This window comes from Botryllus schlosseri, chromosome 11, assembly GCF_051294905.1.
Source record: "Botryllus schlosseri isolate E-star chromosome 11, Bs_hap1, whole genome shotgun sequence".
Classification (NCBI taxonomy): Eukaryota; Metazoa; Chordata; class Ascidiacea; order Stolidobranchia; family Styelidae; genus Botryllus; species Botryllus schlosseri.
The window spans coordinates 10,734,464-10,806,552 of NC_137246.1; the positions used below are offsets into that span (position 1 = coordinate 10,734,464).

At 41.3% G+C, this 72,089-nt stretch overlaps 2 protein-coding genes and 2 long non-coding RNA genes across 4 annotated transcripts; 2 read left to right on the forward strand and 2 right to left on the reverse strand.

Moving 5' to 3' along the window:
• The first annotated feature begins 4,161 nt into the window (after positions 1 to 4,161).
• Positions 4,162 to 8,750, forward strand: LOC145449394 (uncharacterized). Its single transcript, XR_013918245.1, has 4 exons — positions 4,162 to 4,410; positions 5,159 to 5,326; positions 5,390 to 5,467; positions 7,970 to 8,750. It is a non-coding gene; the product is annotated as an uncharacterized LOC145449394 (long non-coding RNA).
• A 3,373-nt stretch (positions 8,751 to 12,123) lies between these two features.
• Positions 12,124 to 18,018, reverse strand: LOC145449909 (NXPE family member 3-like). The gene is made up of 2 exons (XM_080328348.1): positions 16,879 to 18,018; positions 12,124 to 14,272 (listed from the first exon to the last, which is right to left on the reverse strand). The coding sequence occupies exons 1-2, from the start codon at positions 17,596 to 17,598 to the stop codon at positions 13,238 to 13,240; spliced, it is 1,755 nt and encodes a 584-aa protein (XP_080184474.1). The 5' UTR covers positions 17,599 to 18,018; the 3' UTR covers positions 12,124 to 13,237.
• A 4,201-nt stretch (positions 18,019 to 22,219) lies between these two features.
• Positions 22,220 to 32,129, forward strand: LOC145449395 (uncharacterized). The gene is made up of 2 exons (XR_013918246.1): positions 22,220 to 22,455; positions 31,239 to 32,129. It is a non-coding gene; the product is annotated as an uncharacterized LOC145449395 (long non-coding RNA).
• Positions 32,130 to 47,076: 14,947 nt separating this feature from the next.
• On the reverse strand, positions 47,077 to 57,331 carry LOC145450550 (uncharacterized). The gene is made up of 3 exons (XM_080329071.1): positions 56,780 to 57,331; positions 48,689 to 48,826; positions 47,077 to 48,292 (listed from the first exon to the last, which is right to left on the reverse strand). The coding sequence occupies exons 1-3, from the start codon at positions 57,211 to 57,213 to the stop codon at positions 47,440 to 47,442; spliced, it is 1,425 nt and encodes a 474-aa protein (XP_080185197.1). The 5' UTR covers positions 57,214 to 57,331; the 3' UTR covers positions 47,077 to 47,439.
• Between the last annotated feature and the right edge of the window lie 14,758 nt (positions 57,332 to 72,089).

Sequence of the window (72,089 nt, forward strand, 5' to 3'; positions counted from 1 at the left end):
AAGTTGCTGCATACATCCGTAAATCGGTGGCAGTTCGAACCGGTTTGTGCAAATATAACGGACGAGAAACCATCCCGATGTGGCTGCCTACAGAGTCCAGGTGGCACTCCTTTGCGACCTCGCTGGAACATGTTCTCAACATACAAACCGTAATTCAAGTTTTGTTCGTTGAGGACCGAGGAAAGCCGTACTTACATAGTAAGAGCGCCACCTGTGTGAAATCAATAATTAATGATGAAACGTTCTGGCGAAACACACAAGAAATATACAAATTGCTCAAACCATACTGCGTAATCACGGGCCTGTCAGAAATGGATTATACATCGGCAGGGCTCATTTTGACAAGTTGGACTTGGTTGAAGAGTTGTATATCATATAGTGCGTTTTTGCAGTCCAATGAGAAGGATTCATTGCTTGATAAAATGAAACGAAGGACAGCCAACTACATTGAGCCACACCAATTCGTGTAGTGGATTTTGGATCCAAGAGCGCGGGGATGCGACCTAAATCAGTCAGGTAGGCGAAAGATAAGAGACATTGCGCTTCAAGTATTGAAGGATTTGTCTCCTTTGCGATCGACTTCTCACGAATTTGTCAAGCAATGGATGGCCTTTGATATGAAACCAGGTGTGTTTCATGGAGACAGCTCAGTTTGGGCACCCTGCATTACAGAAAACCCAATGATCTTTGGGGTGACGTACATGAGGATGCACCAGAAATTTCGATGTTAGCCAAGACCATACTATCATTTTCACCGCATGTGGCCTCGTGTGAACGACTATGGTCATCAGCAGCTGCCACCGTTACCAAGTCAAGAAATAGGCCAAGTTCCAGAAGTCTAGAAATGATTCTGAAGATTAAAAGTCACCATTCGCTTGGAGAGTCTGACTGTCAGAAATCGAAAGACTTATTAAGGAAGTTTAATAGAATACTTGCGGAGGAAGAAGAATCTGAGAAGGTTATTGATGAAATCAGCGAAGCCGACGAAGTACCTAGCGAAATTGACGATGCCCAGCAAACACCCGATATCCCATGGATTTACTGGTATGTCCACAATTGTTCCAACTCGTCCCACCTCCCACGGTTAGTTACTGGGGACTTGCTCTGTTTGTCACAAATTGGACGTCCAGTTATGTAACTCCAGGTGACTTCCGGTGGAATAAATTTTTAGTATATTCCCATTCCCGTCACCAATGAATATTCCAGAGGATGTCATAGTAGTATGTCACCTGGATGCCACGTACACAGGAGTTCATCAGGATGCCCCTACTTGGATATCGTTTTCATGGGGTCCAGCTGGCTTGTTTAAAATGGCATATTATTATCATTATTCTTCCCCAGGTGGGATGCACATGCACATATCGCGGACGAAATCGTAAGACATATAGGCTATATAGCCATTTACTAGTGTACTGGTTTTATGAAAATATATTGCAATTCTGCGCTGTATTGATCTAATGAAATTGTTAATAAGCTGAACTATAAAGAGGCATATAGCAGGACCCAAGCGTGCACAACTGCACAGTGCACACCATTGCGAAATACGTGTTCTGAATATGTATCCCGATATAGTGAAATACAGGAACAAATGTGCGCATCAAGGTGAAATTGTGATGCATGTGGCGGCATCACAACGTGATTCACTAAGCATGATACGCCATATTATTATCATTATTCTTCCCCAGGTGGGATGCACATGCACATATCGCGGACGAAATCGTAAGACATATAGGCTATATAGCCATTTACTAGTGTACTGGTTTTATGAAAATATATTGCAATTCTGCGCTGTATTGATCTAATGAAATTGTTAATAAGCTGAACTATAAAGAGGCATATAGCAGGACCCAAGCGTGCACAACTGCACAGTGCACACCATTGCGAAATACGTATCCCGATATAGTGAAATACAGGAACAAATGTGCGCATCAAGGTGAAATTGTGATGCATGTGGCGGCATCACAACGTGATTCACTAAGCATGATACGCCAACGCCATGACTATTCGTAGCCCACAACACTTCAAGTCTGGTATCGCTATACAATCGCGGCGCTATTGTGAAAACCAGAGAGACATCTTTAAACCAGACAGCCTTCTTCCTTCTCGTCACGTGATACCTGACCAGTGCGGCGCGACGGCGCGTGCATCTGGCATTTGAATCTGTGTGACTGATGCGACGAGTTTGTTAGAGATAATGGACGCAGACAACACAGTCATTGATTAGATTGAGAAGCTGCACGAAGCAAAAGAATCAGTTTGAAATGGTAAGAGTTCTAATTGATATTGATATAGAATGATGCGTAAATAGACTTAACTACCGTATACACTTCTTGTGAGCGTAATTTTAGGGGTAACCCTAAAAGGAGGGAACGCGGAAACTGCGGAAAACGCGGAACTCGCGGAAACGGCCCCTAAAACGCGGAAACTGCGGAAAAAGCGGGAAACCTCGATTCCTAAAGCGCTGAAATAGAGGGAAACGCGGAACGCGGAACAGTCGGTCATTGACCTTTATATAGCACACAGTAGGCACTAAAACGAGGAAACAGCGGAACGCGGGACAGTCGGTCATCGAGGTGGGATATTAGGGTTGGGGAGGTGGAATATTAGGGTTAGGGGAGGTGGAATATTATGGTTAGGGGAGGTGGGATATTAGGGTTGGGGGAGGTGGGATATTTGGGTTGGGGGAGGTGGGATATTAGGGTTAGGGGAGGTGGAATATTATGGTTAGGGGAGGTGGGATATTAGGGTTGGGGGAGGTGGAATATTATGGTTAGGGGAGGTGGGATATTAGGGTTGGGGGAGGTGGGATATTAGGGTTGGGGGAGGTGGGATATTAGGGTTAGAGGAGGTGGAATATTATGGTTAGGGGAGGTGGGATATTAGGGTTAGGGGAGGTGGGATATTAGGGTTGGGGGAGGTGGGATATTAGGGTTGGGGGAGGTGGGATATTAGGGTTAGGGGAGGTGGAATATTATGGTTAGGGGAGGTGGGATATTAGGGTTGGGGGAGGTGGGATATTAGGGTTGGGGGAGGTGGGATATTAGGGTTAGGGGAGGTGGAATATTATGGTTAGGGGAGGTGGGATATTAGGGTTGGGGGAGGTGGGATATTAGGGTTAGGGGAGGTGGAATATTATGGTTAGGGGAGGTGGGATATTAGGGTTGGGGGAGGTGGAATATTATGGTTAGGGGAGGTGGGATATGATTAGGGTTAGGGGAGGTGGGATATTAGGGTTAGGGGAGGTGGGATATTAGGGTTGGGGGAGGTGGGATATTAGGGTTGGGGGAGGTGGGATATTAGGGTTGGGGGAGGTGGGATATTAGGGTTAGGGGTTAGGTTAGGGTTAGGTGAGGTGGGATATTAGAGTTAGGGGACGTGAATATTAGGGTTGAGGGAGAGGGTGATGTTAGGGGAGGCGGGATATAGGGTTGGAGAGAGGGGGATGTTAGGGTTGGGGAGAGGGGTGATATTAGGGTTGAAGAAGAGGGTTAGGGACATGATATCCCACCTCCGTAACCCTAACCTAACCCTAATCATAACCTTAACCTAACCCTAATATCCCACCTCCCCTAATCCTAACCCTAATATCCCACCTCCCCTAACCCTAATATTCCACCTCCCCTAACCTTAATATCCCACCTCCCCTAACCCTAATCATAACCCTAACCTAACCCTAATCCTAACCTAATCCTAACCTAACCCTAACCCTCCTAACCCTAACATCCCCGTCTCCCCCAACCCTAATATCTCCCCTCTCCTCAACCCTAATATCCCTCTCACGTAACCCTAATATAACCCCTCCGCCAACCCTAATCCGTCTCTCCCAAGGAAAAAACTATTTATTTTGACGTTTTTAAATTTTTGTATTGTAAAACGAAGAAGCGCCATCGACAGTTCTCTGCCATTTATGAGTTCTACTTCGCCTCACTCTAACATTGGTGTCCCGCAGTTTCGTCGTTTTAGACTTTAGAGTTCCTCTATGAGATCCACAAATGTCAATGACCGACTGTCCCGCGTTCCGCCTTTTCCTCTTGTTTCAGCGCTTTAGGAATCGAGGTTTCCAGCATTTTCCGCAGTTTCCGCGTTTTAGGGGCCGTTTCCGCGAGTTCCGCGTTTTCCGCAGTTTCCGCGGTCCCTCCTTTTAGGGTTACCCTAATTTTAGCTTCTCCTTTTTCATTGATAGTTTGTGTTCAATATGGATATGTGGTAGAACATTCATTGTTTGCTACGCCTCATTATTTCTTGGAATGCAGATAGGCCTACGCCATACTGTGAAGTGTGAATACGCTGCAATATGATTGAAACGCCATGAACACCGATTTTCTGATTCATTCCAATAGCAATGCTTTGCTGGTCGGTAGACCGAATGTTCCTCAAGATAGTGATAAGAATATATTGTATATTCGCGTGGTGATAGTAATTTATGTAATAAGGCATTTTCATATTGCTTGATCACTGGCTAACTCTATACGGATTGTACTAGTTTGGTTGCGCCTGAGATTGATTGCCGCCATTGGGGATTTTTCACAATTTACAACTCTTGTCGAATGTATTCTGCTGACTTTTTCTTCGAAAACCTGATAAAATGAATACATTTACTGAATAGTATGTCTCATATACAGCCTATATGAGTAATTGAGTCTGAACAAGTGCAAGTTATACTTTGATGGGATGCCATGATTGATTATTATCAAGTTCATTATTAATGACTATGGACCTTTGTAGTACATGAAACGCTCTTGCCGTGGCCAAATTCACCCCGTATATATAGCCGGCAGCCGCACCCGTGTAAAATTTCCAAGTAACGATAACGACAAGGTAACTGATGTGAATATGGAAGCATATTGTCTAAACGTGATAGAAGACATTATTTTAAAATTGGGTTGACCCCCTCTTCAAGCTCAGGAAATGCATGTGCCGCAATCAAGAGCCGTGGTTTGGCCTATATCGCGGCTATCAAAATGAATTATCGAATTACCATTGATGACGTAATCATATTTTGGGTGATTCGTAGTAGCCAATATTCTCGCCAACAATAACCTGATAGCTGATTAGTCTGTAAATGTACTATTGGCAGCATGCGTGCACCCGAATCGGTTTGTTTTTGTTTCGCGTACTGTCAGATGACTTTGACACAACCATTCTGATTGTTTCCTAGATATCAGCTATGTTCGCCATTGGTGATGACCACGTCAAGCAGACTGTACGAAGAATGCATTATAGATTGTGTAGTGTACCGTCAACATAATGAAGTACTAAATACAGCGGGCTTCGACTCGACAAAAAAGAGCACGGAACAAGTGGTGCCTGTATAATATCATATTCTGTAAGTTGAATGATAGGCCTATAACCTAACATATCCGAAAATCAAATCAAAATCTATTGTCAGGCACTGGATGCGAAATTCATTCATCAACAACCCCAAGTGTGGCGCCAGGCCCCGGCATGAAAGTTGGAGAGCAAAAAGGTAAAATAAATAACTTTGATACAATTTGCAAAAACCGAAGGTGGTTAAAGAATTTAGGGTTGGTACTCAATCAGTCGTAGCGTCATACATTTCTGCTCAAGTTCAAGTAACAGTAGTGAGCGAGTGCTCAAGTAGAAGTGGAGAACTTAGTTCTGAACATTGCACAAGCATCAAGAAGTGGATTAGTCCGAATTGTGGAATTCTTCAGAGTGTAATCGTAAGTGGGCATTTCCGAATATAGGTATAGTCAAGCAAGGTGAAAGTATATCAGCATTGGTACTCCAAGAGTAGTAAAAGTAATCCTAAATTTCTACTTCAGCGTACGTGGCAATTTACAAGCAATGTTAAAACTACAAGCGGACATAAAAAATTACGTTGATAAGTCTTCAAGAAATTTTAAGAAGTAAATTTGGTTAAGGTTTTACCATCATCTTGCCACGAAATCGTGACTATTTCTGAATATAGGCAGTCAACGTATCTCCATGTTGACTAGCGCGTATCTTCACGTTGAAGATGAGCAGCATTGGAACCCAAGCAAAGCATCAAAGTGTATGTAGAGATCTATAAGGCATGTAAAACTGCGTCCAGTACAAGCAGAAAATGGAGTTGGAAAGAAATCTATCTTGTAATTTGTTTGATAGAGTAGATTTGGTCTAGGTCAGGCGTAGCCAACCCGCGGCCCGTGAAAAGGTTTTCAGTGGTCCGCGAGTTATTTATCGAAATAAGTTGTAACATCAAGGACAAAAATATACTACGTCCTTAACAACAACAAAAAATAGGCAGGGAATTTATTGTGAGCTTGCAAGACCAACCAAAAATTTGATTCGCGCCTGACCGTGAGCTTTGGGATGTTGATGACGAAAATATCCAGTTCCGACGCATTGGCGTAGCCAGCCTGGGCCATCCATTTTTCGTATATGAACATAAAGTAGAATATTTCGTCGCAAATTTATTTGACTTGATATTTTTCTTAGCACCTAGCGCGATTTAATGTCACTCGATTTCTAGCTTTTATAGTATTGTTTCCCTCTCATGAAAATAAATATGCGCCCAATCTACGGAATTGAGCCTAACTATATTCGCAAATATGTGAGAAAGTGTTGTCCTACATGCGACTTCGCGCCTGCACTAGCTGAAAAATAGAAATCTGAAATCTTCGATTATCATGTCTTGGTCAATTGAGCCCAGCGGTATACAGAGGCGAGGCGACCCACAATATATGCAACATTATTATTGCCCGAATTCATTCATCAACTTTAAAAAATTTTCGCGATTTTGAATCATATGGGTTCTATTCTAGCTGCACCTATATTCGCAAACAATGAAATTGTCAATGATATGGTGTTTTGGCGGCAAAATACAGTTGAAATCAATGAAACAGTAGCTCTTCTAACAATGATGTAAGTCGTTATTTTTCTATGCTACCTATGTTTTACTTGAACACGGCGGCAAACCTGGTTATGCGTTGAGGTAGACAAAGTATGTAACTGTAAACGCGGACGTTGAAATTTTCTTCATTGTCTCAAATAGCGATTCAGGTTTCCCATGAGGTCAGAGATCATTTGAGTCTTTTGTGATGCACTAGTGCGACCACAGATATTGTAATTATATTTTTATGAAACTATTGTCTTCATGCAACTTCCATGTATCAGTTCCTTATTGGCGATTTTGCTTCTGTTTTTATCAAAATTTTTCCATAGAACTCTGAATGCAATATGCAATTTTTTACGTACTCGACATTTGCAGTGTTGAGGGATTATATAATGGAAGTATTTCTTACGGAAATTTCAAACGTTGCATTGCATCAAACAAGCATTGTTCAATCTACCCAGAATTGCTGGGCGGTCTGTATGTTTGACACCCCTGATGTAATGGAATGTGGCTTCTTCCCAACATGGGTAGTCGAAGTAAAAGTAGTCAGTACTGCTCAAGTAATACATAATTTCTAGTGAAGTATATGTAGTGATTTACAGGACATGTTAAACCTACCTCGAGGAAGCAGTTAGTGTGACGTCGTAAATTTGGTCGAGGTGTCGCTTGATTTTATCATATAACCATAAGTGGCAATTAACTACTCCAAGTGAAAATTTAAGTTAAGGTACTCAAGTAGTTTGAAAATAGTAGATGTGGTCGTGGTTGTAATGTTTCATTCTTTTACCATGTAATGATCCGAGAACATGGGTAGCCGAAGTAAAAGTTGTCGTTTTTGTTACTGAAGCTGAAGTAGATGTAACATCGTAACTTTCCATTGAAGTAGAAGTAGCGATTTTCAAGGTATGTCAAAATTATTTCCAAGTGGCAGTGGAAATATAAGTTGATAAGTACTCGAGTAGTTTGAAGTAGCCTTCGTCGAACAGGACTCAGTTCTCAAGCAGACATGTTTCCGTAAGTAACGTAAATCTGTAGTGAAGTATATGTAGCAACTTCCAAGGCGTTGTATAACTACTTCGAGCAGAAATAGGCAACGTAAAGAATTCACTGACATTGCTGTATATATTTCAGGCACAAGCGCCGAGAAGAAACGTTTTGGTGCAACCACCTGTGATTGCCGAAGAAAAAGAATATGCACTGAACATCAGCAAACGGTGCATTGATGTAATTCTTGCATTGTGAATTTTTACTGAACGCTTCTTGTAATGCTCGTTTTAAATTGTTGCGGTTTCATGTAATTAATGCTTCTTTACTTTGACTTTTTGTCATTCATTAGTTTGAGTGGTTTTAGCAGTTACTGTTTGGTAAACTCCTGTGACCAGACTTGGACAACTAGAAAATCTGCAGCTTTTTTAAATTATACTAGAATTAGAGCTACAGAGTTTTCTCCAAATTAGATTAGAATTAGAGCAACAAATTTTTTCCATATTAGATTAGAATTAGAGCTACACAGCTTATTCCAAATTGGAGTATAGAATTAGAATTACTGAATTCGCAAAAACTTGGAAAATTGAATGAAATTGTGAATGAGAAATAAATCGGCCTACAGCAAAAATCAAGTTCAGTTCATATTAAATCATATCACGCGTTCCCATAAGCATGAGAATGGTCTGTACACCAAGCTTGGCTCGTTTTGCATAATTATCTAGTTGTCCAAGTCTGCCTGTGACACATTCACTGTGATTACTTGTTGCATTATGATTTTTCACTCCAGCCTTGACTGTGTGAAGTGGTAGTAGTTCTCGCCTTATTTCATATTTTATGTTTTGTTGATAATAACCAATATTGTATTTGTATTTTGCCAATTTCGTTCCCCACTCACCCAATATACGCTGTGTGTGAGCTGATATGATGTTGTTAGCCGTGAGGCATTGAACCAGGTATGGAGTGGAGATGATAAAGGGGGCGAATGATGCTTCCATAGGGAGTGGCGTCATGTCCACAGTACGTCAGGCGTGTCCATAGGGAGTGGCGTCATGTCCACGGTACGTCAGGCGTGTCCATAGGGAACCACGTGACGTCCAGGCTCGGTCAGACGCGTCCATGAGGAGTCGCTTCATGTCCACAGCACGTCATTGCAGACGCACTCAGAGAGTGGACAGGACGTCTCTAGTTGTCGACAAACCCACTCCAGGGAGGTAACGGCCGGAAGTTACCGGATGTCCTGCCAGCTATTCCACCGGAAGTCAACTGGACATCGAGTGTTTGCTGGGTGATGATACATACCTGACGACATTTTTGAGTCGTGTAAATGGTATATTCAGTCGACTTGAAGGGCGGGACGATTTCATAAATCCGTCCATGATGCAGGTTGACTTATTTATGATCAATATTGACGATGATGTCGTAAAAGTAAAGCAGTTGTTGCTCTATGCTGCTCCGTGTGCCGTGGAATCCACTCAGTGATTTTTGCAATAAAATATTCGTTGAATACAAGAAATTTCTTCGAGCATTCCTTGCCGTGCAGTCGCAGTAATCACTTTATCGTCATTTTCGAAGGCATTCGTCATCATTAGGATATCATAAGTAGAAAAAAAAAACAATAAAAAACATGTTTTAAACAAGGGCCATGTTTCAAACATGTGTATTTTAAATTTATTTTTGTTTTAGACACAACCCTAGATGTGTGCATCGGGTTCAAACTAGGGTTGGATTATCCGGATAACGGTTAACCGGCTAACCGCAGGTTTTTTTATTATCCGATATCCGGATATAAATCTGCCGGTTAACCGGATAAAATAGTATTGGTAATAATGCGTTTTACACTTTTAGGAAGCTTCAATAAGTTGTAGTATCAGTGTTTCGTGCGGCCAATTAGCGAGAAGCGTGTCGCCAATTAGCGAGATACGTCAATGCACCGTGTAACCTAACGCGACGCAATCTTCCGCTGGGAAGTTCGCCAAATTAGGTCATTGATTGCAGCAAAGTCGGCTATCGTTGCTGGCCTGATTTTTCGAGTCTCTAGCAAGCCTATAGTTCCGCTGGCAGAATCACATCTGCAATAGGCTCTGTGGACATTATACCCATCACTGTCCCGCATTATCGCATCTGCATTGGCTTGGTGCTCACTAGGGATGGTGTGAACGTGAGGTTCACGTTCGCGTTCTGTGTGTGAACCTCGGAAATTTTGAGGTTCGTGTTCACAACAGAACCTTGGTAGGTTCTGCACTGTGAACCTTTTTCATGTATTGCAATTTTCACTTCATTATAACATCTTTGGTTCAAATTTATTGCATTTTAACTGCCGGCCACTCTATGCATGTCATTGGCAGCATAAACAATCAACACTAAACGAGCATGCATCTTGACAATCTCAAAAATTTAGCTTGCTTTGTTACAAACGTTTGCTCGAAATATCCAGCTTTCCGTTTGTGAATATTTAGTGACTCTCTGCATGAACTTGACCCGCAATCACACAACATCAAGAGCCAAATACACTACATGGAGCCAGTGAATGATGCTTATTTCACCAATGAATGACGTTGATATCGTTTTCTATCTAGCTGGCGTATACGGGGTCAATCTTGACTTCATATGTATACCGTATCATAAAAACCAAATCCGTGCGATTGGGGTGTTGGCTACTGCTGTATAACTTGTTAACGGGTTAGTATCGGTAGCAAGTATAGTAACCCGTTTTACACTCTGCTCGATATCCATGTAGCAATACTCAGACTCCGAATACATTTTCCGGTCTGGCCTAGACCGTTAAGGCATGAGCTCTATTCCATGGCAAGTCCTCGTCGAAATTGTTGGCAAAGCGATGGAAGATATTGATTTTATGGGATTATTTTATCAGTTGATACATTTGGCGACGTTTAAAACGTCAATATGTACTTTAGCATTGTGGCATTGCTAGGTACCGTGTACAGTACATTAATATAGGCTATCACTTCATTGAAATATAGGGTTGAAATTAGCAATGTGACGTCATGTGACGTCATGAGGTTCACGTTCGCGTTCACACAGAACCTTTCAAAAAGGTTCGCGTTCACATGAACCTGAACCTTTCAGAGGTTCACACCATCCCTAGTGCTCACGATATTATCGTTGGCCTACACAATCGCATCTGCAATAGGCATGTTACGAACGATATGATCGCTGGCGCAACCATCGAGTCTCGGGCCTGGCATGCGTTGGCTCCTATCTCTTGGTGGCTTGGAGACAATATCCCGCTAAGACTATTATGATCAACGATTGTGATTACTGAGTGACATCGCGAAACTGAATGACATCGAATGTTTGCATTTCGCAAACATGTTCGTGCGTGCAAGCGTAATTGATTTCCGCTGATACTAAATTCGAAAAAAATCTAAACTCCCTCGTTTTATTTAAAACACCCCTCGTTTTATTTAAAACACCCTCTTATTTTTCGTCTGGCTACGGGCCTGATCATGTGAATTTCTCATGGGGGAATTACAGCGAGCTATGATGTCGGCCTCAATTCCAGTATCAGCTACTCGTCCTTCCAGTACTGGACACCTAAACAGAAGAACGGGCAAAGAGGAAGCGCTCCTTACTATATTTAGCCCATTTTGTGGAAGCAGAAAGGGCATTTAATACGAGTTGACTCTTTGTTACAAAACTCCGGTCCCGGCTACAGGATGCCACTATTGATGCAGTGTGCTTTATAACGAGGGCGTTGCAGAAGCAGTGAACATTAAATTTGTGTGATTTTTCTCGTATTCGGTCGTACTGCGCGTGTACGTAAAGATCTACAATAACACTGTGTAATGATTTTGCGATCCATTTTTCATGCAGACCTCGTGAAGCCGATTATTTCACTTAGCAGTCATTATCTGGTTAACCGGTTAGCTAAATTCCAATTATACGGATATATCCGTTATCCGAATAGTGAAAATTATTGATATCCGAACTAACCCTAGTTCAAACCTGACGGTATGAGCCGGTACCCGGTGGTTGTCATAACAACCTATATTTGATCGCAAATATAGTTCATAAAATTAATATATCGTTAATTAGTCATTTGTCATCAGGCTCGATTCACACGCGAAATATTTCCAATATTAAAGTCCCAACCCGAATAGACCGACCAGACTTAGACCTCCAGACCATTGTTTTTACTTAGGGATGGTGTGAACGTGAGGCTCGCGTTCGTGTTCTGTGTGTGAACCTCTGTAATTTAGAGGTTCACGTTCACAAACGAACCTTGATAGGTTCTGCACTGTGAACCCTTTTCATATATGATACAATTTTTCACGTCATTATAACATATTTGGTGGAAATGTATTGCATTTCAACTGCGGGCCATTCTATGCATGGCGCTGACAGCATGAAATCCATGAACACTAAACGAGCATGCCACTTGACAATCTCAAAAATTTATTGCATTTCAACTGCGGTTCACTCTATGCATGAAAATGGCAGCATGAAAATGAACACTAAACGAGCATGGGGTAATATCGGTAGCAAGTATAGAAAACCGTCTTACACTCTCCTCAATAACAACGTGGCAATACTCATACGCCGAATATATTGACCATGGGCTATAAGGCCGTTAAGGCGTCAGCTTATATTCCCTTGCAAGTCCTCGTCGAAAATGTTGTCAAAGTGACGGAAGATATTGATTTTATGGAATCATCATATCATTTGATTTCCCCAGTTGATATATTTAGCGACATTAATATATCACATCATTGAAATGCAGGGTTGGAATCAGCAATAAGACGTCACGTGACGTCAACAGGTTCACATTCGCGTTCACACAGAACCTTTCAAAAAGGTTCGCGTTCACACGAACCTGAATCTTTCAGAGGTTCACAACATTCCTAGTTTTTACTACAGTCCTTAAAATATGGGGGCGATAGACCTTGGCAATTTTTGAAAAGGGGCGCTGCAGGAAAAATGCTAAGAACCACTGCTTTAGGGGGTCGCAGCAGGTGAAATATCAACAATAATACACAAACATAACGATGCCCTATTTCACATGTATACAGATAATGTGATTAGAAACATATTGATTCCTACAATTGGTGAATGATATGTAGGCTATGTGCCATTGAGTTGGCCAGAACATCCTTGTATAACTCGACTCCCATATCTCAAATTTCCCACCTGAAGTTATTTAGATATGGAAGCAAACGGAAACAATATCAATTGACATTAGGAATTAAACAGAAAAAGTAGCAGTCTAGATGAAGTATATGCTGTCACACGCTAAAGATTTGCAAATATTTGAAAATTCGACATATTCATCGATACAGTTGCCCAGACTGTAGGCCTACGGTGCTGATGGTCAGACAGTACAAACTGCATAGCACGGTACACATTGCTAGAATTACCGTCCCGAATTTTGTGAGCAAGAGCAGCATTAACTCGCTATAGTAAACATAAGTTCGTTATTAGGATATCAAACGTACCTATCAGTATTTCACGTTTAGGGTGGAGTCCGCTGTTGTTACGCAGGAGACTATAATCCCAATGTTCCATGTAAATTATCCCGGGAACATCCCGGAACTCGTGACGTAACATTGTCACGAACCTGTAGGTAAGCCAGGGTGACCTTCCGAAGCTTTCTTCCCAGTGATAATGGAGACCTTTAACGATGATTCTAGCCCCTGTCAGACGTTCTAGCATGGAAAGTGCTGCTTGCTTTATTATTTTCAATCTTCGCAAGAAAACGTCAAGATCGAAATAATGGAAATGGTACCCTATTGTAAAAACAACAACCGTACCCTTGCCACCCTCATGAATAGCGTCAAACGAGTCACTCATGTACGGACGTGTGTCTTCTGGACCAGGGTTGTGGAGAGGCGGACCATGTGACCGGTACTGGATTGTCATGTTCATATCCAATGAGGCCCCGTCCCGTCCCCGAGACCACGCAACTGAATTATCTAGTCCGTAATCTTTGATTTTGAGACTTCGTACCAAGTAACCATATAAATTTCTAACAGTGGAGTCACCAAAGAAATAAAGTCTCTTGTGAGACAAACAAGTCTTCAGCGTCGCGATGTCATGGCCAAATGACCTTGCCGTTTTAAATGATTTCCATTTCCCAGCGTACAACCATCCCGATGGACGCATAGGATCCAAGCTAGTGCTAGACAAATCAGCGAAATTATCAGCGGTGTGACTATTGGCGTTGTCTGCTCTTTCTGTCTTTAGAATTGAGATCTCGATTCCGGATCCAGATATCGGTTTCAAGTAATTATCTTCGCTACAAAACATCCGATCAACACTTGCTACGCCATGAGACTTTTTTTCTGCCACTTTTTTCTGATCTATTATAGTTTTCGGACATTCTCCGGAAGGTGGCTTCAGACAAGTTCGTTTCTCCCCATGCGTCGGATTGGTGTAGTCACATATTTCTTCGGGCCTGAAATGAAAATTAGAAGCAAAACATAACTGAATTTATATTGGCCAGATTTACATCAGGTTTATTCAGAAATTCAACCCTCCCTCACAAGCCTGGGTTGCACGTGGCGACACCGGTCGTATGCAAATCCTAATGCAACTGAAATCTAAATTGGGACCTTATTGAATTACTTCTCAACAGAGTGCATGTTGCCCCTTCATATACAATATCCATACGATATTTAATACCATACAACACGGGTTCTTAAACCGTGGTATGCGCAGAGGTGGTCAGTAACGAAGTACTTCTACTTTTTCGAAGTACTCAAGTAGTTTTCCTCTACTTCTGGTACTTACTCCAGTAGATCTGATTTTCGCTACTTCTACTTCTACTTGGTAATATTTTGTGATCTACTTACTTACTTTTCGCTATTTTCAGTTTGTCAAGTAGAAGTAGTTCAATCTTCCAATCAGGAAGATAGCCTGAGGAATTTCGGGGCTGTTTTTACGGAGTAACAACATTTAATATTCATAAAAGTGTAGTAAAACCCAGAATTTTCGTCGCGCTTCGCGCGCAGTGGATACGGAGTGACCGGTGTGACTTCACGAAAGTATCGGTGAATATAATTTAGGTAAAGGGTGGGCGTGGTTCCGTACGCACCACATTGTCGCCCTTCACCCATATGAAATAATTCATCACAGTATATATGGCTCATCATAATGTTTGAAACTGATGTTTCGCAATCTAACATTTACTTGTCACATCGTAATCTAGCATGTCCATGGCGTGTCCTAAGCTGGAAAAGTGGACTCTGACTGTGTTTTTAGTTTTAGAGCTGTTTTAGCATACCACATTTGAAACTTTCTGGACTAAAAACATGAAATACATGTTTTGCTTTTAGAAGTAGTATTTATATTTCACTTTCAATTCCCAGTATCATATACTTTGAGTTATAATTAATATCAGTTCTTTTGTCTAAATAACATACATGTTGAAGTATAAAAGCAAGTGTAGTAATGTCTTCAATTTCTGAAAATAAAGCTACACAATATGGCATTTTTACGGTCCACCATATTTTTTATTAACGTTTACTAATCGCGCAACGTGATTACACCGTATCCTATACAACTTCTCCGTATTGCTCTTCGACTAAAGTACGGTCCTTATAGTATGGGGGATGGCGCCATATCATGCTATTTTCTAAAACGTGCTGTTCGAGATATCAGAGGATTAGCATCGCATTTCCATATCAATACTATCATTTTCACCACATGATGTGGACTAATACTTATTGCTTATGCTATCGGAAATTGGATACATGCTGGTATGCATCAACATGAATCAAGCTCGTCACCTATCGCATAGCTCAATTTGTACCTTTTTACAATCCATGTGAACGAATTAGGATCGTTTTCAAAACTACTTACTTACTTGAGTACTTTTAAAGTCAGTCAATTCTACTCCTACTTCAAGTAGTTTTAGGTTGCTTATGGAAGAAGTACTTCTACTCGTACTTGAGTAGATTTTTTCGTCGCTACTTCTACTTCTACTTGAGTAGCTTTCTTGACTACTTTGACCACCTCTGGGTATGCGAGAGAATTTTCGGGGTTGCGGAGTAGTGCGGAGCGGATCGATAAATTCTCTGGTCCTACTCCGATCCTGTATTTTAAAGCTCTGGTCCGACTCCTAGGCTAGATTCTAGAAATGAGCGTGATCCGGTCCGAAAAACTCCCATAATAATTATCTACTCACAGTATGGTATTGAACATTGATTGAAGCAATGCAAACAGGACATTAAAACTCAAAGATCAAGATCAGCCCTTATATCAATTAATTATGCCCACTTGGACTTGGCACGTGGTTTGCTTCCACGAACGTTTCACTTTAACAATATTGATTCGAGGGTGGAAGGGGGTAAGGCTGTCCTATTCCTAGTAAAAAGTACAGACCCGGCTCCGATCCGACTCAGGCCGTATCAGAAAATGTACTGATCCCACTCCGAACCGGCTCCGTCTAAAAATGAGAAATACCCTCCGGATATCCAACCCAGCTCCGGTCCATGCTCCGCCGTAAGGGGAGACCGGGAACAAATGTACCATGGGGAGACTGTAACAATGGACACCGGAACGTCAGTACTATAAATGAATATACTTGATATTTTGAATGAAACTGCACTACAATCTTAACGTTAGACCAGCGTGTACTCAAACGTGCTGTGGACACTCGGAAAATCACGTGATTGTCATGCCCAGAGGCCTTTGATTACTTTGTTATTATCTATCTGTCTGCAGTAGTAATTAAAGTCGCTATTGGTCTTTTTTGATTTTGACTGTGTTCCATATCGAGTTGGATGACATGACTAAACATGGTATATTCTGATGCTGTCTTCTACCTCTGTACCAAGTTTCAAGGCTGTGTCTCAATGATAGTAATGTCGCTGCCGAAGTCGAGTATCTGGTAGATCAGCACGCACCAATATATTGCCGACTTCGATAACGCAATTACCATGCTAATCACCGAGTGACAATCCTGTAGCTCGAGTGCGAAGTTGGATGGACTATGAAATGTTAGGACCGTGGCCATTATGTGGGCTAACAAAGGGAGAACAATCGAGTCGTCACTCGCTCAGTTAAAATACGTTTGTGAACCGCTGTCATAGAACGACGGTTTGGAGATATATAATAATGATAAAAGTAACATGATGCCTTTTGTCAGGAAAGCCAACAGAGCAATCGGTCGTCTCAATTCCATTCGTCGCGGTGCGCATCGTTGTAATTAAGCGAATTCCGAATTCTTTTTCGGATGAATATCTCTTCATTAACTGATAAATTGATTCACTGGGATGGATCAGTCGGGCTTCTATCATAGCCGTGCCACTCCACGGCATAATGCATGATGCAATGTATCGTCCGTCTGATTCATCTGATATTTCACAGGTTACACCATCGCCACCGTTCGAACCCGGGCGTCGAAGTATGACGTAGAAAAAATCTCCACCGTAAGTTTTTCTTTGTTTAGCCTCGCTGCGGGAGATTATCAGAGCCTTCATGATTCCGCCCACTCGAAGCTGGTTGGCATTGAGAAGTTCAATTGTCGTGTGCCTTGCGCTGGTGATAAAAAACTTATTGCCATCTGTCACGACTGCAATCATGGCTTTGAGATGAGGAAATATACTAATCCACTGGGATTCATATATGTGCTTGCGAATTCCTTCCATTCTGAGTCTGGGGACTTGTTTTGGCTGCTCGGCCAACACGAATACAGATATCGCCTGCGTCAGGTAAATTATTGTACAGGTGCTAACGGCGGCAACGGCGAATCCTAGTATTTTGATTCCATGTACGTCTTTAAAGTTGGTGGTTATACGTCTCGAGGAGCTCATGGCCTCGTGCTCTGCGATATTTGTTACAAGTGAGACGCCTTAGTAATCCCTACAGTTTCTCTGGAAAAATACACCCTGCGTAGAAGATTTTGATGCGTCGATATCCGCTATACCTCAAACGAAAATAGTGTATTCCACCGTTTGGTGCAAATAGGAATCTGAACTGCAACATGAATTTGTTTAAAATGTTTGAAATTATTGATAATCTATATCTCGCGACATTCCTTTTGGTACCTCCTACATCAGATCTGTACCAAGCGGTGTTTTATACCATGGATGCTATCAAAAGAACATCGCTTCCTTTCTGACTCATTTCGAGCTGTAAACCATTCTTTCGCGACGCTTTATCAGTTCTTGCGGCCCATTGCACTCCATTAGTGCGTATCCGTTCAGCACTCGAACGCTTGTGTCAGCACAAGATTTTTTTGCTCCAGATGCGCTTGAACTGACAGCTCGGTACCTGGTACATTTCCTATCAATCTCTTGTTGTTTTCAATGTATTTAATTCTTTCGTTATTTTGTTTATTGTTGTTACTAAGGATGGTGTGGACCTTATATTACACGAATTAAAATAAACCACTGCATTCATGGAAACACGTTCTTCATTGTTACAGTTTGTAATAAATTCTTGGAATGGTGTATAAAGTATAAGGGACTCGATTTACGTTATAGTAACTTTATAGTATCGTATAAAGTGTTGAAAAATTAATGTATACGCTACCATATTTGCGTAGGTCGTTCAATTGTGAATATGCATCATGAAATTTCAATTGCCGCAGTATATTACTAAACTAGAAAAATGAAGTCTAAGTGTTAGATTAGATCTGCAATAATATACGTTCAGCCCTTTCGTGCGCACAGGGATGGTTTAATCAAATTATCGGCAAATGTGAGAAACAGGACCTAAAATACTGTTACATAATGCTGTAGACTTAGCTTGCCATATTTTTGTTTCACAAATTCCAGACGCTCTTCAGCGCCCACTAGCGAATTTCAAAATGATGTGTTAGCACATTGTCAATCAATATGACGTCACATCAGCAACGCTTTGTCTATCGACTAGAGGTGGTCACGATCCGGTTCAGGAGCAGGTGGTTGTGTATTGTAAGTTGTAACCAGGGCCGATAAGCCACATTTTTCAGCCCCTTCCGCCCAAATAAACACTGATCTCAGGCATCCCGTAGGGCGTAGGGTATTCGATGCAACTTCTGGGTGCTTACTCTATGCATCTGGTCGTTGTTAAATCATTTGAACTAATTGTGTCAATAATATTGGTTCTTCATATTTTACTGTATGATTTTGATCCTCTCTCCGCCCACATGATCAGATTTAAAGGTAGAGCTGGTGGGGAATGATGACTTCGAAAATGCAAGGAGCGTAAATGTACATCGTTAAGTCATGCTCATGTCACGCATTGTTTATCAGCCTAATGCCGGTGCGCACTGCACCACTGAGCTATATAAACACCGCACATCCGGTGGTTTCCAAGCGTTTAACGTCGCGACTCCATTTCCAATTTGAAAATAAGCTGTGGACGAGCTCAACATTTGGTGAGCTGATTACTAATTAAAGGTCGGCACATTTGCCCAGACTTACTCACGGCCTATTTCGGAAGCTAATTACGTTCAACGTCTCCAGAGGTTTAGAACTACCCACAGGTTTAGAACCACCATCATTGAATAAAGCATCCATAAGGCCTGCCCTAAACCGACTCTATGAATATACCGTTATCTTGTAATTGCGATTACAATCAGACTTCTTTTTGCAAATGAATGTTATTTTATATTTGTTTTTGATCGCCGTTTCTGCGAGCGGTTTTTAGCTTAAGGGTCGCGAGCCCGGTGGGTTCTTATGTTGATGTTTGTGGTATTCATGTGTTTGGACTAGTATTTCTTCCAGAAACGCCCCATTTGAGCTTGCACATATATTCCCTTCCTATTCCTCGTCGAAATTGTTGGAAAAGCCACATAATATATAGATTTTAATTATGAATTATGAATTAATATAGTATCTGATTGTTCCAGTTTATACATTCGGTGATGCTTTAAAAGTCAGCCTGTATTTCAGCCCTATGGCATATTGTAGCCTGATTTGTCGCTAGACATCGTGTGCAATAATATATTACTTTACGGAAATGTAGGGTTCAAATTGGCAACAGTACGTCAAGTTCACGCGAACCAGAGCCTTTCAGTGGTTCGCACCATCCCCACAAGCGTCATCGTATTGTTCTGTCGAAAAGCAACAGCGTGATACCAATTGCTGAATTACAAATGAGCATACCAATATTGTAGTCCCAATTAGCCTTCCAGAAGACGTAGTTTCAGTTTTGAATCCCAGCATTCACTGCGTACTGTCGTACAACGCACCATAAAAATAATCACAATTAAACAACTGATCAGACCGAATTACCTGCAACCAATGATGACCAAGACGAGCGTATCATCACAAACCGGATGTATGCGTTTAGTGTTTGTCTTGACCTCCAAGGAAGCCCCCCGAGACTTGCTCGGGACCCTTCACTGTTCCATGGAACACCTCGGCATGGCACGTCTTGAATTTTGAATTCATTACCCTACAATGGCCTGTCCGGCATGAACGCGAAATGGCATGTCAGATTTTCCAGACAAAAATACGCTCTCTCGATTTAGCGAACATGTGGGGAGGATACGCGGCGTTTGAGAGATAAATCGTGTAGCGAACATATGGAGATACGCGGCGTTGAAAGATTTAAAAGCCACTGGTATAGACGTTATAATAGGATTACCATATTTTGGAATCAGGAAAGAAGGACACTTTTTCAAAATTTTCAAACCCAGAATTCCGGAGAAATTGTAAATTTTTCTCACTTCGTGGCCGGTTCACTAAGAAAAAATAAAGGTCATTTTCCGGCTCAGCTCCCGAAATACGCGCCGGAGCTTTACTTTCGTATACCACTCCGATTTGACAGTAAATTTGACCAGAATTCTCAACAAAGAAGACAAAATCTCAAGTGGTTCTTAACCTGTTTTCTTCCAGCGCCCCTTTCAAAAATTATCGGGCACTAGCGCCCCCCTCCCGATATTGTAAGGACTGTATATAAAGACAAATGGTAAGAGGGAGGGCCGTAACAACACTTCGTCAGTCCTCCTATAAACGATTTTCTTGCGCACCCATAGCGTGTTATTCATTTCGTGCACAAAGCTTCAAAACATATTTCTTGTACAAGGGGCTCTCACTCTCAAAAGTTGCATACAGTGCCTATCCTTCCTCGATTTCCCCACGCTGTGCGCTGCAGAATATATTACCTAGTTGGAAACATTTTGTTGAAAATAACCCTAGCAAGCGTGACGGCAGTGTTTTAACGGGAGATTGACGATCTAAACGTACGCGCAATTCATTTTACATGAAATATATTGACACACTACATTTATGAAAACATATGTAGAAAACATCGTCGCGTAGCGCGAATAAAAATTTCGGGATTCGACATGTTTTGTGGAATGTTGATTTGCTCTAAATAGGCCTACTCATTAAGGATATGTCCTACTACTACATCATCTACTGCGAATCCATTTTTCTTCAGCGCCCCCCATATCGCCCCCTGATCCCAGCGCCGCCCATATCGGCCCCTGAGTGTTTCCGCCCCCTTCAAAATCGCCAGCGCCTCTGGGGGGGGGGCACTGGTGGCGAGGTTAAGAACCACTGCCCTAATATATACAAACTTGACATTGAGCCCAATGTATTATAATTCAGATCAGGGGTGGGCAACCAGCGGCCGTAGAATGTAATTTGTGCGGCCGTGGACACGTAATTCAATTAGTAAGTGTTGGCGGCCGTCGACATGGAACTTGAATTTAAGAAATGAATCCGGAATGTTTGAGAGAATAATTAATCTTTGAAAGATTTAATTGATCTTGAAATTTTCTTCGCGCTGCGAGCGATTCAATTAGACTTCATTTTCGAATTTAATATATAGCAGTGCCCTTTGCAATCTGAGCCCCAGAGTAGCCTACAGATGTGAACAACGGAGAAAAATGATGCACCTCATTTAGAAACAACAACTTGGAATCGTGTGCTCCTCACGAAAGAAATTTGTTTCTGGTACGTTTGGGACATTCCAATATTACCACTACACCGATAATCCTGATGGGAGGTCAACAACCAACAGCATGCAACAAAGTGACTAATAACAATTGGCCCACCCGAATATGCATCATCATTTATAACTTGCCCTACATTTTTAAAGACACTCCCTCCCTCAACTCTGCCGATGAATATGATCACATGGGCTGGGAAAGGATAAATATTTGATAATAATATGTGAAACAACTAAAATTATTGACGAATCTGAAAACATTTCCGCGCTTCGCGCGACCATAGCCTCTTCCAGTAACTATTCTTTACAAGAATGTTATTTGTGGCATATATACACCGACTCACGATATACATACACACGATCATACCATGAGCGCATGATGTATATTATATAGTATATACCGTTGGACAGGAAGGTGCGACAGGAAGGACGTTCATTAAAGAGGCACTGCGCTCTAAAAATGATGTAGTCTCAAATTGACGCACAGGTCGAAAAAGAAATTGGTCACTACTATATTCTTCATAAAGTCACCGTAATAGAGAATTTTGGATAAGATCCGCTTCACTCCGGCTGCCTCTGTTGCGCATCATCGTTTCTTAAGCCGTTTCCAAATTTTTGGCGCGATATCTTTCCCGTCGCACTTGCCTGACACGACCTACACAATGTAGCTCCATTTCTTTATGCAGTACGTGGAAAACAAATGATGCGTCACCCACTTTACTTCCACAATCCATATGAATATCATACAACAGCACGGACTCTCAATGACACTTGCAACACAGGTATGTATTTTTATAGTCACCATTCTGGCCGAGGCTCGGATGTACGCTACCGGTATTGTGCTGTCCCATTCACACATAAAACAAGGATACCTTGTAGTTCTAGACAGTTGAACCAGCAGCATTTTTATGAGTTCAAAATCAACGGAAACTTTACACGTTTGAGTAGTTTCAGTACTATATTCCAAATTTGAAATCAAAAATTTGATATTATCGTAGGACCCCTTGATGCCAGTTGCACCAGCTACAAGGATAGAAGTAGGCTACATTGATTTGTATTGTGCGACTAAGTAAGCTTTTAGGCTTGATGTATAAATAAAGAGGCGCAATTCACAGTTCCCAATGTCTCTATGAGACCTTGAACATTGGCACAATAGACTAAAGGGGGTTCCCAGGCAAAGTAGCGTGTGTATTCACTATAGTGATATATCACGATGCATATACAAAGCAAAAGTAGTATCAGTGCCACGTATGGGTTTGACTTTCAATCTGGAGCCTACAATAAGAGGAGATTCATTTGGCAAATTCAAATTTATGACAAAGTTATCCAGTTCAGCTTGATTTAACTTTATATATCTGCTGATCGCCATCACACTCATGCTGATAACATTTTTCAGACTAAGATTCTTCACCGAGAGAATCTTCTTCAGCTGTTGGTAAAACTTTTGTAGGCAATGGAATTGTGACATCTGGCCCATGAGGACTGGGTCGTATTGCGCAAATCAAATAGGATATTGAATTTTTTTCTGATTTTTTACATTGAATCCAAAAAACAACCACATGAGCGAAAGTAACAATCTTTTTCATGTCCATGTGGCTCTCTCCAAACCATTGGCACACCAAGTGCTAAAGATTTTTGTTTTCGAATAATTCAGAGCCTCAATTTTGCTTTGTTTCTCATTCAGTGTGCTGTACAGTGTGCATACCTCTTCTTTACTTCGCATAGGCCCAGGGGGGTGTCTGATTTCAAAGACTACTCTATGTCGTTTTCACCCCTTCCTATCTTTTCATTGTATCACTGTCTTGTGATCTTTTGAAAGGAAGAAAATGTTAATAATTTGATACTGATATCAAAAACTAGGCCTAGAATACTTACTTTTCTACATATTTATAAAAACTTACTTTTAATTCTACTTGAGTAGGAATTGACGTCGTTACTTCTACTTCTACTTGAGTACCTATGATAAGTACTTTTACCACCTCCAATGACGTCGCAATGCTTATAGCTATGACCCAACAGCAAGGAATACGTCACAAAACATGCTGGTTTTAGCAGTGAAATGGAAAATTTCAAGTCTCAGATTATAATTAATTTTGACGTGATAGAAAAAAAGCGACTCCTCATTTTGGCCAGAAAACCAAAATCTTGTCGACCAGTATAATGAGGCACAACCGGCACCACCTTCTATATATCATTCTTGTGAATTGTACATGCATATCATTAATATACACCTACGTTACTTTCACGTTAGATCAGACGGCCTTTGCACAGCAGAGTATCGATGGTGAACAGCCGAGCCTCGACAGTATGATGATTGTGCAATGTGCATAATATGTTGCAAGTGGAGAGTTGAGAGTCTGTGCTGTTGTATCATCTGGAAACGAAGTGAATGACGCAACATATGTTTACAACATTTTACATAAAGAAATCGTCGAGCAAGTGCGACGGTGAAGCTCAGGGATGCCACTGGGATATTTCGTAAACGCAGAAAAAAAAGAATTTATATTTCACTTAAATTCATATGAGATAGCTATGTAACTGGGACGTGACAGTCATCAAATATAGTCATACAGTCATAAAAGCCTTTGATATTGAATTTCGAACAGTTCATACTATACTTTTTTCCCGATTAACACTGCAAACCGCTAAAAAAAGTTGTTTTCATCTCGACGCATTGCTATCAAACAATTGGTGCGTGGCGCCAATACTTAATAGTGCATTTTTTATATCATCGCGCTGCAAAAGTTCGTAACAATCAGGGCTTCGGAGCAGCCGTAAATTTGCATTGCTCCAGCTCCGGCTCCGGAGCGTTCTTCTATCATACATCAGCTCCGGCTCCAGCTCCGGAGCCGCAATATTACCACTGCTCCGGCTCCGGCTCTGACAACTATCGAAGGTGTCTGTCTATATCCGGGGTGAGCAATCTGCGGCCTGCGGGCCATATGTGACCCGCGAGAAGGCTTTGAGTAGCCCGCGAGCTAATTTCCCATTATATATATACATCGAAATTCTGTTATATTATTGAAATTGAATTGCTCAGATTGTGAACTCGCTAGGCCAACCAAAAATATGATTAGTCTGGCTGCGGCACTTGGGATGTCGATGACTGGACTAAAATATCAGTTCCGACGCATTGGCAGATCCAGGGTCCAGTCACATTTTTAGTAAATCGTCGTACATTACAATAAACTAAAAAGCAGTAAAATTTTTCTTCACGCTTCGCGTGTTTAATTGTCACGCGATTTCTTTCTCTGTAGCCTACCCCCCAGAGATGAGCGGATTTGAAATTTCTATGTCCTAATCCAATCCAAATCCGAACCTTCAAATCCAAATCCAAATCCTAATCCATAACTTTTCCATATTCAAGTCCATGTCCAATCCTAATCCGATTCCAACTGGAAATTCAGAAAAAATATTAATTTATGCAATGGAGGGATTCGAAAATTTTCTTTCACAACCAACGATTCACTTGATTCAAGATAACTTAGTAACCATAAGTACATTAATAACTGATCTGAATAAAGTTTGTCGCCATTCGCCACACGACATTTCAATCTCCCAGAAAATAGCTCAATCCAATCCAAATCCTAATCCGTTCCGAAAAAAATGTCTAATCCAAATCCAATCCAAATCCGACAAAATTTCACAAATCCTGTTTTTTCAAAACCTAATCCTAATCCATGCTCATCTCTGCTACCCCCACCTGAAAATGAAAGAACGCCTGATTTAGCCGATTGAGTCTAACTATATTCACAATTACGAGAAAAAGTATTTTCGTGTTTGCGCTCGCAGAAAGATCGTCGACGATTAATTATAAGCACAAAATGATTGTCGTATATTAGCGGAAATCTTCGATATCGATATGTCTATATGCCGAATAGTCCTGTCCTTGCAGACTGAGCCCGGCGGGCGGTATACAGTCGACACGCAATGCCCAAGTAATATTAATATTAACTTGGAAAATTTTACCCGCCTGGCGCGGCTAGTATGCAGCGCACTCGTTCGTCAATTTCATGTGGCCCTTTAGCCGAAGAGGTTGACCACCCCTGGTCTATATAGATTACTAATTTACCCGTAGGTTAGTTATCTATAGCAGTGGTCGGGATCCTATGGCTCGCGAGCCATATATGGCTCTTTTGGGCATAAGATATGGCTCTTTGCCAAATATTTATTTATGTACTGAATTGATCTATATTGCAGTGATTTGTTGATAAATTTCCCTCACGGCCAGAATAATTATTCTCGTGGCAGTATAAACATGTCTTTGAGAGGTAAAGACAATGCGTCTTCAGGTTTAGGGGCTCGGACCCCCTCCTTTTAAAATCATCAAATTTAAGTTACTGTCACGCTGGCGGCCAATATCACTCGCGAATTCTCTGTACCCGACTCGAAATCTTGAATTGTGCGATAAGTTGATTAATCAAAGAGCATATAGCAGATACGGCGACGCCCATTTCAAAACGCAGTTTTCAAATACAAATTGTCTTCCTGATCTACGGCGCGAAATGAACTGTTGTGGATGAGACATTCACAATTACAAACTCGAATTACAAACAACGCTATGGCTATCCACGTTCTTGATTGGCAACTAAGTATAGCACTGTAGTACCGCACCGGCGATAAAATGCATGCGCAGCACCGTAACTGCCGCACCCCAAACCCCCCAATTGGGGGGGGGAGCCCGAGTTCGAAGGGGGCCCAAAATTATTTCGTGAATTAGCATAAATCATGGAGTATTTTTTGAAAATTTATGCAACTTTTTCAAATTTTTTCCGCGCTGAGCGCGAATTCAAGTAGCCATTTATCTTTATTATTGGGTATTGGGCCATTACCGCGCCACGACCCACCAAGACATACAATCAAGTTTTAGGCCATATAACATGCGACTCCAAGAAGTGTGCCAGAACGATTGGCAGCGAGAAAACCTTGGCCGAAAAGGTCTATGCCCGTATGCTGACCGAAGACTTCGTTATATATACAAAATACATATAGGTTTAATTGTCCATAGGCGCCTAAATGACTGGCGCCGAATGTTCCTGTCTTTGCAATCCGAACCTCACAAGACAAATACCATCCCGCTGGAAAAAAATTTATGCTAGTGAAGAAATACCAATTTGAAATCGTGTGCGTCTCTTATTTTAGAAACCTACGTTTGGGCAATTCTATATTTTTTGATATAGCAGACTGGAAGTCACGAAATAACATCATGTAATGAAGTCATATCAACGGGTCCGCCCGCCCGAAGATGTTTAATTATTATTTACGGGCCCTCCCGTTTTCAACACACTTCACTCAGCTCTACCGGTAAATCTAATTACGTGAGTAGAGAGGACAATAAAATATTAGCATAATATATATGCAATCGCCGATCTGATGGACCGATTTTATCATAAATTATTGATAATTTTCGCGTTTCGCGCTGGCTCACAATACAGTACAGATGATATCGTGACAAACGCGAACAACGTGATGGGGGGTCGTTTTACACCCTATGGGAGCCCAAGACCCACGTTTTGGGGGCCTGACGAGGTACCGTTTCGTTCCTGCCAACGGGTATACGCCCGAAGATGTTTAATGATTATTGAGTCGTCCTACCTTTTCAAACACACCTCACTCAGCTCCACCGGTAAATCTGATTACGTGAGCAGAGAGAAGATAAAAATTGATAACAGTATATATGCAATTCTCGATCATACTGACGGATTTAATCATGAATTCTAGAAATTTTCCGCGCTTCGCGCGCTTAGGCGTCAAAAGCTGATTCACTAAACAAACTCCCACTGAATGTGATGAATCGCGGTAAACAGTGTATCGGCGGCAGGGGGTCTGGGGGGCGAAGCCCCCCTAAAGTTAGGCCTATAACCCTATGGGGGCCCAAGACCAAAGTTTTTTTTGGGGGGGGGGCTGACGAAGTGCTGTTACGGCCCTGTGTATGCGTGTAGCGCAACGTTATGTTACCGCCGAATACTTTGAGAATTGAGAAGTATTCAGAAGTATTTAGATTTTCGGAATCAGTGTGACAGTCACATCCAAATAATAATATATTCTAAGCTACTTACGGTGAATTGCGTTATCAATGGTGAGGCTTGGCCCGTCTGTGCCTTACCTCTCGTTTCGAGCTTTATTTTCGAACAATAAATACCAGTTTTTACAGAGAAAATATGGCCCACACGAGGAATCCCATGTAGTGAGTTCGAATTAGTGCTACCATGACGTCACGAATTTTCAATTGTGACGTAACAGTTGATTGGCATGTATGGCTCGTTGGGAGTCGAGATGGAAAAAATAGGGCTAATATGGCTCTTCGGACAAAAAAGGTTCCCGACCACTGATCTATAGTAATCTAGAGCAGTGCTCTTCAACCGGGGTGGTCGTACACCCTAGGGTGTACCAGAATTCGCAAAGGGTGTACCACTCGGATGGGGTGTACAGGGGTGTACCAGATCCGAGTAACAATGAGCCGATGGCTAGCTATCACAAATGCCGGTTTATAGGTCAGTATAGACAGGTTGACGCACCGGTTAACGAGCAATATGGTACAATGTTATCTCAAGTGTAATACTGTACACCGCTTGATTGTGATGTCATAAGCAAATATTTCTTCTATTCATTTAGCCGTCGGCAATAGACCAATGGTTCCGTTTGGTGTTGTAAAGTATGCAGTTAACAAACATGTGTTCAGCTAGTCATTTGTATTTTATTGATTTGTGAGGAAACCGCCGCGATAGCTCAGACTTTTTGAATCCGTGCTTCCTACCCGACGCTAATAAATACCACAATGCACATAAATGAAGTGACGTAGCTAGCCAGGGTCGAAACAGCTTCCATGTTGAAATCGAAACCCTTTAGTTTTAAAATGCCGATTGTATATGTCCAATCTTTCGCCATACATTTGCAATCTAGTATTTTGTTATAAGTGATGTAAATTAGCGACAATAGACTGTGTATAGCGGCATACGATTTGAGGTTACTGACATCTCTTGCAGCCCATGTGCTACTATCGACTGTGTGTGGAGTGTGGCAGGCCTGATGCGCAGTAGGCTGGTGCGCCTGCTATCATCGCTGATCTGAATTACCGCTTCTGCAGCAGTAGCTTCACCTACTCTCCCCCCAATACTGTTACATTTAGGTTGATTATCGTTCGTTATATCATGCTGTTTTTGCTCTGACACGAAATAAATTCCAATTTGCGTAGGGTTACCATACGTCCTCTTTTAAGAGGATTTGTCCTCTTTTTTGACTTTTTTGAAAGTGTCCTCGGAGGACGCCCTTTTGTCTTCTTTTTTTGAGATTTTGTCCTCTTTTTTGAAAATTTAGGTCAGATTTAGAGCAAATTGATATGCCGTAAATCAGCACAGAAGTGACGCTCCGGCAGGTATTTCGGAGTGAAAAACTGTGATTTTAGCTCTGAGTGAAAAGTTGACCTTTTTTTAGTCATCCACCTAGCAATGCGGAGAGAAAAACGATATTTCGAGCTCTGAGCGGAAAGATGACCTTTTTTTTATTGTCAATTGATCACCAAGTGGGAAAAATTCACCGGTTTTGTAGAATTCTTCTCCGGTTTTGCAATTCTCAAATTTCTGAAAAACTGTTCTCTTTTTAGATTTCCAAAATATTGTAAGCCTAAATTTGCGTGGCGGGCTGCCTAACTGGCTGCGAATAGACTCTGTGACCAAATACTATTTTATTCAAATCCATTTTTTTACGGCAATACCTCAGCTTCTACTGGTCGGAATTGAACCAAATTTGAAGAACATAGTTTTTATAGACAACCTAATACTTTCATGGGGTGAACAGAAAAATTTCAAATTTTTCGTTATTTATTTTTATATTGTAAATAGAAACTTTCCTCTCCCGTAGCAAGGCGGCTACTAGTTGGAATTGAACCAAATTTGGTGTGTAGGCTTAAGTTAGGTAACCTAACAATTTTATCAAGTAGCCAGTACGATTTGAGAAAAATAGTCATGTTTGAAGACCCCTAATGAACAGGGGTGTACGAGTTTTGAGCAAACCTTGAAAGGGTGTACCACGGCGAAAAAGGTTGAAGAGCACTGATCTAGAGTCTGTCAGCCATCAGTAACATCGGATGCAGCAACGAATACACCGTCGTGCCGCCGTGTCGGCTTGTGACGACATAATGAATACTTATCAATTGTCGATAACATCATTGTTGCACTAGAACGCACTTTACTCCGTGTCATTGCTATGTACAGCATTAAATTTCGGATGCGGCCTTTTAACACTGGCACTGTACTCGTTAACATTAAACCATACAGCTCAATTCAATCTTTAAATGTGCGATTATTATTCAACTGTAATTGTAGTAAGAGCAATATGGGCGGATATCACGACGTGGTAAAATTCGATTTGTACCAAATGGCCAATGGTTTGACGTTGGATGTTGGTGCACTCGTAACCATTCCATTCGGTATCGATCAAGTTGATCGGAATATAATATTTTCCCGTAGAAACTAATCGAATAATCGAATTAAACGCTGTGCCATGCACATTGCGCCATGTCCATAACGAAGTAAACTATGCAGTATGCACATTGCACATTAACAAGTCACAGTGCGCTATAATCCGAGAATACTAGAGTATCAAGCATACATCAAGAATGAATTTACGAAACAGATGATTACAAATTGGAAATCGCATATCAAATCAGTAATTTGTCTCCAACATAAAATACCATGGGGTCGTGACTCCTGGCATCGCGTTGAGTAGCTCGCACCGCGACAATTGTTTGCTGAGTGTAACGGCGTTTTGGGCTACTCTTTCGCCATCCCCTATTTACGCTCGAAAATCCTTACTGGAGTGAATGACGATCATGCGCAGTAATGAATTCCAATTAGCATGCATGATTGCATACTCAATAACACTGTCCGATTTCGCGGCCCGATTAAAGAACTAACACGAAAGAACGAGTATTTGCTCATCCGATTCATAGCAACGATGAGATGGAATTTCTCAGCTCGTGCTCGTCATATCGACATGTGCAACGAAATCATGTTTTTATCCTCTCTCCCATTTCGCGTAAATAGAGATCATTATTTTCGAATCGTGCAATTGGTCAACAAGGTTATGCTGATGATGAAATTGCGGGTATGCCGAATACCCACAATATTCACAGGCATACTTCGCATACCGCGAGGTTCAGCACTCACGTATGAAAATTGAACATTGAACATATGACTGGTCTGCTGATCCCCTGAAACTTGGTTAGTCCGAAAAGGTAGCGCCAAAGAGGAAAAGATTCTTAATTTCGCGAAGGCCTGCTGTTGAGTTATGTGAAATCAGCAGATATGGTTGTTGCATAGATAACAGCATCTTATGAAATACGTCGGAACCGGAGCTACCCCTCAAATAACTGTCTCCAGCTCCGGCTCCGGCTCCGGCTCCGGCTCCGGCTGAATTTCATATAGAGCTCCGGCTCCGGCTCCAGCTCCGGTAAAAATGCACGGCTCCGGGGCTCCGGCTCCGGGCTCCGGCTCCGGCTCCAGAGCCCTGGTAACAATGCCCTCTTTTCTCCATATTTCAGAGTGTGATTTTCATATATTTTCAGAGGCCTGACCAGATTGAGAGTAGCTTTCGATTGATCAATCTGTGACAACTACTTTTACCTGGGATAATGACACAGACTCGTGGACTCTCATAAACAGAATGGCCGTCTGAGATGAGATATTCTTCTGTGCAAAGTCATTTAAATTGCCTAATTGCCAATAGCCTACAGATACAAACATATTGCTGTTTGGAGATGTTTTCTTTGGGATTTGGACAAAATTGATTTGTAAAAAAATCCATTTCCCTCTGTAATATACATAACCGCTACTCCCGAATACCTCTTCAAGATGAGCTGCTAGATATAAATGACTAGGCTTGACGGTATGTTCATTAAAATTCTGTTGCTCAAGTTTTGTGCCATATATGTCGCGATCATACTCAAAAGTGTCTTCAGAGGCGTTACGCGTTATTATTACATTCACATATTCGACACTAGTTCATACAATCGACGGCGCAGATTTTCCAGACTCGGCCGCTTATTTCAAAAAATGCAGCTACATAATTCGCTTTGATATAATGGAAATCTTTCCCAATTTTTGCATAAATAATATGATATTTTCGAGAAAAGTCGTTTTGTTTCTGTTTATCACTATCCTACAGCCATTATTTGCACAGGACAGATGACGGTTCCAGGATAATTGAGCTAAATCTGAACTTAAACGTGTGTGGGGGTTCCGCGGGGTTCCGTGAAGGTCCAAAGGGGGTCTGCGAAGACAAAAAGGGTTGAGAATCACTAATGTTAAGGTTAGCACTGTTGCCGTCCACGCAATAGATCTGGGTTCAATTTCCGGTAGACGGATACGTCGAAAGTTAATGAATATCTATTTTCTTCGCCGCACAGATTGTTTTGAAATTTATTCGAATATCGTTCTATTAAATTGTTCACTCTTTATTCCTACATCTTTTGCGTCAGATGTATAGCATTTATACCACCAAAGACATTTATCACTTGGTTCAATTGCTGGTTCACGCTGGAGTACTGTCGTAGTAGTCGTACCGTGTAGCGTAAGTTTACTCCTTCGTTATCTTCGGCATTTCGTGCGTCTTATGGAAATCAACTGAGTAGCGGCTCAAATGACGAAAAACCATAAGCCGTCAGTAAAGCAATTTCTTGGCCTTTATTGCGCGTTGGTAAACCTGTAGTTCCGAAAGCGGAAGCTAGGGATTCCTGGGCGTTAACGATATCGGATGAGTGCTAGGTCTAAAGAGGACGATTGGATGCACGAAGGGTAAACTGGCGGGCTTTGTACAATGGAGATCTGTTTGGTAAATCACCAACTCAATAGCTCTATTTGTGCACTTAGAATATATTTAAGGGGTGTCAAACTCAAACTAGATCGCGGGCCGGTTTCAAATCTTTCGATCGTTTGCGGGTCGGTTGATCGCAAAACGTTAATCTCAAACTCTATGATTTTGATTTTCGGTGGAATGCTTTATTTATCAGATCTATTGGCCCATTGGGATGGTGCGAGCGTGAGGTTCCCGTTCGCATTCAGTGTGCGAATCTCAGAAATCAGGACGTTCTGGTTCGTCCATGGCACGTTTTGATTTGAATAAAATAGTATTTACGGTGACCGATTCTTTGCTTATTTATTATATTTATGCTCACCGTAAATACTATTTTATTCAAATCAAAATTTTTCGACGACAATAACTCCGCTTCCACTGGTTGGAATTGAACCAAATTTGGTGAGGATCGTTTCTATAGACAGCCTAACACTTCAATGGGGTAAACAGAAAATTTTCAAATTTTTTGATATTTATTTTTATATAATAAATAGAAACTTTCTTCTCCTGTAGCAAAGCGGTTACTGGCTGGAATTGAACCAGATTTTGTGTGTAGGCCTAAATTAGGTAACCTAACAATTTGATCAAGTAGCCAGTACGATTTCAGAAAAATAAGTCATTTTTGAAGAGCCCTACTGCCCACGCCAGTGCGTACAACGCACCATCAAAGCAATCACAATTCAACAACTGATCGGGCCTAATTACCTGCAACCAATGATAGCCAAGACGAGCATGTCATCACAAACCGGATGTATGCGTTGAGTGTTTGTCTTTACTTCCGGGGAAGCCCCACGAGACTTGCACGGGGAACCTCCAGTGTTCCATGTTCAATGGAACACCTCGGCATAGCACGCGATTTTGCATCCATTAACGCTCAATGCCCCGTCCGGCACGAGCGCGAAATGGCTTGTCAGATTTTCGAGATAAAAATTCGCTCTCTCGATTTATGGAACATATGGGAAGGATACGCGGGGTTTGAGATACAAATCGAAGGGAACATATGGGGGTCGAAAGAGTTTTAAAAACACTAGTATAGACGTTATAACCACTTGATATGCGACGGTTTCATATAATTACTGACGAGGGTATGTCTGGCTGAGTGGCATGGCCAGGTGTAGTAGGCTACCAGCAAATCTAAAGGAAGGAAAGCGGATAGCGTGAGCAGTAACATATTGAAGAGACACTCGAAGTTAGGGAGCATCGTAAACAACTGCATACCATACTAATATTGAAATATGCCCTAAAATTTTCGGCTGACACTCGTCAGGGGCAATCGTCAGCGACTAGTAGATAATTGGATAGAGGTTCTGTAAATCAGAGAGTTTGTTTGTTTGGGGTATTCATGGTGTTTGTCGACTACCATATGATCATTTACACCAAGTTCTTTTTCTTCGTTTTATTCCATAGCTACTGACTTGTAGTACGGCGCACTTCTAGGCTATTTTATAAGACACAGCTCACAGGGATGAGATGGCGAGGAGGAGCCTAGATAAACCTCCAACACTTTGGTACGAATTCCGAGTCGGACTCGAACCCGCAACCCATTGATGTTGCAGTTGTAGATTATACCACTGCGCTATATCTCGCCACTACCTTTAAGAGTCTCTGTGAATACAGATAATACTATCCATCAACAACAACAGTGTTTGATCTTTATATATCCACTGTCTTTCTTTTGACGCTATCCTCGTTCTTTTTATTGAATTCCTTATTGTTTTCCGTCATCGGATCTTTCTCTGGACTTTCATATTAACCGTTTCCTTTTAAAATAGCCGGAACATTTATCGAAGGCGAAGTAGAACACTGATGTAAAAACATGCTGCAGGATCCACTTTTTGTGGGCATTTTTTTGGCATAGTTCTGGCCTCGTTGTAAAATCTCGTTAGTTAAGCAAGAATGTGGGCATGTAGGGGAGATGTGGTACCGATGGATCAAAAATTGCAAAATGATCTCTGGCCCTCAAAACTTCAGCCGAGAATAGCAGATCTTTTGCCCTCTCAACACTTCGATACAAGCTCTACCTATCGCAGACATTTACATGAATATCCGCCTTTTCAAAAAATATTTTTAAACGTTTAAAATTTGTTGCTCGAACGTGTCATCGGTCCCCACCCGGTGGGTCCAAAGGCACACGACCATGGGACCTATGAGACATACGCTCAAAAACTCACATTTGTCACTTGTTCTGTTTTGTACTATAAGCTAAGCTACAGCAAGCCAATGAAGAATGTTTCCTCGCAACCTTCAAGAATAAAATAGATTATATCAACTCAAATGTTGGCATAAAATCATGTTTTGATTTACGCCTAAATTTACAAAATTAATGCCACATACATATTACCCGCAAATCGACAGTTTGACTTTCAAATACCTCGTAATAGCGATAAAACACCACAGGTAACTATGATTTACAGCCTATATATATGTAGGCGAGTTTCTGTTGTTAAGTGATTAGTTCGTCCATCTATTTTGCTTGATTTGGCCATGGTACCATAGGTCCCCCACCCCATAAATATTGTAATTGACTTAAAAATAGTCCACTCGAGGATGGTATTGATTAAAAAAATATGTGCTATTATATACCCTGATACAAGCCCTATACTTCACAACAAAATTTATGGCGGGTTTGTTAGTCTGAAAGGTGATATAGAAAAATGAAAATGTCGATCCAAATTTACTTTACACCCCCTAAAACGTAAATCATTTGTCACAGACCCCACAACTCACGCAGGTCGAATTTTTTGGCATGTGAGGAAAGATTTTGTCAGCATGGGATTGGAGACAAATTCACGGAGTGTAATCATGGAATTATCATGGTGAATTTTTAAAGTATTTTCGGTCCCAGTGATCCATCGGTACCACATCTCCCCTATACCGTTATAATAATAGGCTATTTACTGTTGCATAGCGAGCAGCTATAAAATGGGTGACTGCCATGCATAGCGTTTGTTGTAATGGAAAATGTGAATTCCTAGGCACCGGAAAACACTTTCATAATATGGATATCCTATTTCACGTTAGATGATTGCCCGGTGTCAGGAAGATAAGCCCGGCGGGGGATAAGTGCAGATCGAAAATAAAGATAGATGACAATCCACTCACATTGCAAAGGCGCATTCATTGCAAATCAATTATGTTATGGGAAAATCAATACATATGGGTGGATCTGTTATGATACTAGACAAGTGGTACGCTAGATATTAGGGTAGGAGTTCCCAAACTCGGAGCCGCGACCCCAATGGGGTCGTTTTGCTATTGTTTGGGGTCGTGGAGGTGAAAATGAAATACCACGGACTATAACAAGAATGCCAAGCGGATGCTATCGGCGGCACATTTCCTAATATTGTAGTCTTAGTTCATTTTTGAATACAGCAGAAAACACGACCTTTGAGGAATGCGAACCCTGTTAGCAAGGATCAGCAACGATCAACAATGCAACGATATCGCCATTTTCTTCTGCCACGTCTATTAGTGTCGTTTTGACGATAAAAGTTTAATTCCGCTCTTACCCTGACTGAAATTATATGCTAGCAAGTAGCCATTGCAGACTAGACAGACTGCGTATATTAGCCAGAGCGGAGTTTCGCCTCTATATTCGACCTCTGTATTCTACCGCAATCTGTTTTACACAAGTTCCACAGAAACTATGACGTCATTGATTAAAAAAATTTACCCGGATCAAACTTGCAAATGCCATCCGCCCAAAACAATATTAACACGAATTAGATGTATTTTAATTTTAGTTTGAGTTTTTAGAAGGCTCCCTGCCAAGCATGCAGAATGACTATATATGTTTGGGATTAGCCTACGTGCTTTGCAGTCGGCGGACAAATCTCGTCTCAGGATTCGGCTATGACTAAATGTTAAAAATTCCAAATGGTATTTGATATTTTGCACGATTTGTGTTGGCATTCTTTCCATCACGGTATCACGGTAATTATTATTGACGATGGAATCCGAATCAATGAGTTGATAGTTCTAGTTCGTATCAATGTTTTAAATTATCTGAAAGCAGTGTTGGGATCAAGTCACTACCTTCGAGTCACGAGTCATTTCGAGTCATTACACATTTTGACTCGAGTCAAGTCAAGTCAATCGATTTTCGATGGTGACTCGAGTCAAGTCAAGTCACTCAATTTTTGGAGGTGACTCGAGTCAAGTCGAGTCAAGTCAAGTCAAGTCACGAGTCAAGTCACATTTCAAGTCAAGTTGCCTTTTCGAAGTATGAGGTATGCTACGTCATGGCATTTTGCTAACTGTCTGAAATACAGATTGAGTTGGACGAATATACAGGTAAATATACACGCAAGAATGCGCTGTATTGTTCACATATGATTAGAACTGCTAAACTATGTATGTATAATTGCATAGCCTCAGTTTATAGTCACCAGCTAAAATAGAGAATGAGAAACGAATTGATTAGATGCAATACATTACTCATTTACAAATTGATATGATATATTTCGAGCCAGCGCCAACGGTTGAGGACGATGTAAACTGTATTCGAATTCAATTTCAATAAAACAAGAATTTTGGTTTAGGTAAGAACGGAGAACAGAAATATACATTCTGCTAGAAAATTACTTTACTATACTAGTGTACGACAACGCAAGCTGTAAGCTTCGATCACTTCGCTTGCGGTCAATATATTTGTGAGAGGACAATGGAGACTCAGTAAAACGCACGATCATTGAATGATTGGTCGCTCTCACGGGTTACACCAGCGTTTCGCGAACAATCCGAACAAATCCAAGATACAGTGATTTTTATCGGAACCGATTATACTTGATGACTTGAAATTGACTCGTGAGTTTTGCTTCGAGTCACGAGTCAATCCACATTTCTGATGCGCCGAGTCAAGTCAAGTCAAGTCATTCTAGCAAAGTGACTCGAGTCAAGTCAAGTCATACAAAAAAGGTGACTCGAGTCTGACTCGAGTCAAGTCATGACTCGAGTCATCCCAACACTGTCTGAAAGTAAACTTCCTAATTTGTCCAGCATTTCGATTCAAGATTCGTATAAATATATAGCAGAATTTTGTAAAAATATCTACCAGTAGTACATTGTGGACAACGATTTCTGACTTACTAAATCCAGAACGGTGGGATGAGGGGGCATACGTTTGTATCAGCGTTTTGTCGATTTCGATGGAGACTTTATGCCGCTTCGATAGGACTGACTCTTGTCTTGGCCCCTCAGTATAATTTGATAAGTCTGCAGACAAGCATTGGAGTCAAAAATGCTGTTGGACCGACCAGCGTCTTGGTGTATTCGATACTATGTGTTGCAGCACTGTTGTTGTACGTGCCTTTACTGGCGAAATTCGGCCGGAAGAATTGTTTGATTGTGGGTGAAATACCGTCAGTAGTTTTCACGCTGTCGTTTTTCTATCCTCGACCATGGAGCGTGATACCGGCAGGCGCATTGATCGGAATCGGTGAGAGTATTAGGGATGGTGCGAACCTCCGAAAGGTTCAAGTTCGTTTGAACGCGAACCTTTTTGAAAGGTTCTGTGTGAACGCGAACGTGAACCTCATGACGTCACGTGACGTCATATTGCTGATTCCAGCCCTATGCATTTCAGTGAAGTGATGGCTTATATTATTGACCACATAATGCCACAATGCTGAAGCACATATTGAAGTTTCAAACGACGCCAATTGTATCAACTGAGGCAATCAAATGATTTAATAGTCCCATAAAATCAATATCTTTCGTCGCTTTGCCAACAATTTCGACGAGGACTTGCAGGGAAATATAGGGCCTACGCCTCAACCGTCTAGGCCAGACCGTACAATGTATTCGGCGTCTGAGTATTGCTATTGCTTGATATTGAGCGGAGTGTAAAAAGGGTTTCTGTGCTTGCTACCGATATTACCCCATCAAAAATTTATAGAGCAGTAGCCAACACCCCAATCGCACGGATTTTTTTATGATACAATAAACATATTATATCAAGATTGACGCGATACGCCTGCTAGATTTTTACATTAGACAACGACATCAATTTCATTGGTTGGTTGAATAAGCATCATTCGCCAAATACTTTTACATGCTACATGTAGTGTATTTCACTCTTGATGTTGTGTGATTGCGGGTCAAACTCAGAGCAGAGAGTCACTAAATATTCACAAACGGAAAGCTGAATATTTCGAGCAAACTTCTGTAGCAAAGCAAGTAAAATATTTGAGATTGGCGGGTGCATGCCCGTTTGGTGATGTTTATTTTTATGCTGCCAGCGCCATGCATAGAATGGTGCGAAGTTGAAATGCAAAGAATTTCAACGAAATATGTTATGATGACGTGAAAAATGGTGATATATGAAAAAGGTTCACAGTCCAGAACCTACCAAGGTTCGTTTGTGAACGTGAACCTTCAAATTTCTGAGGTTCACACACAGAACACGAACGTGAACCTCACGTTCACACCATCCCTAGAGAGTATTATCATGCCCTCTTCATCTGTGATAATCGCTTCGTTGAATGAATGTGATCATCAACAAAACGAAGTGAAAAGCGCAAACATGAGAATTCTGTTGGCGTTCAGGGCAGTTGGGCAAGCCACGGCAAGCATAGTGCCTAGCTTCATTCTAAAAGATACCGGCGACATATCAAAAAATGCATTATTTTCCTTTAATGATCACATGTATGTAAACATTTCCAGCTGTGATGCCAACGACTGTCCCCTGCAATACGTGTTTCAGCATGAGTCGAGTATGTTCGAGAGGTTGATCCCAACAACGACGTCGCAGCATATTTTTTTTTATTGTCATTGCCGCTGCTCAGATTCTAGGAATTATCCTCCACATCCTTTCTGTGCTCCGGGATACGAATCCCGCCGGCGCTGACGGTGAAAGACATTTGTTGTTACTACCCAGAGAGACTAAAGCAGAAAAGAAGTTGACAGAAGCATTTTGGAGATTGGTTCGACACATGAAGTCAACGCTACGTTTTCTGACTATTCCGCTTATAATTTATTACGGTATGGTCTGTGGTTTTATTTGGTCCGAGCTGAGTAGAGCGTACGTGTGGTGCATTTTCGGAGTCGGGAAAATTGGTATATTCTTACTGATTGTGTACAGCGCTTCAACCGCCGCAAGTGTCCTCTATAACATTTTCAATTCGTCAATTCCCACAACTTTGCTGTATGTGTTGTCCTTCTTATTTTCCGCGGCAAGTTTCTGTTTAGGCATATTCTGGGAGCCATCGACCACATCCCTATACGTACCCTTCCTGTTATCGGCATTGATAGGTATAGCTCACTCGCTATGCAGACTGTCTTCTTACGTTATCGCCAGTGAATAATTTGTAGACCTGGATTCGTCATTTATAGTGCATACTGGATGCGCCGCGACGGGCAATGTAATTACTTATATCTGGTCGACCCTCCTGTGCGTTTATGTAAAACTCTACATAATGCTTACCTTTTCTCTTTTCTCGATAGCACTAGCCTTGGTTGCTCATTTGTTTTATCGTAATTCGTCAGAGAAAATGCTAGACTCTCGCGGGTCAGCCGAGAGGTATCAGGGCAATGGTTGTCAGAAATAATATTCGCACCATATGCGCCACACCACGTGCGTCTCAGTCTTCATAATTCATTGGTAATCGTCAGGCCTGTTTATTTTTGGATTTCTCCAAAAATAACAAAAATAGCTTATTTTTGGATGTTTTCAAATTTTATTTTTGGAGGATCTCCAAAAATAAGAATTGAAGGTGTTTTGAGCCCTATTACTACTGAAGAAATCCACCAAAAGTATGTTATTATCATGTATTCAAGTCCTCCAACACATAGATATCATCAGTGATCTTGATCTAACTTTCCAATACATTCTTCACAAATTTAGTATTTGGCCTGGAGGATGCCTTCTAAAGAATATTAATCACTGCGAGACGCCCCCCCCCCCCCCTTGATTTTCGAGATATCGGCCTCGAACGTCGCAATTCTGGGAAACATCGAGGTTAGGGGTACAAAAATGGAGGATTGTCTAACTCTTCAAACTTTCCAATCTTCCAAGCCTTTGCTCCTGAAAAGCGCTCATCAGTAATGCGCTTAAAACCTCATCCCATGCGTGCCTCATTGAACTTGACAGCCCAACACCCCAACACCCTCTGACCTTCCTTGTGGCGGTCCTCGTCCCAGTCCTCACCTGGACACAGGCGTTCGACCAGGCGCATGAGCTCCTGCTGCTCCATGATCAGAACGTCAAGACCATGAAGCTTCGTGACGGTGCTGCTCAGCTATGTGCGAGCGTGACCATGCGATCGAGAACGATCAGATGGACCACAGCAGCGAGGTTGCACACGCCGGACTGTTTTCGTCCATAACATCAAGGAGTTTGGTACGGTTTCCAGTCAACCAAGAGGTCACCCTCTTCATTGACAGTAAACGAGCGTCAACAAACTTGGGGCGCACGCTTTCCATCTACTCTGGATCAAGTTGTGTTGCCGTCTGAAGCATCAGCAGATGAATCCCGTCATCGTGTGGACGAAGTGATTGTGACAGAGGTGGCTGTATATGATTTCGCCGTTCCCTTTGCCTCACTCAAGCTGCCTTCCCGTCTTCCTACAGGTCGCACTGTGAAACTTATAAGAGTACAAAGGCGGAGGGGCGGGCAGGCAGGCAAGGTCAGCAGAAACGTGAAGTGGATTGAGTGGAAGTAGTTTTACCGTTTCGGTGACCCCTTCTCTCACATAGATGTAGTTTTGTGTGTTTTTATGAGGTTTTGGTCGTTTACATCGCTCTGACTTGTTTATTTCACTGAAAAACATCATCCAAAAAAATCTTATTTTTGGATGTTTTCAAATCTTATTTTTGGAGAATCTCCAAAAATAAAATCCAATATCCAAAAATAAACAGGCCTGGTAATCGTTGATATAATTATAGGCCACTACCAAATACTCATTATCTGCGGCAGAAGGCGTAATTACAAACACAAATATGACAGTTTTGGGAATTTGATGCCTTCATGTCAGTTCTTGCATTTTGAAAATGAAATATAGATCGTATCAGGACTAGAAATCGTGTTCTAGCCAAGCATGAAGGGATAGTGATGCGTTTTCCAAGCATCTTGACACGAAGAGACCACGAAAGCGAGTTATTTTATCATCAACCCTGAAATAGGTTGATATGTCAAGCGGCATTGTCGGAAATATGTCCAATTTATATTGTCACGAGGTTCTTTTCGAGCTTCTATTGATATAATCGTGATAGACTTCGATTTAAAGGAATTGCAATGATTTGTGATAAGAGTATATTGGGAAATACTGAAATTTCACAAAAATGATCCCAAGTGAAACCTGTCGACGTTCATATGCGAACATAAGCGTCTGAAGTATTGTTTAATGCAGAGGTCTCAAACACGCGGCCCGTCAGAGCATTTTGTGCGGCCCGCGACGACATTTTGGAATTTCAAGTGTTCAACAATATATTCAAGTGCGATATTTCTTTTTAGGTATGAGAAATTACATTTCACCCTAAAACTACTATGAAATCACTGACATCTCAACAAACTTCACTATCACATCACTTTTAAAAGCTACCATGTGGTAGAGGAGAAGCTATTACATCACATATCTAGTTCATGACGATGAAACATGGCCCGTTGATGATTCGTGACTGAAAATTGTGCGACCTTCTCATAAAATTACTCGAGTTCGGATTGATTGGGTAATTGACTCGAGTTGAGTCGGGTCAAACGTTAAAGTCAGAGAAGGACTTGTGACTCGGAACGGTGACTTGTTAATCCTATGAACGCAACAATATATGAAACTGTCATGGGAATAGTAATATATCAAAAGGTCGTAGCTTTCGCTGCTTAGGGTAGGCCCTTTATAGCTATCTAATCAGGTCAGAATGGCAACCATTGGCATTCTATGACCCCCGTGACGTATGGTTGGTTACATGCTGGGTGTTGTTTGTTCTCTTCATGGATGTTATTATCGGTGGCAAGTAGGGCAGTAGTAGGCTTTACAGCTGTAACACCAATGAATTATTCGCCGATTGGACATTTCCATTCCATGGGTTCTTAATCAGGGTCCGTAGACCCCATCGGGGTACGCCGCACCACATCAGGGTGTGCGATATGAATTGTGGAATTTGGCCTATATGCTGTGGAATATGTTCTTGGCCAATTTAATTCAACTGGAAAATAGTCTTTGCGCTACGCGCGATTTTATGTGAATGCGCTTTCTGATTTTAATATAGGTACCATCGGAAATTGTGTTGAAAATGGACAGGGGCTACGAGAAATCTCATTGGAAGCACAAGCGGTACGATCGCTAAAAAGATTAAGAAGCAATGCTATTACTATGGCTCAATAATGATTATATTTAAGTTGTTATTGATATGTTCCAATACTAATCGAAGGCAAAATCTAACGCTGATTTAATTTGAAGTTGGCAATGACAATAACAATAGCCTATGCTTATCACGACTTTATCGAAACCATGATTAGGCTACAACGCTCAAATGTCTGATATCAGATCAGTCTTCAGTAGATTTTAAAATATTCTACATAAAATTGTGGCACGTCAAAGGTCCACTAGTTACAATATTTTACCCGACAGTTTTACGATGTCATGATGCAAACTCTAGTATGATGTCTATAATTCACTAATTAAAACAATTATGCTCGGCACAAAAACAATTTTATTCAAATATCTGAAACTGTGATTTTTTCCGTGTCAAGCGTGAATAATGCAATCGTAAATTAAATTTCCACGATGTTTGTGGAATGCCTGTCTGCAAGGTCCCGTAAAATAAGGCCTACTTGGAAATTATACATTGAATATCCCTATTATTGATGCTGCGGCCCGCGGCGTCATCAAAAACTAGAAAATGGCCTGCGAGCACATTTGAGTTTGAGACCTCTGGTTTAATGCATTAGAAACGTAATTACCGACCGTGGCAAACTTGCTCGGTTACCCCAATGTGTTTGGCGTGTTATGATAAATGTCCGAAATTGCGGTACGATAATGTCTCCGAATAGTATCGGTAACCTACGGTACGGCATTTTATACTACAGTGATGCTGAGAAGACCTAAATTCATGAGGTAAATTATGATACATTTTATCGTAGCGTACCGTGACAGACAATTGACGCGATTGAGTGACGTGACGTGAGTGACGTGAGTCTTGACAATGAGTACGTGCATACCCGAACTCTGAGTTTATGCGGTATGCTGTATCATCAAATATTATATGATTGATATCACACATCCAATGATAACAAACACATGCATATAATTGCTTACCCTATTACAGTGGTTCTTAAAGTTTTTAGACGACTGTAACGCGATCCCGAGTTTAAATGGCATCTTTCGACCCAAGCCTCAAACACCAAAAAGAATACATTTTTAATATTGGTATGCAACCTTCTATGATATAAAGAACGAGCAGACAACAGTTGTGCGAAAGGCAGCTCTATGAAACATGTCTGACGCACGCGATTTCATATTAAGTTGCATTGTTATCTTCTGGGGGTCGCATTTGTACTATTGCAAGGATTGGACTATTCGGCGCAGAGTAATTCGATGACGGGATATATCAATATCGGAGGCTTAGACAACCAGAGACGGTCAAATTTATACAAGGTTTTATCGCAGCCGATCTTGTTGGTACCGCACTTTTCGCGGTCGTATTATGTTGGCCAAAACTTCATGTCTTAATGTGTGTCTGCGTGGAACGGATTGAACTCGAAATGCTTGCGTATCATATTCCCATAGCCGCTTGTTCCACACCCCTACACCAAAGCATCCCAACGATCTCTGACGGCGTACTCCAGACAAATCAAAGCAGGACAAATCTTATTAATTCAAGCCAATTTGTGAACAGGAAAGGTCGACACATTTTCATGATGAGGCCATATTGCAATAACGACCGTTCTGCGTGTCTCGCTTATTAGTTATAACAGTACCGAACACACTGACCTCGGATCTGCACTGTGCAAACTATCCAAATGATATCACGCCAAGTGCGACGAAAATAAATCCAAAAACATTCAACAAATATTACATACACATTAAAAGATCGCTCTGGTGCCGTCGCCACCTAAAATTATTCTCTTCGTGACCCCAAGAACCCAGGCCCTATAAGTAGGGATGTTGTAAACCTCTGTTGCGTACAGGATTTTTACTGGTGTGACAAAATAAATCCATCCAAAAAATCATTAATTACTTCACGATGGCGTGCGTAAACAATAAACATTACCCATTTGAGTACTGAGTATTTGAGAAATGAGACGCTTCACCCTGGAAAGTGTCATCGTATTGTTCGGTCGAAACGCAACAACGTGATACGGATTGCTTACATATAAATGACCATGGCATTCAGAAGGCCGGGGTTTCTATTTCGAACCCCAACCATCCCTACGTAAGCCAATGCACACGACGTATACCACCACAACATTCAAAGTTCGACTACTGATCGGGCCTGCAACCAATGAAGTCCTAATTCAGTGTATGTCTTGACCTCATGTAACCTCTCCTGTTCCATGGAGCACCGGTCAAGAGCCAGTGGGCTATAGGCTCTCTAGAGCAGCTTATTATTCATTTATATTATAACGCCAAACTGCGATGGTCTAACTACATGGGCGAGCAACTGCTCAAGTCGGCGTGCCGGATATGAAAAAATGAAGTAGTTGGCGGGCCGGATTCCTGAATCGATACATTAATCTCGTATTCATCGTCCTATACAAGGAATAGGGGAGATGTGGTACCGACGGATCAAAAATTGGAAAATGATCGCTGGCCCCGAAATGTTCAGCCGAAAATACCAAATCTTTTGCTGGCTCAGCACTTTGATACAAGCTCTACCTATCGCGCACATATACATGAATATCCGTCTTTCCAAAAAATATTTATGGACGTTCAAAATTTGTTGCTCGAACGTGTCATCGGTCCCCACCCGGTTGGTCCTATGGAACACGACCCGGGGACATATGAGACATACTCTTAAGAACTCAGATTTCTTGCTCAGTATTTTAATCTAAGCTACAGTAAGCCAAAGAAGAATGTTTGGTCGCAACCGTCAAAAAATAGAATAAATAATAACTCAAATGTTGCCATAAAATTTTGTTTCGATTTAGGCTCGAACTTGGAAATTTGAGGGTACATACATATTGCCCGAAAACCGTCAGTGCGACATCCAAATACCCGTTATAGCGATAAAACATCATATGCAATTATTACATAAAGAGTTTCTGTACGTATAGGCATGTTTCAGTTGTTGGATGATTAATATGCTTGATTATTTTGCCTGATTTGGCTATTGTATCATCGGTCCCCACCCTACGAATTTTATACATGAATCGAAAAAAATTCCATTCAAGGAAGGTATTGAAAAAATAATAGGTGCCATTATATAGCCTGATACAAGCCTACACTTCATATTAAAATTGATTGCTGGTTTGTTCGTGTTGAAGGTTACAAAGAAAAATGTATGTGTCGATCGAAATTTACTTTACACCCCCCCAAAACAAAAAACACTTCTCAGAGACCCCATAGCTCGCGCACGTCGAAATTTTTTTGTATGCGAGGAAAGATTTTGCCAGCATGCAATTGTAGAAAAGTGCGCGTAGTGTAATCATGGAATTATCATAGAGAATTTTCAAAGTATTTTCGGTCCCAGTGATCCATCGGTACCACATCTACCCTAAGTCGTATTTAATGTAAACTTTAAGTTTAGAGCATAGAGATAAAAAACAATTTATTGAATTTATTAACGGGAAGTCAATGTTGTACATCAAAGTTGTCAACAAGTGCTTTCAACTCTGGCTCCATGTTAGACGTAGAAGCCCATGGTATATAAAAACATCAGTTAGATTGGACGCAGCTTTGTCTTGTTATTGTTCATGATCGAAAATATTTGCTCGCAAATGTATATAGACCCATACATAACAAGTAGTTTTAAGGCTATCATTCTCAGGTTGGCAATTGGGATTCATTCAGTGGCGCAAAAATTTCTACATGTTTCAGGTTGGAATTTCTCTTTCAGGGTAAAATCTGTCGGCGGGCCGCTCAAAATCGACCCGCGGGACGTAAGTTGCCCGCTCCTGATCCAACTCCTGCTATCCTAGTTCTTGACGTTGGTGTTATCACCTCCGGGAGCGATTGGACTGCTTCTACAAGCACTATGCTGCCACTGGTAACGAGTTGGAAGGCAGAGATATTGGGACTATACTGGATCGTGCCGAAACTGAGTTTCGAATACATGCTTTAACCCTAACGAGTACTATGGCGTCCGTTGATGTAGACCGGCGTGTACACTGAATAGTGATAACTGACTATTCTGTTAAAATATCAGGGCAGTTGTATGCCGAAGGTAAAGGAATCATCTCTATATGTTGATTGTTGATGGAACGGAAACATTGCGAGGAGGCGCGATTAATAGCAGATAACGGAATATTAACTGGAATTAGATCACGCTCTTGCTGCCATCACTTTGAATATCCTTTCATTGCAGCTTCATCGTATTTCACGACATCTTGCAGTGCGCCCGCGGATGGCCGACGTTGACTCAGTGGGTCATCAACTGTTTAAAATTAGTTACCGACATGAGGCAAAGATAATTTTATATTTCTTATGAGTCCTATATTAGAGATATTCTCAAAGTAGTAGTACTTATCCATATATGTATTGAAACACAAGACAAGTTATAGTCTTTCAGAAGAGTGGTTCATATGACCCTGTTTATTGTGAAGAGCGAAACTCGCACTTGCTTCCAACTCTTTGATATTGGCTTAGCTGCGATTTCATAAATAATTTGTTACGCCGGAATATATAGGTATTTCTGTTTCATCCTAGAAACATTTTGGCACCCACTCTTTCCTCGCGAAATCAATTTGGGTACACGCTTGTACAGCGTGTATAAAGCACTCTCGCCAAGACTTGTCACTCTGTGGAGCACAAAACATACAATCAATGCGCCAGAGACGCAATGTGATTGAGAAGTATTAAGTTTTTCATTTTATTAACTGCTATTCCGTGATGTGTACCATCGAAGCTGAAGACTAGCTTCGTCAGTTCGCGAAAATCTAAAACGCGTATGTCATTTTTATCAGCGTAGATTTTCATTTCTGATGAGTATTGTCCGCATTTCACTTCATTTTGAAGTTTGAGGTAACCAGTAGGTTTTAGCAGACCAATAGTCAGAGGCAGGCACAGTATGATTTGGGGCCACCGACCTGATAAATTCAGTGGGTCGACACGACTTGGTGGTTGACCGTAGTATTCCGTAATCGCGTCAATTGCCGGTCCCAGAAATTTATCTATTGCTTGTCTCGAATTACATTGCATATGGAAGCCGACGCCCACGACTATCAGTGATCCGGGCACATTGATTTTGCTTTGGACCATTCGTAGAAACTGCTTCCTGAATTTAACGCCGTAATAAAGCTCCAATGTAGCATTAAAATTCAAAAACCCTCGCCCGCCGCAGAGTTTTCCTGGATTCAGTGTTTTTGAGACATCATTCAAAGTTTTCCGGCAGTCCTTCCAGAAATACTGTTGTATTTTAGTGCATAGTTTCCTGACGCGTGCTGGTGTTGAACCGTTTACAGCACCATGATCGAAATCGTTTGTGACCATCATCGCGAAAGTCCTGAACATGTTTCTCATGAATGAATCGCCCACGAATTGGATGTCGGAGAATGCAGACCGTTCTATGACTTCACAAATTTCCGCCGCACTATAATCCTTCCATTCGCATCGATTGTCTGCCACGATCCAATCACTGACTTCTGAGTACTTGTATTTACGTAAATCAACGCATCTAAACAAGATATGATTTTCGAGATACTCGGTTATTTACTATCGTACAATGGTACGAAGCTACAAACGTGGCCAGGATGGATATTAATGAAGGAGGATAAAATTTAGAAAAAGAGGCGGAAATCTTTCTATAATGACGTTATGTCAATGATCCATGTGACGCGGTGAAAACATATGGTGGGTGTGGCACTTACGAATGAACAATATAAGAGGTTTGCCATCTTTCAGTCGGTGCCTTATAATCATTGTACTCAATGCTCACTGCTTATTTACAAGCTGGTACCAGATATTTCGTTCAAAGGGTAAGTATAGCGCATGATCAAAATCAGATTACTCCTGATCCACAACTAGAACAACGGAGAACGGTGCAACACTACAACTCGTAAGCTATACCTACCCTGCACAGTTGCAAGATGTGTCGGAAGGTTCCATACATTGTCCATTGAAGTTATCGGAGCAGCACGGTTTCGATCCTCGAGGATCACACCAGCTTCCAACTTTAGGCCACGTCGTATTTTCAGGTTGAGTCTCGTAACTGTATCATAGTATAGTATGTTTTAATTTATTACTCGATTGTTGTAACTACTTGGAAGTAAGATAGGTATAGGATTGTGTTTTGACAATCGACAATAAGAGTTGGTAAAATGTCACAACTCGCCTTCATTAGCTATGTATGCATATTGTGATTTCGTCCGTAAAATTGTAGCAGGTTTATGAGAACCAAAGTTTGCATAAATATAATTAGGGAAATCTCCCTCTAGGTCTAAGACTCCTAGTAACTGCGATTTTGTGACGTGATTTTTCTCGAAATCTTGCTCTCCACTATCCCAAACCACCCAAGTTCTTTTGGTGATATATTCCCGACGGAAATGGAGTGGATTTTGTTACCACTCAATAATGCGAAAATGTCCAATAAGATTTCTTCTCACTATATTCATTGATGTTGTACTGGAGAAAATTTATCTAATAAGTGGGTGATTCTTTTTTGCGTTAAAAACTGAAGATTTTGACCTAAAAATTCAGAATTTTGTCCTTTTCTTACCTTAAAAAACTTAATTTTGACAAAATCTTGCCCTCAAGTATGCAAATAAGGTATTTTCGCACATAATCTTAGATATGCACTACTTATCTTCATTTCTGTTTGAAACTGTCAGTCCTTACGAAGTAGTTTGGCCTGAAAAAAGTTTTTTGATTTAAAAACTAACAAATTTTTAAGTGAAAAAACTTTTATTTTATTGAAATCTGAACCTACGAAGAATTCCAGTAGTTACACCACGCATCATGGTAGAAATAATTAAAATTTGCTGCAATCTTTGTAGCAGAAAGATACTTTCCTACATTCTCGGGTAGAAAGTGTTTGCCCTTACTAAGTGCCTTAGAAAGAACGTTCAACAACAGCAGTTGATGGTTGGCAGCACTGAAGTTGTGCTTACACTGCTGGTGACACACCATGTTGCGTCATTCTGACAATGTTGACTACATCAGTGGTTCTCAACTGCCGGTCCGCGGACCGGTGCCGGTGTGCCACTAGCTTGCTGCCGGTCCGCCAGGTATATTAAAATTCCACACCTTATTATAACGATGCTATATGTTGAAGACCTGTCCATTGATAAATTAATAAACCATCAAATTTCAAACTGATTTAGAACTTCCCGTGAGGTGATATTAGGTCTCGAAACATGTTCGATTTGACTTGAAATTCAAGACGTGTCACAGACACGCGAACGACTAGTACGAGCTGACTCGCTGAACCGCGCAGTTTGCGCGATCATTCGTTTTCGATTCATTCATTTTGTGCAGGACCATAACTGCGGCACCCCAACCCCCAAAATTATTTTGCCAATGAACATATTATATAGTATTTAGTGTCACTAAATGTCTTACTTATTGGGTGGCTTTCTACAAGAACTACACATGATTTATAGAAATAGGCATTTCGTCGTCAGCCGTTACAGCGCTACGACACACCAACACATAATTAGGTTTAGGATAACATGGGGCTCCCAAAGTGCGCCAAAAATAATCGGCAGCGTGCTGTGCAAGCTGTTGTCAGGTGTTTTCATGCGGCGCTTTGTATTCGTAGTAGCGTAAGTCTGGTGGTAGTGAGTAATGAGAATGGTTGCACGACAAGGTGCTTGGCTCGACTCCGAAACGCTTTTTCTCTGGATATTGTCGAAGAGAAGTATATGATTCGAGTTGGCGTGGTCAGGGCCGTAACAGCACTTCGTCAGCCCCCCTCAAAACGTTGGTCTTGCGCCCCCATAGAGTGATAAACCAAACTTCTGGGGGGCTTCGCTCCCCAGACCCTCCTCAGCGTGTACGCAGTTTACCGCTGCTAACCATCTTTATAGGGTGTCCGTTTCGTGACTACGAATTCTCGTCTGACCACGCGGAGCGCGAAAAAAATGTATCATTCATGATTGAATCGGTCAATATGATCGAGAATTTAATATATATTGCTATCAATTTTCATCCTCTCTCTGCCCACGTAATCAGAATTACTGGTAGAGCGCAGTGAGGTGTGTTTCAAAAGGTAGGACAGCCCAATAATAATAATTAAACATCTCTGGACGTAGCCTATACCTGTTGGCAGGAACGAAACAGCACTTCGTCAGGCCCAAAAAAGTACTTGGGTCGTGGGCTCCCATAGGGTGATAAACCGACTCCCCCTCTCATCACGTTGTTAGCTTTTACCACGAAATCAGTTGCACTCTTTAATGAGCACGTGCGAAGCGCGAAAATTTTCGATGATTCATAATAAAATCGGTCAATAAGATCGGGAATTGCATATATATTGCAATCAATTTCTTGTCCTCTCTGCTCGCGTAATCAGATTTACCGGTAGAGCTGACTGAGGTGTCTTGGAAACTGTAGGGCCCGTAAATAATAATTTAACATCTTCGGACGGGCGGACCCGTCGGTATGACTTAGTTACATGATGTTATTTCGTGACCTCAGCAATATCAAACAATGTAGAATCGCATAAACGTACCAAACTAAAAGACGCGCACGATTTCAAATTGGTATTTCTTCACCGGCATATAATTTTTCCGTGCGGGGTGATATTTGTCTTGTGAGGTTCAGATTGCCAAGACATTTAGGCGCCTATGGTCAATTAAACCTATATGTATCAGCATAAGCGCAGTCCTTTTCGGCCAAGGTCTTCTCGCTGCCAATCGTTCTGGCACACCTGTTGGAGTCGCATGTCACATGGCCTAAAACTTTATATCTTGGTGCGTCGTGGCGCGGTAATGGCCAACGCCGATATGCCTATTTTTATAAATCTTGCGTATATTCTCTTGGATGAAGAGTACCAAATAATGAAGATATGTGGCAACTTGAAATCGCGCGGAGCGCAACATTTTTTTGAAAAAGCTGCATAAATTTTTAAAAAATACTCTATAATTTATGCTAATTCACGGAATAATTTTGGGCCCCTTCGAGATCGCCCCCCCCCAATTGGGGGGTTTGGGGTGCGGTAGTTACGGTACTGGGCGTGGTTGGTTAAGCCCTCGTCCTTCAACGCGAAAGACTGTAAACGACTCTAGGCTAGGGTTGCCATATTTTTGTGAAGCAAATTCCGGACACTCTTTAGCGCCCACTAGCGGATTTTAAAATGATGTGTAACACATTGACCGTCAATATGACGTCACAATAGCAAAGCATTGTCCATCGATTGTATACGCTATACAGAAATGAAGTGGAACATAGATCATGAATTGGGCCATCTGTAATGTGAGCTCTAGTGATTGCTACTTGCTAGGGTTTGCGATAGATTCCTCCTCGGGCCAGATGAAATCATCTGGCGGGCCGTGTCTGGCCTGTCAGGATTGTGTTTGACAGCCCTGCTATATACAGTTAGGTCGGTGCGACTATCTGTTTATGTGTTTTAATCACGTCCGAAGCAACTTTTTTTCCCCCTTCCGCCCAAAAAGCACTCATCTTGGGCCCATCACCACAGAGTAGTCGATGTAACTTGTTGGGCACTTACTATATGCATTTGGCTTTTAAGTTTTTATATGAATTTTGTCAAGTTTATGTATCAGTTTCACTGCGGTCGTTGCCCCGAATACTTCAATGACTTCTTTACCTCTGAATCAAAAGCGCACAAGTACAACACACGCGCGTCCACGTCATCCAAATATCATATAATCGACCGAAAAGATCATCGCTCCATCAAATATGCCGGACCTGATGTGTGGAACAGTATCCCGCCGGCCATCCGACAGTCGACGAGCATGTCCACATTCAAGTCGAAATACAAGCAATTACTACTAAATAAATACAGTCTATCCTCAAGATTACCGGACCACGACTGACCTATCGATCTCGCTTCCCATGACATGCCGCCCTATTTCGTGTCGCATTCTTCTTCTATACTATCTTCTTTACTTTCATTCAGTGTGCATGCCTCCTCTTTACATCGCCTAGGCCAAGGTGGGTGTCAGATTCCATAGACTACTCTTTGTCGCTTCGACATCTTCCTGTCTTTTCATTGTATCGCATTTTTGTGGTGTATTGAACTGATAAAATTGCTAATAAACCAATGATGATGATGATGATAATATCGATTCTTCGATATATTAGGCTACTATAAAATGCACCAGCAGGTTGCACATCCGGTGATTTCCGACTTTTTATGCTCGCGACTTGAAAATGTTCCGTGGCAAAGCTCAAAACTTGATAAGCTGATTACTAAAAAAATTCAGCTTGCCCAAACTTACTCACGGCCTAGGAAGCTGATTACGTCCAACATCATCGCGATCTCCAGATAAAGGCGGACGACCCCAAGATTTGGAACTACTGTCTGTGATTGAAGCATCGAATCGGCCTTAACCAACTCTATAAGGAATATACCGTTAGCTTATAATTGCGATTACAATCAGACTTATTTCAGTGAATGATGGTTATTTATATTTATTTTGATTGCATTTTTTGGCGAGGATGATGCCTGGAGCCCATACTAATATCATTATACGTTGCATTAACTCGCGCGCGGCGCGAAGAACAATTTTGAATAGCATAAATCTGCTTGAAAATAATATTGTTTATATTGATTTACGAAAAACTGGTGAGCCTGCTTCAAGCCTTCAAAATTCCGGACATTTAGGCATATTTTAGAAATTCCTCCCGGACGCAGATTTTTCAGTGAAATTCCGGACATGTCCGGGAAATTCCGGACGTATGGCAACCCTACTCTAGGCTAGGGTTACCATATTTCTGTGAACCAAATTCCGGACACTTTTTAGCGCCCGCTAGTGGATTTCAAAATGAGTTATGACGTCACACTAGCAAAGCTTTGCTCATAGACCGGTTCAGGAGTACGTGGCTGTGTGTTGTGTAACCGGGACCATAACCACATTTTTTCAGCCCCTTCCCGCCCAAATAAACAATGATTCTGAGCCCACCATAGGGTAATCGATGCAACTTCTGGTGATGGGGGCCTATATGAATCTGGTTCCTATATGCATCTGGTCGTTAAATTTTTTTAATGAATTCTGTCAATAATATTGGTTGTTCCATATATATTACTATATAGTTACTACTCTCCGGCCACATGATCAGAGTTTAGCGGTAGAGCTGGTGGAGGATGATGGGTTCGAAAATACAGGAAGCGTAATTCTACCACAGCCTTTACACAAAGGCTATGATTGTACATCGTTAAGTCATGTTCATGTCCCACCGATAACATTGTTTATCATCCTTATGCCGGTGCGCACCACGAAGCGTTATAAACACCCCACATGCAGTGGTTTGCTGGTTTCCAACCTTTTATGGTCGCGACTCCATTTCCAGTTTGAAAATGTTCCGTGGCCCAGATCAAAATTTTACGAGCTGATTACTAAAGGAAGTCAACACCCTTGCCCAGACTTACTCACGGGCTATTTTGTAAGTTGATTACGTTCAACTTATTCACGAACCCCAGAATAAAGGCAAACGACCTACACGTTCGGAGCCACTATCTTTGAATGAAGCATTTAAACGGTCTTAACGATCTCTAGGAATATACCGTTCTCCTATAATTTCGATTACAATTAGGCTTATTCCAGTAACTGAAGGTTATTTTTATTCATATTTTATAGCAGATTGCGAGGGTGGTACTCCCCATATTAAAATCAATAAATGTGATAGTAAATCGCGCGCAGTGCGAAGAAACGTATCATGCATCAGCATAAATATTCCCCAAAATAAGTTTTTATGTTGATTTACGAAAAAATTATAAGCCTACGTCAAATCTTCGAAATTCCGGACATTTGGCATATTTCAAAAATTCCTCCCGGACGCTAGTTTGAACAGTGAAATTCCGGACATGTCCGGGAAATTCCGGATGTATGGCAACCCTACTCTATGCGGTAGTACGTTTATCTGGGCAAGGCAATTTTATCTAGAATCAGCGGACTCACTACCGTAAAATTACATGGATGCCATCATGAACATAATTAATTACGATCAAACCCCTCTAAATTTGACTCTCTAGCACCATATACTTACAAAAAAACGGTTGCATAGTTTACATATGGGGTTAATTTCAATTCTTCAAAGTCCACCGGTCTGCCAAATATTTTTTGAAATTTTACCGGTCCGCGAGGTGAAAAAGGTTGAGAACCACTGGTATATAACATCGCAATTTTTCATCATGCACTTCTTGATATAGGAACTAGGGATGGTGTGAACCTCTGAAAGGTTCGAGTTCGTGTGAACGCGAACCTTTTTGAAAGGTTCTGTGTGAACGCGAACGTGAACCTCGTGACGTCACATGACGTCATATTGCTAATTGCAACCCTACATTTCAGTGAAGTGATAGCCTTGCAATACCTAGCGACGATTCGGGTCACATAATGCCACAATGCTGAAATACCTATTGATGTTTTAAACGTCTACAGATGTATCAACTGGGGCAATCAATTGATATAATCATCCCGGAAAATCAATATCTTGCGTCGCTTTGCCACAATTTATTCGACGAGAACTTGCAAAGGAATATAAGCTTACGCCTTAACGGTCAAGGTCAGACCGGACAATGTATTCGGCGTCCCGAGTATTGCTAAGTTGATATTGAGCAGACTGTAAAACGGGCTTCCCTAGTTGCTACCGATGTTACCCCTTTAACAAGTTATGCAGCCGTAGCCGACACCCCAATCCACGGAGTTGGTTTTTATGATACAATAAACATACGAAATCGAGATTGACCCCGTACGCCTGCTAGATTTTTTACATCAGACAACGATATCAATTTCATTGATTGGTTGGATAAGAGTCATTCACTGACTACCTACATGTAGTGTTTCTCTCTCGATGTTGTGTGATTGCGGGTCAAGCTCACAGCAGAGATGAGTCACTAAATATTCGCAAACGGAAAGCTGGATATTTCGAGCAAACAATTGTAACAAAGCAAGTAAAATGTTTGAGATTGTCAAGGTGCATCCTCGTTTAGTGTTGATTTTTATGCTGCCAGCGCCATGCATATACCGGGCCCGCAGTTGAAATGCAATAAATTTCAACCAAAGATGCTATAATGAAGTGAAAATTGTAATATATGAAAAAGGTTCACAGTGCAGAACCTACCAAGGTTCGTTTGTGAACGTGAACCTCTAAATATCTGAGGTTCACACACAGAACGCGAACGTGAACCTCACGTTCACACCATCCCTAATAGGAACCAATGCCCACGCAGTCTTGCTTCCGTTAGGATATTGCGGTATGTTGAGCATACTTATTACACCATGCCAACCTATTTGTTTCATTTGACCGTTTATGGTTCACAATGAGCAGGCAATGGGCCGTCTACAACGGTAGGCCTATAAAGTAGGCTACAAGCTGTAAATTGTCAAATGATAAGTTAATCGACAGTGTAAACATCTATGGTACAAACGATTCAGGTTGCAGAAAAATTTTGAATTTATGAATAATTTTGACCATTTTTTGACCTAACGCTACAAGTTTGACAAAATTTCAACTCATCACCCTATCACCCTATAGTATACTAATAGTAATAATAAAAAATTCAGGTTGCAGAAAAGTTTTGAATTTATGAATAATTTTGACCATCTTTTGACCTAACGCTACAAGTTTGACAAAATTTCCACTTATCACCCTATCACCCTATAGTATACTAATAGGCAAAATGTAAGCAACTGTAATGTCATCACTGGTTTAAATTAGATATTCTCCGTGCCCCGTTCAAGCATACGTCGTTAAGTTTGACTAAGTGATCGGTGCTTCCACCGAGTTATAGTCATGTACGTAACTGCAGATTGCAATTAGCACAGTTTTAATTACATCTTAACTATATTTTTTTGAAACGTGTCATGCGAAATGAAGTGTAGGCCTATGAGGGAGGGAGTAACTTGTTGGCCTTTGCGAACTGTATTTTTTATCTATCTTTTTAAAGTAGGCTGTGTAGATATTTTGAAAGTTCGATTCCATTGCTCCAAGCTTTTTGCCAACCACTCTATCAGTATAATTCAGATGAATGTAGCCCACTTACTTGGAATAACCACAACGTAAGTCTTCTCTCCAGAATGCCGTTTGGATTCCTCTTTTCATCCAAAAGACTCGTAATTCTGCTTCCAATTTTTCTTCCTCGTCGCTGAGGCTTTCCGAGTAATTCTGATATTGAGGCATGAGGGTCTTTCTCACCCACTTTCCCTTCGTCATATTTCGCAAAATATGATCGCAATTTGGAACCAATGACCAACTTTTGTAACTATCATCACTCCTGCTGATACTATTCTCGCGAAATGAGTCTATTGAATCTGATATAATACGTTGGTGATTCCAGATCCGTGCATACTTTTGAGCAGTTTTGATGGAGTTCGTTAGATCTTTCAAGGGATATATTTCTGAATGATATTGCCAATACACGCAAGCAGTGATCACCAATGCGCAAAGAGCCAACGGGGTGCGTTTGCTGATGTGCATTCCGCCATGTATGTAATATGGCTATAACACATGTAAAAAGCTCATCATCAAATCTGCTGTCAATCCCTCGGCTTTGTCATACACATAGCCTTCCATACACTAACGATTGACGCGTAACTAACGCAGCCCAATACAGGCGCTTTAACCTGCTGTTCAGGCTGTTCATCGCCTCTGGCCATTTTTTCAAGCAACTCAGGATCAGGTTTATGCTTCACGTTAGTTACGCAATCGTTCTAAACTAAATCTAAGTCAAGCCTTCCGTAGATATTTTCGCTGGCAAGCTATATGTTACGATGAGCTTCTCGGAAATTACCGAAGACATGGACTCAATACGATACGAAAGTTTCCGGTAGTAAAATCTGGTTACGAGATGATCGTTAGCTCAATAATTACGATAAGAGTGAAATAGGCTACTCCAGCTCTAGTATATTTTTGTCCGTCTCAAATGGCAATTCGTTGGCAATGGAGTAGCCCATGCCCGTTACCCACGTTATTTGATACACGTTAAAGAAAGCCATTACTTCACATTAGTAGGCCTATATATAATCCCTAATCATGAACTGAATCCCGAATCTTCCTTCGACTTCGTGTGCCGTGAATTCGATGTCAACGCCAAATGTCAATATTACAGAAGTACTGTGAATACCTACAGCAGGGGTCGGCTAACCCTGGCACGCGTACCATTTGCAGCACGTGAGATGATTTTTCATGACACGCCAGATGATTTCACGCAAACGACATATTGAGACCTTGTTTTTGCAAAAAGTGAAACAAAAGTTTTCAAAATGTTCAAACTTCGTGGGCGATCCAAAATTATTTCGTAAATCAACATAAAATAAAGTCTTTTAAGGGAGATGCACTTATCTTGAAATTTATTGGAACCTTATGTCTTGATTATAATGTGGGAACCCCCAATAAATATAAATATATATGTATATAGAAAACGTTTTTTTAAAAATATGCATGATTTACATCAACAAGTCAACCGTATTAGCAGTTATGAAAGAACGTCAACCGAATATCGTATGAAACCATTTTGATGCATTAGTCTGGAAGTGTTCACTATGCAGCCTACGGGAGCGCAACTATTATATGAACCGGCATTCCGGCGCGGGGTATTTTCACGCTATAGAAGACACGACATCGACATAAAGTTTCAGACAACATGCAACCAGGCGACTTCCGTGCGATGTAAGCGTTGACAAAATGATTGGGGCGATAAAACCACGAAAAAAATAACCCCCGCATACCGCCCTAAACGTTTAATATTGTCATGTTCACTGTCAAGGCGCCGAAGTGACCAGCGCCGAATTGGAACACCCGCAGCTTGAGCCACACGTATCAAATGAGACCCGCCGAGGAAAATAATGAACCCCGTGTCGAAATGCGAATTTGGAATCGTGTTCGTCTATCGCAGTGGTCGGGAACCTATGGCTCGCGAGCCATGGCTCTTTTGGGTATAAGATATGGCTCTTTGCCAAAATTCATTTTTGTACTGAATTAATCAATATTGCAGCGACTTGTTGGTAAATTTTCATCACGGCCAGAATAATTATTCTCGTGGAAGTATAACCATGTCTTTGAGAGGTAAAGACAATACAGTCTTTAGGTTTAGGGGCTCGGACCTCCTATTTTCAAAATCATCAAATTAAGTTAATGTCACGACGGCGGCCAATATCACTCGCGAATTCTATGTACCAAACTCGAAATCTTGAATTGTGCGATACGTTGATTAATCAAAGAGCATATTAGGCAGACATGGCGACACCCATTTCAAAACGCAGTTTTCAAATGCACATTGTCTTCCTGATCTACGGCGCAAAATGAACTGTTGTGGATGTGAAATTCACAATTACAAACTCGAATTACAAACAACGCCATAGCTATGCAAGTTCTTGATTGGTAAGTAGCCTATAGCTCTGGGTAGTAGGCTACCTGCGATAGAATGTATTCGTGTAGCGCAGTGGTTACCCACCTGAGGTACGCGTACCACTAGTGGTAGCCTACGCGAAGGTCCTCCAGGTGGTACGCGAGTAGATTTTTTTCGACCGAAGGGAGTTATTAGTTCAGGTGAGGTTGAACACAAAGATTGTTCTCCAATAAACTTCAGGCTTAGCATGGCCTCCTCGTACTCGACTCTATAGCTTCTCACGCTATTCCCCAGCTGCTAATTTTCCCTTCTGCGTGTGAGTGCGAGCAAGGATTTTCATCTCAGATGAGTATCAAGTCGAAGAAACGATAACGACTTGATGCTCCAATGCATGACTTTTGATGCGCTCTGAGCGAACATATGGAAGCATCGACCAGCTAGTGGAGTGGTTCTCAAACTGGGGTGCGTGAAATCATCTGAAGGGTGCGCGAAGCTGCGGGCAACTTAAAAAAAATTTCGCGATCTGCGCGATTTACCTCCATTTCATTTTTTTTGCTCTGTGTATAGCAGGAGTGTCAAATTCAAATGACCGCGTGGGCCGGATTCTAACCTTCAGATAGCTCGCGGGTCGCACCAGTCAAATGATTCCAAAATATGACCTCAAAACCAATGCCCTTATTTTTCCTTAGAATACTTAGCCTACGCAATAGTATATTTCATTGTACTACGGATCATAGGGGTTTACTTCTAGCGACACCTTTATTCGCAAACAATGAAATTGGCAATGATGCAATGATTTGGCAGCTAAATACAGTTATTAACCGTGAGAACAGTGGTTCTAACGATTAAATAATGTTGGGATATTTCTATACTGCCCTTGTTTTATTCGTAGGTTATAGTGGCGTCGACAATGCGTATGCTTCATTATATTATATCGCGATTCAGGTGAATCAGAAGTGAAGCACTAGTGCGACCACAGATATTTCAATTTATATTTCTGTGTAACTATTTTATTTTCTATGTAACCTGCATGTAAGGGTTTCGCAATGGGCCTTCGCTTCTGTGAGTAACTCGTTTTATTTTTATCAAAACACTCTGATATCAATATATGCAATTTATTGCGTTCTCGTAATTGGGTGTCAATGTCACCGACTAATGGTTTCTAATGGTGACTAGAAACCGCAACTCCGCAGTCTCGAGGTTATATAAAATGACCCATGAACATTCTCGACATTTGCGGTCTTGAGGGATTATTTAATTGAAGTATTTATTGGGAAAAATCTCAACGATTGTTAAAAATGTGCTGTATAATACACGCATTTTTCAATCTACTCGAAATTGTTTCGCGGGCCGTATGTTTGACACCTCTGGTGTATAGTTTTAATTGCATATTTGAGAATTCTCTTATCAACTGTCATGTCAACTGTCTTCCATGCCATCAAATTATTCGCGGGGATTGCTAGTAATCTGATTGCATTTTATGATATGAAGATAAGGGGGGCGCGAAATTTTTCACTATCATAAAAGGGGGCGTGTCTAAAAAAGTCTTAGAACCGCTGAGCTAGTGGAAAATAAACAAATGCAGCCATCGCATTAAATAAATTGAAGTTTGTTGTTTGCTGTTATTGCATTATGTTTCACTTCTCGTGACTGGAAGTGAAAAACAGTTCATGCAACCCATCAACCCTGGCTGATAATGCCTAGTTTAATAGCATTTGCTATTACGCCTCGCATAGCTCAAATACGTGATTATGACATCATAAATGACGGAAAGATTTTTTGACCGCCTTCGGCGCGCGTAACTTACGTAGGTGGTACGCGAGCACCGCGAAGAACCTCGGAAGGGTACGTGGTTGAAAAAAGGTTGGGAACCACTGGTGTAGCGCAACGTTACATTACCCCGAATACTTTGAGAATTGAGAAGTCGATTAGTATTTAGATTTTCGGAATCAGTGTGACAGTCACATTCGATTAATATCGGTTATAATAAATTCTTACGATGAATTGCGCTATCAATGTTGAGGCTTGGCCCGTCTGTGCTTTACCTCTCGTTTCGAGCTTGATATTCGAACAATAAATACCAGTTTTTACAGAGAAAATATGGCACACACGAAGAATTCCATGTAGTGAGTTCGAATTAGTACTCTACCATGACGTCATGAATTTTCAATTGTGACGTAACAGATGATTGGCATGTATGGCTCTTTGGAAGTTGAGATGGAAAAAATAGGCCCAATATGACTCTTCGGACAAAAAAGGTTCCCGAACACTGGTCTATCGGATGAAGATATTCTTTTAGTTTCGTCTGGTATGTAAGCGAATCCAATATATCCAGAGCAACAACAATCTTTACCGCCTCACCGCGACCTTTGCAGACAAATCTACTGTTAGGCCAACCTTAAAGTGACACCAAACCGTTTTGAATGATACACCATCATCAGACCATATCATCGTAACGACACTGATTGACCCTTCACTCATTTTACATGGTGCAGCAGTGATGAGCGGATAGTGCTTTTCGAGACTCCGAATCCCTCCGACAACTTTAGTCTCAGAGGTAAACTCCCTCCGAGTCCGAAAAGCTCAATCCCAGACTCCGAGATACTCCAAAGAATCTCGTCAAGCATCCGAAATTTTGTGAAATACAGACACTGCTCAACGAAAATGCCTTGCTAGATCACCAGGTTAAGATAGCTCGTGGCAAATCGTACCATTTTAACCAGTTATATAGCATTAGAGTGGCAAGCATGGTACACTTGGTAATGTGTTTTACTAAATAAATGTGATAATATGGTTGGCCTTATAGTATTGTCTACTCTCCAGTCCCCAATTGCAGTGCAGATGGCTGATTTTTATGTACTTGGCCATCATTTTTGCATGTTACCCGTCATATTACAACTTTATAAGGTGTCAACTGTCTGTGCTTTGGTTTGTTATCAATAGTGTCTTCTGGTCAGAGCCATCCAAAGATATCGGGGGCCAAAGTTACAAAACTCCGAAAATCTCCGAAAAAATATTTGTAGTAAACTCCGACTCCGCTCCGAGTGCCACAAAATAGGCAAAACTCCGCTCCGAATACACTCCGACTCCGCTCCGATACTCAACACTGTGCAGAACACAGTGGACTTGGAAACGACCATATCAACCACAGAATATCGATTATTGCGCTACTGAAAATAAATTATGTAAATATTACGTACCGTAAGCGATAGGTCAGGTGCGGTAGCGACCAAAATTTATTCCCTTCGCGACCAATATTTCAAGAATCACTGGCGTACCGGTTGCTGTTGCCAGCTGCAGAAAAACGGTTGGTGGTATTCCTTGCTTAAAACGTTATATATTAATAAATTGGGTGGTAATCATTTGACATTTTTTGACATTTTGGCACGCTGCACACAAAAGGTTGCAGGCCCCTGACCTAGGCAGATGAAGTCCACAAACAAAAGATAAGATGTATAAGCCAATAGCATTCAAGTAGACACAACGGACATAATGAGAATAGGCTTCGGCAAAGTTATAAATATCAATCGAATTTATCCCGTATGACATGAACTTGAGCATGAGCTCAAGATGTACAATTTTACATTGTGTACTAGTGATGATCCGAACGTAAGGTTCACGCTCACATTCGCAGTGTGAACCTCAGAAATTAGGAGGTTCGCCTTCGCAAACGAACGTTGGTAAGTTTGACACTGGGAACATTTTCATTTATTACAATTCTTCACGTCGTTATATCACTATTGGCTGAAATTCTTTCTATTTAACGTTCGGACCACGCTCTGCATGGCCGCTGGCAGCATGTAAAGAAATTTTGCATAAATAAGCATGCACTTTTCCCTTTTCAAAAGTTCTATTTGCTTATTGGAAAATTTTGCTCGATATTTCCAACTTTCCGTTTGCGAATATTTAATGACTCTGCTGTGAGCTTGACCCGCAATAACAATTAATATCAATGATTGACATCAACGGAATTGATATAAAGAATACATCGTTGTCTAATGTAACTAATCTAACAGCCGTACCGGGATATATCCTGATTTAATATGTTTATCGTATCATAGAAACCAAATCCGCCCGATTGGAGTGTTGGCTACTGTATAACTTAATTTTGAGGTAATATCTTTAGCAAGTATAGAAACTGGTATTTCACTCCGATCAATATCAATGTAGCAATAGTCTGACGCCTTGAGAATGCATTGTCCGGTCCAGCTTAGGCCGTTAAGGCGTAAACCTATATTTTCTTGCAACTCCACGTCGAAATTGTCTGCAAAGTGACAGATAATATTGATTTTATGGAATTATTATAGCAGTTGATTGTTCTAAAGTTCTATAGTTGATACATATGGTGATGTTGAAAAATCATGTTTTTACTGTAGCATGGTGGTATAGTGTTGCCTGAGTCGTAGTTAGGTATCGTGTACATCAGTGGTTCGTATCTTTTCTTCCTGCAGCGCTTCTTTTCGAAAATTGCCAAGGTCTGCCCCAACCCCCCCACACACACACACATTTAAGGAAAGTAGGCAAAACAAGGGGTGGGAAAAGTTTGAAGTCCAGATGGTCTAATCGGGTTGGCTTGGGACTTCACTATTGGAAATAGCTTGAACTTTAACCACTCGATTAATTAATAGGGATGGTGTTAACGTGGGGTTCCCGTTCGCGTTCTGTGTTTGAACCACGGAAATTTAGTGGTTCACGCTCACAAACGAACCTTGATAGGTTCTGCACTGTGACTCTATGCATGGCGCTGGCTGCATAAAAGATCAACACTCAACGAGCATGCACCTTGACAATCTCAAAAATTATACCTGCTTTCTTACAAAAGTTTGATCGAAATATCCAGCTTTCTGTTTGTGAATATTTTTTCATTCACTGCTGTGAGCTTGACCCGAAATCACACAACATCAAGAGCGAAATACGCTACATGTAGGTAGTCAGCGAATGATGCTTATTCAACCAATCAATGAAATTGATATCGTTGTCTGACGTAAAAAATCTAGCAAGTGGGTGCGGGGTCCATCTCGATTTAATTTGTTCATTATATCATAAAAACCAAATCCGTGCGATTGGGGTGTTGGCTACTGCTGTAATAACTTGTTGATGGGGTGAGACCCGTTTTACACTCTGCTCAATATCAACGTAGCAACACTCAGCCGCCGAATACGTTGTCCGGTCTGGGCTAGACCGTTAAGGCGTAAGCTTATATTCCCTTGTAAGTCCTCGTCGAAATTGTTGGCAATACGACGGAAGATGTTGATTTTATGGCATGGATATCATTTGATTGCTCCAATTGATACATTTGGCGACGTTTACAAAGTCAGTATGTACTTCCACATTGTGGCATTATGTGGCCCGAGTCGTCGCTATAGGTATCGTGTAGCGTCTGCATCCTACATTAATATGTATCACTTCACTGAAATGTAGGGTTGGAATTAGCAATCTGACATCACGCGACGTCACGAGGTTCACGTTCGCGTTCACACAAACCTGAGCCTTTCAGGCGTTCACACCATCCCTACTAATTAACGTTATAAATAATCGTATGTTAGGGTTGCCATACGTCCGGAATTTCCCGGACATGTCCGGAATTTCACTGAAAAATCTGCGTCCGGGAGGAATTTCTGAAATATGGCTAAATGTCCGGAATTTGGAAGGCTGGAAGCAGGCTCAAAAGTTTTACGTAAATCAACATAAACAATATTATTTTCAAGAGGATTTATGCTATTCAAAATTGTTCTTCGCGCCGCGCGCGAGGTAATGCAACGTATAATGATATTAGTATGGGCACCAGGCACCACCCTCGCCAAAAAATGCAATGAGAATAAATAATAATAACCATCATTTACTGAAATAAGTCTGATTGTAATCGCAATTATAAGCTAACGGTGTATTACTACAGTTGGTTAAGGCCGATTGGATGCTTCAATCACAGACAGTGGTTCCAAATGTTGGGGTCGTCCGCCTTCATCTGGGGATCGTGATGATGTTGGACGTAATCAGCTTCCTAGGCCGTGAGTAAGTGTCGGCAAGCTGATTTTTTTTAATAATCAGCTTATCAAGTTTTGAGCTTTGCCACGGAACATTTTCAAGTAGGAAATGAGGTCGCGACCATAAAAGGTTGGAAATCAACGGATGTGCAACCTGCTGGTGCATTTTATAGTAGCCTAATATATCGAAGAATCAATATAATTGACAGAATTCATACATAAAATTCAACAGCCAAATGCATATAGTAAGTGCCCAACAAGTTACATCGATCGACTACCCTATGGTGGGCCAAGATCAGTGCTTTTTTGGGCGAAAGGGGGGAGAGAAAATGTTGCTTCGGACGTGATTAAAACACATAAACAGATAGCCGCACCGACCCAACTGTATAGCAGCGCTGTCAAACACAATCCTGACAGGCCTGACACGGCCCGCCAGATGATTTCATCCGGCTCGTGGACGAATCTATTGCAAACCCTAGCAAGTAGCAATCACCAGAGCTCACATTACAGATGGCCCAATTCATGACCTATGTTCCACTTCATTCCTGTATAGTGTATACAGTCGATGGGCAATGCTTTGCTAGCGTGACGTCATATGGACGGTCAATGTGTTACACCTCATTTTAAAATCCGCTAGTGGGCGCTAAAGAGTGTCCGGAATTTGCTTCACAAAAATATGGTAACCCTATCGTATGTGCTATATTCGTGATCAAATCATGGTTCGAGCCTGATGTACACACCTCGAATTCACCTCTGCGACTGGCAATACGGGGACGTTAATTGTATTGGATTTTGTTTTGTTGCTTTCTATGACTAAATCCACCGAGATAGTGGTAGCGATCTTTGCTCGCATCGAATTTAGTGCTGCACCCAGTTATTCATTTTAACATGAATGTGTTCCAAACAAAGCAATCCATATTATATAACGTTCATGTGAGGTTGCGGGTCACACTCAACACGAAACAGTATCATCATTTATGACACGATGAAGAAATATTCTGAAGATTTAATTTTGTAGCTCTCAAATACAAATATACTTAGTTAATCATTTCGAAGAAAAAGCTTCAAAGCATCTTAGATATACAAAGGGCCCTCACTCCTAGAAGTGGTACAGTGACTTTTAATTTGACTTCAAGAATGTTAATTTGCAATGAGAACTCAGGAATATATAGAACTGTTCTTCTACGATATTATCACAAGTCCATTCTGCACCCACAACTGCTAAGCCATTTTCGTTCCGTGCCCCCCATAAGCGTCCCCCCATGTAACTAACCCCTATCGTATATTATCAAAATTCGACTGATACCAATGTTGGGAATACATTCTAACAAAATAGCAGTGGCGGCTCGTCCTATAGGGCAACTGGGGCATTGCCCCACCTAAAATTCTCTTCAATAACAATTCTTTACCATTTATAGACGCACACCAATCTATATATACCGAAACCACAGCCAAAATCGTATTCTTCTTGTCCTTTCGCTTGTAAATGCCCATATATAGCGAAGTCTCTACGAAAATCGAATTCTCTTCTGTGTTTTTGCTTTGCGAATGCCTAGCCGGGGCATGCCCCGGTAGCGTTCATAACAAGCTTTCACTGTCTATTCTCTCAAAGCCGCGCACAATAAAGAAACGGTAATTTACTCTCTCCTATTCATAAAATGACCGAGCAACCGGGGCAAATTAGCTCTGTGCCCTTAAGGTGTGATGTAACAATCGTATCTATAGCTGAACTCGGTTACCGTTATATGCGTTTAGTCGACCTTTGGTGGTATAGGTCGATTTTGATGGTGTTTCACACCATGAAAACTCTTGAAACTTGGTATGTCATGTCGTGATGGTGGTATTTAACACTGCCTCAAGTTTCGGGGTTTTTACTTAAAGTTTAGGGTAGTAATTCCGTTTCCGAAGTTGAGTGTGTGCTGATCCTTCATGTATCGCAAACAGATTTTACTCAAAAGCTGGTATTGGTATCCAATCCATTGATTTTGACGATGTTCAATACTGAGATCGGTTATGACATTTGGCACGGTAAGTCTTAACGTTAGTATCGAACGCTGTACCAAGTGTAAAGTTTGTCACTGAACTGTGTTAGTGGTAATTTCGTTTCCTAATTCGAGTGAGAGCTGACTCTCATTTATCGCTAACAGATTATACGCAAAGCCGGTATTGGTCTCTATTGATTTTAACGATGCTCCTTACCTAGATCCGTCATAAGCTTTTGAACAGTATGTCTTGATTTTTATATCGAACGCTATGCCAAGTCTCAAGGTTGACACTCAATGATTAGGGCAGTAATTTCGTTATCAAGGTCGAGCATGGTAGAGATGCGCTCCGATCTGACACTTTAGCCTTCAACGCATTGCGGATATCACGCAAAAGCCGTTGTATCTGCGGTAACGTTAACTGAGATGATGATATCATTCTCAGATTCCATTCAAATATTTACTTTGATATTATATCCTCCAATGTCAATTTCACCGTGAAATTGTGGCCGTCAAGCCATTTGCTTACAACCCCCTCAAGCGCGATAGCTATTTAGTTTTCGATGGCGGCTAACAGCTGATCACTTGATCAGCCTATTCCTCAGTAAATTTTACGCAAAATTCGGTGTTGGTCTGTTCGCATTAATTTTGACAGTGTGCCATACCGAAAGGGCCATGAGGACACTTCTCGATGATGTCATGTAACAGTGTACTAAGTTTAAGGCTTTCATCCACGTATTTATTTGGTAATATATATATTCCAAAGGCGATTTCGCAGCAGACCTATAGACAGTAATAAAGCCGTATGTGTCATGTTACAGTCTCCAGTTTCAAGGCCAAAATCTTCTATGCTGTACCGAGACCGAATTTCCGAGGCTGCTATTCTTAGTTCTTCAGAATGATGTTTTGGATTCAATATGACAGGCCCAATCTATGAGATAACAATTGCGTATCTGTCCGAACTCGTTGACCTTTCCAATTAGGCTTACGCTATCTCTCGAGTTATAGTCATTTCCATTTCTGCAGATAATTAGTCAGGCCTAGTGCGAACATGAACCGTGTTGAATCTTTTTTCCGTACGCCGTTTGCGCTGTTCCCATACTTCAAGTCACAGCTCACCGGCGGACCTCTCGACTCTCGTGGCACATACGTTAAAATCACTGTTGCCGGGAAATTCATGTTACCGTACCATCATTAAGTTACTTGTTTACGTTGGAAAACGCGATTGTGACGTCATCTTGATAAAAAGTCGCTTGCAGCCCTTGCCCCACCACCCGATATTGTCACGAGCCGCCACTGCAAAATAGAGTCATTAGTAGGGCTGGGCACAATGATTCGAGTACTCGAATCTGAATCGAGTAGTAATTTTAATGATTCGAGTCGAGTAGTAAAATACGATTTTTTCGAGTACTGAAATTATACGGTCCTCGCGAATGAAAGTTAATTTGCTGACGAGAATTATAGTTGTGATACTATTTTCCACTGAGGAAGCCTTGAAACCTTGATAGGTCGTGTCTCAGCATTCCAGACACAGTACAAAGCTACGAACGTTACTGGAAATAACACATTTCCGAAGTCATGATCATCCCACAACAGTGCAATGAAATCGATATGGTCGAGAAAATACCAAAGTATCTTTAATGCGACAGATAACAGGCATTACGTTCTTTGTGGTGGCATAAAAGGTACATATTTGGACTTCAACATAGTACATTTAGTTGTGACGTCATAATGAGTGATACTCGATTACTCGACTCGACTCGAAGCAAATTACGTGATTCAGATTCGAATCACTCAGGTACTCGATTTTGCCCAGCCCTAGTCATTAGTTTGTCGAACGTCATGGGAATATATTCCGTTATACCCATCGACTATAACGAACAATGCGCATCTGCGCTGTTGTGTTGAAAACAGAAATAATAGTGAGTCGAGCAGAAGGTATAGACACTTGCAGAACAAATGAAGGATGAGATCACAAATGGCCTTTTTAGTAGGCCATCGATCACAGTTGGGAGGTATTTTGTTTCGGAATTATTATATGGTCATACCCCACGAGATCCATATCTAGCATAGGCTACTTATTGTCATTTTTCTGTTCAGAGTTCAGTGAAGAAAACTAACTATATGTCACTCTGGACTAATTGCCAGGTGACCTCAAATTGTCGGTAGTCCATCTCCACCCATTTGATCTAACTTTATCAACAATTGAATACAGATGTCACGGCACGAAAGCAAACGCTACATCGGTCAAGCTATTCAGCGGCAACACAGAACGGAGTCAAGTTAGTCTGTGACCAGCATTACCGGACGATTGCCATTTACCTATCGACTCCACTGATTTAAGAAGAAAGAATCCCTGTATCTCTGTAGTTTGTGTGTAGGCGTACTTCCAGTAACAGTGTGCTATGGTATGGTATATAAGCTCAGGTAATAGATGTTCTACCGAATATAAAGCAACGACGCTATCAAATTTCAGCCATATGATACTCGATGAAAAAATTGTTTGCTATCATCAGAGCGAGCTTGAGGTTTGAGGCGCAGAAAATAGGATCGGTAGATCCACTAGGTCGGCGATCGTACGCAATAAAATCATTAGGTATTCACTTGCACAAATTGCAGTTCATATAAAACGCACCGGGGCATTTTGTGATTCGCATTAGTATCCTAACATTATACAGATAAGACTGTAGTCTACATCTACTACAGTCTCTACTTATACTAACATCGTGATATCTTCGCCAATGGTTCAAACGTAAATTGCAGCTGCATTAAACTACCATTATTTTTTTCATTACGTATGATTTGTATCTATAAGCCGTTGCATGTCCGCCAACAGACCCTATTTTCCTTACAATCTCTGTATGAAGCCGGGACGACACACATTTAAGGTTAGCCGACAAAGTTTTGGATGAATATAATCAATTTATCATATTACTCTGTAAGTGTACAGTACATTTATTGGTACAAAAGAAGAGGTGTCTGATAGCTGGTCTGCACATTGTGGGATACAATTCCTAATGTGCTCTATAGCAGTGGTTCTCAACCGCCGGTCCGCGGACCGGTGCCGGTCCGCGACGACTTTCCTGCCGGTCCGCCAGGCATTTTACAATTTTATACCTTAATTTCAAGGTGCAATATGTTGAAGGCTTGTCCATTGATAAAATCAATAAAGCATCAAAATTTAAACTGATTGAGAACTTCGTGAGGTAGCATTAGGTCTGGAAACATTTGACTTGAAGTTCAAGCCGTGTCATTTGACGACATGTGAGCGACCAGCAGTACAAGCTGACTTGCTAAAATGCGCAGTTTGCACGATGATTCGTTTTCCATTCATTCATTTTGTGCAGTATAGTAACTATAGTAACTGCCACACTACAACCCCTAATTGATAGGGGCCGAGCTTGCAGGAGCACAAAGTTGTTTCGTGAATGAACATAAACTAAAGATTATTTTAGTTGAAGCTTTATCCAACTTTTAAAAACAAAATTTCACACTTTGTCCGATTTGGTGTCACTAAATAAATTGGATATCGAGTGATCAGGCATTTTCGGCGTCAGCCATTGCCGCGCCACGACGCACCAATGCATGATGAAGTTTTGGCTAATACAGGACTGCGAAAAGTGTGCCAAACATTTGGCAGCGACAAAACCTTGGCAGAAAATGACTGCCCTTTGTAGACCAAAAACCGCGATATAAATATGTCAAATTGTCCATAGGTACCTAAATGACTGGAGCCGAATTTCCCTGTACTGGCAATCTGTACCCCACATGAAAAACGCCATCCCACAGAGAAAGTTATTTTCCAGTGAAGAAATAGCAATTTGGAATCGTGTGCTTCTTTTAGCTTAGTACGCTTGGGTGATTTCAATATCTATTCACTATGTAACAGACAGTAGGTCATGAATTAATGACATGCAACAAAGTAATGCAACAGTGCAGCCTGAATATGTTTAATTTGATTACATGCCATAAATTTTCCAAGACGACACCTCACTCAGCTCTACCGGAGAATCTGATTCTGATAGGATAAAATAAAATATAGCAATATGTACGCAATTACCAATATTATTGACGGATTCGGTCATGAATTATAGAAAATTTCCACGCTTCTAGCGATTAGGCTACGTAGACTCTCTGCCGGCACGTAGTAGAACGGATGTGCTCTCAAGCAGTGGTAAGAGCATCCATCTAGCTGTGGGGCCCAAGACTATCGTTTTTCGGGGGGTTGACTGACGAAGTGCCTTTTCGGCACTGGTTTTGTGTATGGCCATTGACCAGGTATAGCTGTTGCCAGGTGTTTTCGCGCGGCGCATTGTATCCGTAGTAGCCAGAGTAGCCTACGTCTGGTGGTAGTGAGCAATCAGCATTCAGCAAGGTAGCACGACAGTGCTTGGTTCGACTCCCAAACACTTCTTCTCACGATATTGTCGAAGAGAATAATATTATTCGAGTTGACATGGTCGGTTAAATCCATGGCATAGGGGGCGAAAGACTGTAAATAATTCTCCGCGGTAGCACGTTTATCTGGGCAAGGCAATTTTACCTTGACGCAGCAGATTCGCTACCGAAAAATCTCATGGATACCATCATGAACATAATTAATTACGATCAAACCCTAAAATGTCACTCTCTAGCACCATATACTTGCAAAAAACGGCTTCATACTCTACATTTTGGGTTGATTTCAATTTCTGAAAGTCCACCGGTCCGCGAAATATTTTTTTAAATTTTACCGGTCCGCGAGGTGAAAAAGGTTGAGAACCACTGCTCTATAGTCTTGTTTAGTTGGCATTGGGAATGGAGCCTTCTGAGATAAAAGCCTACGATTTCATTGGACTTTAGTAGGCCGCGGTGGTAGGAAGTAGGTCCAGATGATTGCTGCATATATTCTTGAATTAAGCGACATCAGTGTTGCAAGACTTCGAACTATTACATGTGCCCAGCTACCAGCTAGTTATCCTGAAATACCAGCACCAGCAATAGCAAATAATACAATAGTCAGAATAGTGGGCTTTTATTGTGAACAATGCCTCGATTTAG

Excerpts from the sequence above, each read along its gene's own strand:
- LOC145450550 (XM_080329071.1), bottom strand. The coding sequence starts at position 57,213 with ATGCACATCAGCAAACGCACCCCGTTGGCTCTTTGCGCATTGGTGATC. Across the intron at positions 48,827-56,779 it reads TTACGTTGTGGTTATTCCAA|TTACGAGACTCAACCTGAAA; the intron begins GTAAGTGGGCTA and ends ACTATGATACAG. Across the intron at positions 48,293-48,688 it reads ACATCTTGCAACTGTGCAGG|ATGCGTTGATTTACGTAAAT; the intron begins GTAGGTATAGCT and ends TATCTTGTTTAG.
- LOC145449909 (XM_080328348.1), bottom strand. The coding sequence starts at position 17,598 with ATGAGCTCCTCGAGACGTATAACCACCAACTTTAAAGACGTACATGGA. Across the intron at positions 14,273-16,878 it reads TTATATATCTCCAAACCGTC|ATTCAGTTATGTTTTGCTTC; the intron begins GTTCTATGACAG and ends TGGCCAATATAA.